Below are 69,945 nucleotides of genomic sequence, written 5' to 3'. Positions count from 1 at the left end.
ATGTGATATAAAAAGCCATTCATGTTGCTGTGCTTCCTCATTTTGGAGTGCCAGATTTAAAGTGACAGGGACGGCATGTTTTCTGACAGCTATACAGTTTTTTTGTCAGATAAACGTTATTTAAAGTGTCACATTGGTTCTGTTCCGGTTTTTGTACTTTTGGCAGCCAATCACATGCTGTTATTTGCCTGTTGCCTGAGGGATTCGACTATATAAAGTGGCTGTGTATATAACATGTTTAATGTGACCTTTTAGTGCAGACTCTCTCCTCAGCTAATATACATGTACTTGCAGTATGAACAGGCATCAGATAAGGCAGTGCATATTTAACTTTTGATCACAGCCTCTGATATGATTTTATTTTCTCCAGGAGAGCTGAGCTGGCGCCCACCATGCCTTTCTGTTTGCTTACCTGAGAGGTTTGGGTGCAAACAGTGCAGCCATTTTAGCAGGGCTGAGGCCAAAGTCACCACAGACTGAAGTCTGGCCACCTAAGTGGCTAACCAGTGGTGCAGGTGAGGGTGCGGGGGCACAAAAAACTGCAGTTACATCCAGGAAGCACAAGTATTTTTTCTAGCTGAACTTTTTTTATTGGCTGTTGTTCCCATATATAAAAGATGCAGCGTTTTCAACAATTCCATTTTTTATTGAAATTGGTTTTTATTAGATTTTTTTCCCAGTCAGACCTCATTAACTTGTATATGACTTCCTCATCGCAGCCTGCATAGACAAACAACCGAAAAACTGATTTTGGGTATACAGCTATAGAGTGCTGCAGGAATGAATCCAAAACCCCGGAAATGAGTTAGCACTTCTTCTACTTCCAGTTCCCTGTGGTAGGCCTGTGGTTTATAAAGGCTTAAGACGTTTTCACATATTGTTCCACTGCAGCTATTCCTCAATTCAGACTGTTTAAAATGTGAAAATCTTCTGCAGCTCACACGGACCTTCAGTCACAGCTTCTGCTTTTGTGTGCTTTGGGTGCTCAGTTAGAGAAGAAAGCAATGTGTATGTATCTGTCCATTTACTACTGTCACAGATGGAAAATTAAATATTTCCTTTATGGTTCCACTGATTTATTTTAATCTTTTGATCATTTATTTGGTGAACTTGATTCTCCATCAACAGCTTTAAGTCCTTTCTTAAGTTTAGTAATGACGATACATCTGAGTGAGACATTTTTAAACACCATTTCTTTGTTTCATTTGTTCTGTTTCTTTTTATAATGTAAAGATTTCATGAAAACAAACATATTTTATTTTGAAGCAAAGGTCTCATCACCAACTTGCAAACCACGGGTGTCAAATGTAAGATTTTCGAAGTTGTTTTTTTTTTATAGCTTTTTTTTTAAAGCACCAAAGTATCTAAGTAATAGATAAACAAAGAAATGATGGTAAAGTTCCTCTTTTTTCACTATCTGCAATAGATTTGTTTTTTATTATATGAAGATATTTGAGGAATTCAATGGTTAAACTTCTTTATCCTGACAGAAAGAGGAGTTTCACTGGTCTGACCCACTTAAGGTCAAAGTGAGTTGCATGTGGCTAACAATGTAAAATTAGTTTTACATCCCTGTTATAAACCTTTCAGTTCACTCTCCATTTGATTGACCCTAGTAGTGCATTCTATCCTGTCAGTTTATCCTATAAGATTTTAAAAGTTCAAAAGATGTGACTTTTAAATTGGTGTCACTCAAAACACCAAAGATCTAAGACAAACCCAACCTCAGGGAGTCAGAAGCCTGGATAAAGTGCAGGGTTGTGCCGGGAAGGGCGTGCAGGCTAAAATCTGTGACAATTTCCACATGCTGTGGGGACATCTCAGGGAAAAAAGAAGTAGCAAGAATTTCACTCAACTAAAAAAACAAAACAACAGTAAATTATAGTAATTGGCCTCTTACGGTCCACCAGGGGGCTGTGGATCATACATTGGGAATCACTGCTCTGCAACATAAGCATGTAAAATACTCCAGCTGTGAATTCTGATGCTAGAGGGTGTTTATCAAAAAGTGGCTAGACCTCAGGAGCTGTCGGGGACCTTTAGTGCTGATGATGTTAAAGTCATTTCACCCCTGTGTATTTCATTTACAGCCTGACATTAGCATTTTGGTTCTTGCCGTTGATTTACATTTCAATTTGGCGTCAGTTTGTGAAGATAACATGTAAGCATCATGAACTCTTTGTTTTCTGCAATAATCCAGAAGTCTGTGGAAAAACCGGTTGCTTGTCGAGGGAATCAGGGTGATGTTAGCTTCCATATTGGACTATAAAAAAAAGAGTAATCCCTGCAGGATCCACCCAGGAAAACAAAAATTAGAAACATCAGTTTTTGTGCCACCCTGGTGCTCACACCCTGGCCACTCCTGCAAAATATTGTCTTGTCTTGCCACTTCATTTTAAAGCCTTATATCACTTAGGAAGTACCAACAGTTTGAATGTGTATTTTTAAACATTTCAAGCAGTTTATTAATGTATCTGCGGTATTTTTAGAATTTTAAGGGCTCCAAAAGTGATCTGAGTGACTGATCAGTTAGTCTAGACTCAAACAAACAGTTGGTATGATGAAGTTATTCGAGCAATCACGGTCCCCAGAGGATGGAGCCTATCTATTTTCCTGAGCCCTGCCCTCTCCTCTCTCAGCTTCCCAAACATTTCGGACTTCTCCCACTTGAGACAAAGAGACTGGATGTACAAAGAGATGAACAAATGAAAACAATTACCAAAACAAACCAGGAAGACAAAGGCACAAACACGGAGACAAGTTAGCGGGAGCTAGAACAATAATAAAAAAAAGCCAAACAATATCACAAAACTGAAGCTCATCAATAGAATAACCAAAAAAAATTAAAAGCTGGAACCAAAAATCTAATAAAATGATAAAACCTTGGTGGCACAGACATCTGATGTGTTTGTCAGTCTGTTTGTCCTTCACTCGAGTGGTTAGATGCTGCCTTTGTTTGTCACACACACGTAATTACTCTGGGTGTGTCGCATTATTGGGAGTACATATCTAGATATTTCCTTTGTTTGATCATCGACAGCTATATTTGGACATGTCCTCGGTCGCTCGATGTGTTTCTCCCTATATGACAAAGAACCACATGAAAAAGCCAGAAGACGCCCGGCTGGTCACGATCCAGGGCCCGAATGGATCAGATGAGTTGCTCTTACTGCATATCTTCCTCATTACGCTGGCTAAATATGGATTTCATGACAGGCTCATCATCGGATGACTTATGGCTGCAAATATCATTTGATGGGCTGAATGCCGAGAACAGCGTTTCCATGTTGCTCAAGCAGAATGTGCCTTTATTCAAACAAACAAATTAAGGAGTTATTACCACGCTCACAGTCATAAACTGGAGTCATGGAAGTTATAAAGGACAGGCCTAAAATTAGATTGTGACTAAAGTAAACAGAATTACCTTTAAACAACAGCCCCTGGGAGCACTGGCATATTGTCGTTTGAACTCATTAAACACAGACTTAACTGGGAATTACATGTATAATCAGCTTTGCTGCTTTGAGGTTGTACTTTATGGACTTTGTTGATTACTGTACTCTGACTGATGCGGTGGCCCTGAGGTCCAGAACGACAGCAACAGTAAAAACGTTTCAATTTAAGGACAAGGTAGGGGCAACATTTCTTGTTTTTGGGTGGAGGCAACGTGGCGGCAGGTCAATTTCACTTCTTGTCTAGAAGGCACAAGAGAGCAAGTATGTCACGAGTCTCTGCCTTCACTCTCTGAGGTGTCAAAAGAGAAGCGCAGGGGACTCCCTGATGCAGAAATATTATGCGGAGACTATAAATAAGCTGATGACTATCAGCTCATCTCTTATTACCACACAGAACAAATGCTTCTGTTTATTGCAGAGAAACCCGTTCTAGAGAAGATGAATAAACTTTTAGATAAATGAAGTATGAAAAAGTTGAAAGTTTAAATAAGTGTCAGGATTCAGGAGAAAGAAAGAGGCCTGTTACGCAACAAAAAGCCAGTCTCTGATTGGCTCATTTAAAAAAAAACACAAACATCTAAAACAGAAAGTGTGGGCCATACTGGAACATTTCTACATGTATTTATATAAAGAGAAATTCACTTTCTAATAAAGTTTGAAAGAGATTTATGATTAAATATTAAGAAAGCAGAAGTCTTAAAGAAAAAGCACACTCTTGGATTACATGTTATTCTTATTATATTTGACCTTATGTGCAGTTTATATGCTGTCGCTGACAGGAAAATGGGTAAAATGGAGTAATGGCCTTCAGCTGGCAAAAAGAAAGCTTTAAGAAAAAAAGTAGAAGTGGAACAGAAAACTCAAAAATGAACACAATGAAATCAGTGAAAACAAAAAGTAGGAAATGCTGAGTCGTGATCAGCATTTATGTGGCCCACATAAACTCTGACTTTCATTTCAAACTGTCTTTGGGAATATCTGATCCAAAGAAAACCGAATCCACTAAAGTTAAAGTGACCTTTATTGTCATTCAGGACGTACAACCCAGAGGCAGTCATTCTAGCTCATTGTGCAGTAAAGACAAAGGACAGACAATATGCAAATATTTAGCTAACATTAAAAAAGAAAAAGAATAAAAGTTATATAATAATCTAATCCGTAACCCTGAACTCCAGATTACTTACCTGTTCCTCTCTGCTTTGCAGAAAAACTGTCATTTCCCTGGTGGGAGAGAGAGAGAGGTCGAAGAGAGATTGGAGCTCATCGATAGACTTTTTTTTCTCCAAAGGACCTTGTAAATAGAGATTGGAGATTTGTGGCTTCATCCGCATTTTGTAAATAGTTAACTTCCAGGAGCACTGTAAATAAACTCACTGAATCTGAGTACCGCGTTTTGAATCCGGTCTGCTTCATTGGTTATGAGAGATGCTTTGAAAAAGGCAAAGATATGACCACACACACACTTGACTCCAGAATGAGAGGTGGGGAGAAAAAAAAGAGTGCCTTCTTCATGTGGCCTCAGCTCAAAAACAGTGCATAGGGAGCTCCCTGGAACAGGTTTTCATGCCGAGCAGCTGCATCCAACCCTTGCATGACTAAACGCAATGCAAAGCTCGCCGCTGCTGGACTATAGAGCTGCGGAGACATCTCTGCTTCTCTGTCTGTCAATCCAGTGGACGAGTCTGGGTTTGGTGGTTGCCATGAGAACGGTACTTGTTCGACTCCATTGTCCCAAGTGTAAAGTTTGGTGGAGGGGGGATTATGGTGTGAAAAGAACACCTCAACATGATAGGACACCTTTGGGATGAATTTGAGAACACACTCCTAAACTTTGTCTGTGAAGGTTCTCAGTCATCCAGGTCATCGTTGTGGAAAGCCTTCACAGGAGATTTGAAGCTGTAATAGCTGCAAAGGGTGGGCCAGCATCATATTAAACTCTATGGATTAAGAATGGGATGTTACTTTCACCTTCTGCATCCTTCAGCAGATTTCCAGATGACAACGAGGCACAAAGTAGAGAAATGAAAAGTGAAAAAGAATGAGACACAGGTGGGAACAATCAGAGAAACAGATGGTAGACACAGACAACGAGGCCAAAACACTGAAAGCAAAACACCAAATAACAGAAAGACATCGCAGAGAGAGGAAGGAAAAAAAGAATATAGAAACACGAGAATGGATATCAAAACAGGAACCGAAACTACAACATAAAAAAATAAATTAAAAAAAAAAATCCCAGGACGTGACAACGAGAGAAAGCTTCTAAGATCTGTGTACAACACAGTGTGAAAAAGGAAGTGAAAATGGTACATTCTAGACTTGTGTTAATTCTTGTGGCTTGTGGGATGTGCTTGGCAGACACTTCAGGCTGTTGTGATAAGCAGGTTACAGTTTCCCACAACTGAGCAACAGCAAGAACAAGCTATTGGTACTTGCAGACAAGTATGCAGCTTAAATGTTACGCAGATTTCTAGACACAAAACAGTAAAGCCCAGTAAGTGATAATGTGAAAATTAGTCAAAAATGATCTCAGATCTGTGCAAATCTAAATCAACATTTCACTTTGAGCAACAAAAATAAAATCAAGCATATCAAAATAAAAAATAAACATAAGCCAAACATGTAGTTTATATCACAGCTTTATAACTTTTAACCCATTTGTTTCCGATCTACTTTAGTATCTAAAAATAGTTAAACACAGTGGCTGGTGCCAGAGGGTAGAAGAGTTACAGGAGACGTGCACAGGATCCAGGGAAAAGACTTTCCAAACAGGCAAGTAGAATAACACAGAAACTACAGATAAGTAGGCAAGGACTTCCTAAACAGATTCTAGGCAATGTGGTCTGATTGTCACCATATTGATGGGGACAGTCTCACAGAGAACTGTGGCACCACTTGTCCTTGATATACTCACAGCCTGAGTCTGTGGCAAACAGGTGTGTGAAGGATGACTCACATTGAAGAACTCCGCCCCAGGTTGGAGATTACACAAAGTGCCAGCCCAGCAACTCCGCCTCAGAAATAATTATTAGGGAAGGGTAGAAAAGGGGAGAGAGAAAAGACAAACCAAACCAAACCAATCCTGCTGAACCACATCCATCCATCCATAGATCTGTCTGTCTATCTATCTTCCAACCAACCATTCATCAATATATCCAACCAAACCTCCAATCAACCAATCATCCAACCATCCATCCATTCACATTTCCCTTCCTGAGTAGAAGCTTAGAGGCTAGACTAGACACAGCCTCACTAATAACCACCCTTTCTTTGCTCTACTAATGACATGTTTCTATCTTTCAGCTCAATTCTTCTGACAGTTTTGTTGCTTTGGATCCGCCTGATGATGCTTTTTGGATAAATTTGATCTTGGTCCCTCGGAGTGCTGTCTCATTAGAAACTTTCAGTCTGTTTTCCACTATCACAGTGCTGCTTAATAAGCATTGTTCTGCTGGAAGAAGGCTCAGCCAGATCTATAGCTGCTAAACAATGGCTGCAAGCTGATTCAACTGAACAAACCTCTGATGGGCAGATCAAATATCTGAATCCCACTTCACTGGAAAGATACAACTCAGGGAAACCTGACCCCTTAAACAAAGGAGCTAATGTAGTTAGCACTACTAATCTGCTTCAGTTTGACAGTTGGTCTATAAATAGTGCACATCCTTCAATATTCATTCCTTATTTTACATGTCAGGATGTTACTAAATAACTTCCTCAGACTTTATGGTTACTTCCTTTTTGTGCATTTTCAGATCTCTGAATCTCAATGTGTATTTTCTCTCCTCTTATCAATTTTTAAAAAAAATCTTTGTTAACACTTTCATTTGTGTCTTTTTTTGCGTGTGCATTTTGTCGCATTATTATTTAGCCTCGTCATTTTTGTAAGACTACTTTGTTTCTCTTAGCTGGTTTTTGGCTCCCCCTTCAGGATAAACCAGTAAAGAGCTTAGGTCACTCTGCGAAAGACACTGATCAGGTGTACCTATTGTGTTTCCCTGTGGCTAAAGCTGCTGTCTTTGTCCCAGCTGCTTCCTGTTAATGAATTCAATTTACCTTCACATAAGGAGCTGCTTCTATCACCAAGCTTCTCCCCCTGCTGTGAGAGGAGGAAATGTCCCCCAAACACAAAGACTTCAGACAGACGTCGATAGGAAATGCGTGCACAATTATAAAGCAGGGCTTAGGCACATTTCACGTCTTTGTTAAGTAGTCTGATAAAATACCTAAAAATAATCATGTCACTGTGCAGGTCCACATGTTTGCTTTGTGCTTGGAGGTCTGGACAAGTATTTATCAGATTTAGAAAGATTACACATAATCTGAAGTATGGACTTTGGAGTATAAAAACAAGTATAAACAGATAGATACTTTTATCAAGGGAATTAATCAGGCTCAAGGACTCTGAAATGATCACATTCATGCCAGTAGTTGGAAAGCTGCTGCCACAATGGTGGCATCTTATAGGGTTGTATAAGTCCTTGCAGCTTTTTCAGCAGTACGTAATTCTGCAAAGATATTTATTTATGTGGAATCTTTAAATTTATTAATTATTGCTAATTTTAGCAAATGACAATAATAATAGATTTAGATATGCTGTTCCTGTATCAGACAATTGGCTGAATGGTAAACACATTCTGAATTTCATTCTGAGTTTAATGGCAGCATCACATTTCAAAAAAGTTAGAACATGGCCATGTTTACCACTGTGTGGCATCCAGTCTTCTTTTAACAACACTCTGTAAACATCTGGGAACTGAGCTGCTGGACTTTTAAGGGAAAAATAGTCTCAGTCTTGTCTGATAGAGGATTCTAGCAGCTCATTCTACTCTTATACTAAAAAACAAGCTGTTGTAATAACTAAAATATGAAATATGCAAGGCCTTCCCTGAAAAAGATGTCATCTGGATGTATGTTGCTCTGAAACCTTTCCAGATGTGCAAGCTGCTAATTGCATGGGAACTAATGCACCTCCATACCATCACAGATGCAGGCTTTTGAACTGAGCGCTGATATCAAGCTGGATGGTCCCTCTCCTCTTTAAGGACGTCAGATTTCAAGTTGTCTAAGCCCAGAACAGATTTCCACGTTGCTCATTTTAAATGAGCTTTGGCCCAGAGAGAGTTTCTGGATCATATTCACATATGGCTCCTTCTTTGCATCATAGAGCTTTAACCTGCACTGGATGAACCATGTTCACAGACAATGACTTTTGAAAGTGTTCCTGAGCCCATCCAATAATTAAATAACAGAATCATGTCTGTTTTTAATGCAGGGCATGGCTTTTGTCCCTCGCAGACAGAGATTTCTTCGGATTCTCTGAATATTTTGATCATATTTTCATCTATAAATGATGAGATATTCAAAGTCTTCACAGTTTTACATCGACCAACATTATCCTGAAATTGTTCCACAGTTTTTTTTATTTACATTTTACACAGTTATCCTGATGTTTCTGAAAGTGAGGGTGTAATTTAAAGATTAGCATCCTATTAAATTATTAAACACTGAAAATAACTGAAATTTTATTCTGCGTTACACAGAATGAAAAATTGGGTTCTCAAACTTGTTTTGACAGGCCCGACTTCAGAAGATAAAAATGTTGATCAATTATTGATAATTAAAAGGTTTCAAAATTGAATTTCTGTAAAAATAAAACATAAATATAAGCTCTGTAGACTCAGATTTTATGTTTTCCTCCTGGTTGTCCACACCCCACCATCTCTGTCACCTACCAATGAGATCGCAGAACCACCGAATGTTATCATTACTGTCAGACAGAAAACTGAAGCAATCTCGCCTGTTTCCGCACTGCGATCATTCAGAACAATTTTTTTTTTTTTGGTAGAGGATTCAGACCCTTTGATAAACAATAAATACTAATAAATAAACAGTAAAAATACTCTAATTTACACTGTTTCTTAAGTAGTATAACCACAATCCGGAAAATGATATTAAATTATTGACGTCAGCATCTGGTTAGACTCTGTGTTTACGGATCATTCAGGTCTTTATTGTCTGGCTTCAAAGATAAATATAACTGGGGATCATAAATGTTTATTGTAAAATTTGTTTCATGACGAAGCAATAAAAATCAGCATTATCAGGGTTTAATGATTATTACATTTTAAAAATCAGGTTTTTAGAATAGTTAGTCACTGTGATCTCTGATGGGTAAACTTGTATGACCACTGTCTGAACAGCGTATTTAAATCCTGTTTTGGAGGACAGGCAGTGTTTTTTTTGTTTTTACTACATTGAAGTGAAAGGACAAGGCATATCCATAGAACAAAAGGGCTTTATTCCACAATATAAACTTGTAACATCTTCAGCTACTCCAGGTCCTTCCTGCTGTTTCCCGTGATGGGTTACAAGGCGAGGATCTGCCCAGCCAGCAGCCTCTTTTTCCTTTGGCATGCCGCAGTGTTTCTCCGTAACCCAGACACGTAACCCAGTAGCTTTCTGTACATCACACCATCATCGCTAAAACACAACTCAGCCGAGATCAAAGCCATTTAAGTCGATTCAGACAAAAATTATTGCTCAGATAAATAAAACTATTCTACAAAACAAAAAATGGGAATAATTATATTAAGATGCATGTACTAAACACTGGATTTCAAAGAAAAAAAAAGTCATTTTTTGGGGGGTGAAAACCTCGACTTCTGTCCCCTTAGCTCTGGTTTAACATGCAAGAAAGTTTTAAAGAAGATAATATTAACCCTTGATTAATTCTCTTTACCGGGGGGGAGGGGGGTTCATGGTGTAAGACTCCTTTGCGTCGATGTAACGGGATGCCATGCAGCAGACTTCACATCCTGTGTTTTTCTTTTTTTCATTTAGACAACCACAAACAATTCATAAGAAGGAGGAAATATATATAATATATATATGTAAAAATACAAAAAAATAACTAAACATTATAGTTCTGGACAACATGTCAAAGAGGAGATAGCACCGTTGTTACAAAAGGGTTAGACAGACGGGACGAGGGGGTGAAGAGGGGTACGGGGTCAGTGACCCTCCAGACTGAAGACACGCCTCCCTTCAGAATGACATCTTTACTTTCTTACGCGCCCGTCGTTCAGTGTACACGTGACGCAAATGTAGTCCTCCTTCTCGGCCATTTCTGCCGTAACGCCGACGCACACTTGGTGAAACCACTGATTGCAGCTGCCGTCACACTGGACCCAATTCACCTGCAGAAACACACAAGTCAGTCAACATCACAGCTAAACAACAGGTCTACACTTCCAAAAGCTATATGCTCCACAATGTTCATCAACACCACCTGTGTTTTCATGGAGAGCAGCAAAACAATTTACAAGCTCGACCAAACAAGGTGCCACCTATGCCATCAATGGAAAAAATCTAATAAAGATTTAGAGTTAATCTGCAGTCGGATATTCATCGAAAAATTCAATTAATCCGGAGGAAAGTTTTAGTTTGCGTTTATCCTGAAAAAATTCCCCTCCGTCCTGTTTATGATAGACCTGTCACACATATTCAATCAAGGGATCAACAGGAAAATCTAACATATACTTAAAGTTAAATGTGTCCTCCAAGAGATGATGGCTATGTTCTACTTCATGATGTTGTTGTTATTTAGTTTGTTTGTCTTACAAAATTGGAAATCCTTCAAACTCAAAGTCACGGGAACAGCATAGCTGGAGGGGGAGGATAGTTTCCACCATCATTACACCACCTCCCTGTGTTTTTTATAACTCATCCACCTGGAAACTGGAGTTTGAGGTTTGGCCAGTTTGACTGACAGATGTCCCGACACAGCTTTAGCTGATCAACCCTCCTCGGGCTCGACTCTGCTAATTTGAATGCCTGACCTGAATATCTCCGCTGTGGGGGATGCCTTTATTTTTGCTGATCTGACTAATATTAATGCCTGCTGTGAGGTACAGACCCCCTCAGAAGTCTGTGACGTTGTTAAGGGGTCACTTTTGGCTCCAAAAATCTCACCCATAACCCGCCAACACATTTATGTGAAGGCTTTATGTTGATAAAATGAAATATTAGAATGTCATTCACCAGAAACGTACAGCACAGAGTTTTTGCACAGGTTTGTCTGGGAGCGCTGGTGTTTGCTGTTCACGATCAATTCTTTAGATAAAAATAAAGATTACAGCTCGTCTTGTTTTTGAAGCAGCAGTTTCCTGACCGGAGATGAGGTCCTCATATGGAAGACAGTAAAGTAACCTTAGCCTGTCCTCTGCAGACTAAATCCATTTATGTGGCTCCTGTCAGAGGTCTTTCTCACCTCATCTCCCTCTGGCAGCTGACACCTCTCTGCTGGACACACAGCCATTTCCTCATCAGAGTCGTCAGACTGGGAGAAGTTGGAGCGCGGGGAGGACGAGGTCGAGGTTTGCCTGCGCTGTGGATTCTTTTTATTCATCTTTTGTCTCTTGTGAGAGTGCTTTTTGTCCTTCGCTCTGCGCTCTCCATCTGAGCTGTCTCTCTCCAGATGCCGCTTCACCTTCTTTTCTGAGCTGCTTGCACCTTTGGCACCATCCTGAAAATAAAATCAGCACGATGAAACTGGCGCTGCAGTGTTCAGGATGTGAAATGGTTCCTTTATTGGTTTGGCTTGTACCTGGTTCAGTGGCAGATTTGTTCCCTGAGAGTTAAACTGCATGTGTTTCTCACAGTCTGTGGGCTCCTCCTGTGGTGGTGACATGCATGGGTTTGTTTGCTGGCTGCTGGCTCTGTCCAATAAGACAAGGTAGAGGCTCTGCACCTCTGGCAAAGACACCTGCAGAAGGAGCCCCTCCACCATCAGCTCTTCCAGGTCCCGACTCAAACCTGCAACATAAACACGCAAAATCTAAAATGTGACAATCTGAAACGACAGAAAAACTGCGAGTCATGTCTTTATGAAGTGGATCAGGACACTGACCGTGCAGCGGTATGCATCTCTGCTCGGTGTAGAAGACGGTCTGAGCATGGCTTGTCCTATTCCACTCTGGAGTCAAACAAGGAGCCTGTATCAAAACCATCAAACTCCGATGTTAACACACGCAGGTAGGTGATAATAAAAACAACTCTTTAAAGAGGGCTGGAACTGAGCTCTACATATGAATCAGATTTGTGTCATTTCTGCAGCTTCTAAGACACCTATCATGTTTTTATTACATCTCACAGCACCCTTTAATGGTGCATTTCTCCTCCTTGATTATTTTATTTTATTTTTTTTACACCTGCCAGATGATTTATACTAATATACTAATATATCTCCTTCTGTTAGCTCCTTCTGTTTTGTACGAAATGCTTGGAAAAGCTGTAAAAACCTGATCCTGAACCAAAATCTTAAAATGGTTTTGTAAGGGAACTGGTTTAATGTGTCATGTGGAGAAAATCTAACTCTCTGTTGCACACGTACATTTTCATTTAGCAGAGTTAGGGAGAGAATTGTTCCCCATCATTACCAATTAACATTTGCAAAAAATTAACTGCTTAAAAAGTGGCACAAAGAGATGAGGAGTGACCTGAGTGTTGCTCTGAGGGTTGTCACTGCCTGAAACCCAGCGGGTGAGAGTGGGAGGAGTTCCTGGCCTCTCTTCGAGTTCTGGTAGGTTACATGCCTGTGAAACCTCCTGCGCTCGCTGCTGCCAGTTTACTGTCCTCTCCATCAGATAGTGCAGTGCATCACCCTCCGGAAGGCGCACCCCGATGTGCCGCAGTGATGCCAGCAGAGAGAGGACTTTGCTCAAGGGGGGCTTTTCTGACCGCTGGCACTGCGGACAAAGCCATGGCTGTGTTTTGCAGGGATCTGACGGGTCTCTGACGCACACGCTGTGGAAGGCATCCCTGCAGAGTTCGCACTGTAGCATCGCACCCATGGGCGCCCTCTGACAGAAACACACCCTCAGGTCCATGCAGTCTGCCGTGGGAAGGAGCTTTGACTCATTTGCTGCCCTGAGATTAGAGAAAGCCTCCATCTCCCTCACCCACAGCTCCTCAAGAGTTGCCATCTGTTGAATAAAACATAGACTCAGTATTTTTCCTGATGAATTTCAGCAGTCAGATCTCTACCGCAGTGATTAAGCAAATAATTACTGTGTTATCATCATATTACAGCGAATGTTTGAATAAAAGTTTGGGTTTTTTTTCTTAAATTGACTGTTATCACCCTGTTCAGCATTGTGCCCCATATCAAGTTTGACTGCTCAACACACATCCCAAGCACCCTTCTATATGCAGTTAAGCTTTTCCTGCAACAACCTGAAAAGATAAGACTTTCCTTCCGCTCAAAACTACTTCTCGTCATCAGGATCTGACCACCAAAACGTCAAAATCAGGTAACTCAGCGAACTTTATTCTTTTGAAGCACATGTGTCTCAGGGAATGGCTCTTTGAATACTTACTGCAGAGGTAGAATCCGTGGTCTCTGAAAGCGCTTTTTCCACATCGCTGAGAGTATTGAACCTCGAAGTTTTCTTTTTGTTACTTTTAGGTGATTCCTTTCCTTTCTTTGCCTTCCTCTTTGGAGAACCGACGTTTCCAACTTCACATCGGGGACAAAGAACCTGCAGAGAACAAAAGCCCTGTGAGTCTCCTGGACTAACAGGACCTAAAACTAACAACCTCTGCCTTTGACACAGGGATTTTATCTGCACCGAGCCTTAAAATAAAGGAAATTGTGCTCCTGTTTACACTTAACCCTGCATGTTATTATTGTGCCAGACACTACAACGAAGCCTGAATTTGATGGAAATAAATGATTTTCACGTAGAAGTTTGGCAATAGTTTTGGTGACTAACTGTTTTGTCTAATACAGTTTATTGGGTAAGATCCCATAAAAAACATCTTCAAATGTTTTCTTTGTTTCCAGAGAATCCAATACAGTATACATATACAGTATTCAAATTCATTAAACACAAGCTCAACTCTCTCCACACAAAGAGAAGTAGAAACAGGAAGGATTGGACAAGTCAAACATTTTATGCCTGCCAGGTTTTAACCTCAGCAGATAATATTTCAAAATGTCCTAAAAATCCTTTTAAATCTAATTTAATTTTACCTCCAGCAAGGTGAGGCTTGAGTCTTTCTGAAGGAAAGTTGCTGCTGCTGATTCTTTCCATTCCTGCACTTGTGCCATGAGAGACTCCAGCCTGTCTAAAGGCTCCAGGTGGACTTGAATGGCTTGTCCTCGTAGCACCATGTCAGAGAGGGCGTCCACCATCGGGATGCAGCCGCTGACCTGAATCAAGAAGATTATTTTAGTGTAACACACTTTTTTTGCCCCACTGATACCCTGAACCAGCTGACCAGTTATTTTGGCCTCGTTTACATTTTACTGGTCCTTAAAAAAATAACTAATAATTTTCATTAAGTTATATACTACTGAATAGCTTAATAGTTATAATAACACAAAGAATTAATTATTCTAAAAATATTCTGAAGAATAATTAAAAACTAAAGCCTTAAAATAAAGGAAGTTGTGCTCCTGTTTACACTCAACCCTGCATGTTATTATTGTGCCAGACACTGAAAGGCACGGCAAAACATACAATACGTAAGCCAGCACTTTTTTTCAGTATGCTATATAGTTGCTGTATAAAATAAATCAGCAGAGGATGGGATCAGGCAAAAAGATACAATACATGAGTCTTTTTGGACTTTTCCACTCAGAGATTTCGATTGTAGTTGCAGTAATTGTTGACTTTCTTTTCCCCCTGTTTTCGCCGCACCGCCTCTTTCCTCTCACTGCGTGTGTGGGTCAGAGTGGAGAGGCTCCAGCCTCAAAATAACTACGACAGCGTCACCTTCACTGCTGCTGTGAAACACGGAGGCTGAATCTAAAAATAGTTTTTACTCACACACCCCTTCACACTTTTTACACCCCAGACGCCTCTATTTTTGGTCACAAATGTGAGTGACACAGTTTCACTGCCTTCCTGCTGTCTTTTACACGCCTCTAAGAACAGCCTCTTTGTTGCAGTAACCTCACGCACTTCCTTTAAACTGGCAATAAGTTACTAACAAGTTTTCATGACAGGAGAACTCTCAATCGTTATAAACACCATCACAATTGTTTTTAAGTCACACCCTATCAAAATAACATATAATAATATCATATTTCCTAATAGTCCAACCATTCTTAAAATTTCTGCTAACCTGAAGCTCCTCAGCTTCTTGCAGCCACTCTTGGGCTTTTCTGATGGTGTCTTTCAGGAGAAGGCAGTTTGGGAGGTAGGCAGGGATGCTAGATGCCTTCTCTGCAGCAGCACTAAGGGTCTCTATGGAGTGTGGTGGTCTGGTGGGTAGAAAAACACAAATGATGCACCATAGGTTGTAAACATTGGCACAATATTTGCATCAGGTCCATGTTATCTATATTATCCATACCAAGAAATGCCATGACACTTCGTTCACAAGCTTTCTAAATATTTATTTTACCACAAACACTTTCAAAAATGTTCTGTACATACAGGTTTTATTGCATAAAATTGCATAAAACATAAAACTTATGTTATTTTGAAAACCAAACTTATTTACATTAAATAATATTTTAATTGTCAAACATCTGAAATATTTTTCATACACTATCTCAAATTCTGTGAAAACCCCAAATTCAAAGCTGCAGTGGACTAAGCATGATGAGGAAACACAAAACTTTTTTTTTTAAATACTGATATTTAAGTCCTGATTGGAGATTAGTTTGCCTGATAATGGTGAGAGTAAATGCGCATTCCTGACAGCCATGCCATTAAAAGCTTCTGAAAAGCACTAATGACAGTTAATACTGGACAGCACTGAGTACCAATGGAATGAGGGCAGAACTAAACATGATGCTCACTTTTTGTTGGTCTTGTTGAATATTCTAGCAGCAGCATTTTGCACTAGCTGTAATTAAAATGAAGCAAAATCAGGAGCACTGACGTAATATTACATTATTCAGTTACAATCAGTGCAAATACCTGGACACAGAGTTAAAGCTAAGAAGCAGAATAACATCTTAGAAATCATCTGGTTTTCTTTTGGATTAAACTCAGAGCATGACAAGCTACCATAATATGTCCTTGTTGCTGTTTTGGAAGCTCCTATCCTGTGGCTATGATGCAAACTTTATCATGGACTAATCGGTGCTGCCCTCACCTGGCTTTAAGAAGACTGCTCGCCTTGTCCTCCCAGTGCTCAGACATAGTGAGCTGCTCTTGAAGTCGTGCCATGGCTTTCTCCACTGACGGATGAGGTGCTAATCCGACTCCCTGGTCGATGAGCCTCCTCATGGTCTCCAGAGTCAGGGTAGCAGGCTGAGCGCTGGCCTGTTGCACCCCCTCCAGCCATCGTGCTTGCTCCAGCCTCACTCTCAGGCGGGGCAGCTCAGGCAGGTCCACGTCAAAGTCAAAGCTAACGTCCAAAAGGCTCTGGATCTCAGCAACACTGGGAAGTTCATCTGCCAGGACCTTCTCGCTGTGCTGCTGGAAGTCTTCAATGCGATTTAAGAGTTCCTGAAGATGGAAAATACAAGAAGTTGAAAAATGTCTTCAAATCAGATCAAGTAGTGCATTTTTATTTATTTAACAGGGAAAGTGCATGTTAATGGACATCGACGTAAAAAATAAGACGTAAACGTGTAAGATTGTAAGAAAACCACTAATTTACATCTGTAGTCCTCAAGCAGGTCACATTAAACTATGCAATACAGAAAAGACATGTAACGGAAAACACATAAAAACACACAAATAAAAACAATACATCACATAAAGTTCAGAAAAAACTGATCACAGATCTAACATGTTACGCAGAGGTCTACTTTATTGCCATTAATAAGCTATTCCAACATTTACCTCCCTTCACTGACACCACACTTTGTGGTTCACCTGTGAGGCATAAAACTGTCTCATTTAGCAGTGGCCTTAGTGCCAATCACACTGCCATATTTTTAAATACAAGGAACGCAGGACAGAAACTGCACAAATAACAAAAGCTGCACAATGTGACTTAAAATTAAAGAAATAAAATTTTACTTTGGTAAAAGCAAATTTCTTCTCCTCAGTTTACCTTCAACAGGGGCGCCTGAGGGAGACTGCAGGAGAGGTTATACAGCTGCCGCACAAATGAACTCAGCTCCTCCACAGTCAGCTGGCTCCGTGACTTCCCACTTCCACACCGATACCTGTGTCCATGAGTGAAGAAATCACCCTCATTAAGGCGCCATTACTATTCAACAAGAAGAATGTGTGAGAAGTAATGCATAAGCCTGGGTGACATCGCATATTAATGTTACCTGGTCTGCTTCTTGCCATTCAACAGCTGCTGTGCCACAGACGCGCACTTCTCAGCATCTTGTGTGACCAAACGAAGCCGACGCAGCAGGTCGTTGTCAGGGAACAGCTTGGAGTCTGACTCAGCAAGGAGGGTGCGAAAGACTGGCAGGCCTGAAGAGACAAGAGCAGCTTAATCATAGTCTAACACATTTGCAGCTTAAATAACCCAACATGTTGCTGAGCAACTGATGACTTACTGCAGCAACCTCTTTTTTATTGTTTTTGCTGAACATGGCACTGGCGCTGCAAAGAGTAATAAATACTTTTATCTTATAACTTACACCACTATTGACTTAACTGAGTCTTAGGTTAATTGCTTCCAGGAGCTCTTTGAGGAATTACTTTGCTGACAGTGACAATGGAGCAGAGTCATTGGTAGAAGGATTTTAGGATTTCATTTCTTTATTGACTTTATTTAGAATCACTCAGTCAAACAGCTCATTAAGATTATCGAGTGTGATTCTAATATCTTCTAATCTAATATCAAAAACAGGAACAAAACTCGGGGTGCTTCTTTTTGTGTGTTATGTTATACTGGTCCGGGTCTGGACTGCGATGAGGCACTCACGATATAACAGTGATATGTGCTTTGTGTAGCATGAGTGACTGGTTAAAAGGTTGGGGCAAGATAGAACAGGAACTCAGCAAAGAGGAAGAAAGGTGAACAAAAGCACCATGAAAGGCAAAAACAAAGGTGGCAGTGAAGCATTTTCATTGTTTTTAGCATATTGACTCACTTCATCATATACAAGTTCTTTGCCTGTTGTGACTTTTGTGTTCTCTGTCCCAAGGGTTTAACTAAAGGACTTATAGCAGCGCAAACAAGCTGCCCCAGAATGAAAGTAAATACCTCTAACACCTGATCCTAGGTCTGCAAACCACTGTATGCACAGGGGACGCCACTAAAGCTCACCTGGTTGAGCTGTAACACATGTCTTGTGTCTTTACTGTGTTGGGTTGTTTTCAGTGTGTCAGCCCCCCCTCACTGTCTTCCCACTACTGTGTACTCTATACTGGACCATCCAATAAAGGCCAAAAACATTCTGAATGCACAGACACTCACACAGGAAATGCTGACCTTGACTCTGTGCTCGAAACACATTATTTCTAATCGCAGTGCAGCTGCAGAGCAACTTAATATTAGAGCAATATATGCAGTGATGACTCCCCACTTGGCCAATAGAAAGGGGGCTGTCAATGTCCAACATCATTCATTCAAGATGTCTCGCCCAGTGTGTGTTTTAACAGTGTGTGCAAACACAGCTTTGTTAGTCAAAATGCAAACACAGTGGCACACGTTTGTTTTGAGCTTTCTGAAACCAGAAGTGAGCATATTTGGATGAGCAACTGTACGACTGCAATGCACAAACTCAGATATCTTCCAATTGGTACTAAGTAACAGACTAATAAAGTAGTTGGACAAATTTCTATTTACCTGATTAAAATGCTTCAAAAGACACAAACGGCAGTTTTGTTCAGTGACTCCATTTAGCACAGGTGGACTCTAGCAGACTTCAGTTGGCTACAGCTGCCTGGTACACCTACTCAAAACTTCATCTACCAACAGTTTTTAATCACTGGAGAATCCCAAACAGACAATCCCAAACAATTTCCAAACAATTATTTTTTTAAAAAGCTGTAAACATTTATTTTAATTTTTAAATCTTTTCATTGGTCCTTTTAATGTGGGAGTTTTGGGGGATTGGGGGCAGTTTTGGCTCTTATGCACTGGCTTCTTTTTTCAGCCCTGCAGGTTACCACTTTGATTTGCTACATGTTTCTCCTATTAAAGCGTCTTAATTAAGATAACGAGAAAAAGCCGTAGAGCTCTCATTTGCAAGTTTTGTAAACTATTTTTGCTCTGCTGTCTATAGCTCCCAAGAACAGTGTGACAGCCTCTTCAGTAAACGAAATTTAATTAAACTAGTGGCACTTTTAAAAATAAACGTCAGACAGTTAACACCATGCTGAGGAGTCTAAACAGGAGGTCGATTACACTTCCTACAGAGTGACACTTTTCCCAGTTTGAGCCTAAAATACATGGAGAGGAGGGATGCTGAGGCAGGCAGATGAAGAGGGGATCCTGCTGCTGTGCCATAATAAACAAGAACACCAAACTCACAGTACGCAGACTGCAGCTGGTGGTGGACGCGTCACACATGACAAACTGTGCAGTTTGTCAAGTGTACAACAGCTGTATTAATTTGATGAGTAGGAAATTTTACGATCTGAAACTGAGGTAGTTAATAAGGTTTGGATACAGGTTTGAGTAAAATGAATGGATTTCTCACATCTACTCAGGAAAGCTGACAATCTTCTACTAACAAGGTTTTCATCAGTGCTCTACTTTCTGAGATAAAAGACGAGCAAAATTATATTACTGACTATTTACAGATTGGCAGGCGAAGCAATCCTTTTTAATACGAGTCTTAAACATGCATCCATCAACTTTTTTACATTCTTTGCTGGCTTGTTTTCAGCTCAGCACCTGCCCTGTTTTGGTGTAGATGTGTATTTTTCTACTTTTGCAAAACATAGTAGCTACAGAATAAATGAAACCATCTGCATTTACATGGGCTGTCCATAAACTTCACTTTAACTGTGCCATCGTCTCTTCCAGCAGGTATGAAATCTCCTTGCCAAATAATGACTTGTTTGCTAAACTGAACATAGTGCTTTTGTTTTGGGCTGTAATGATCCATAGCTGTGCCCAGATAACTGAAACGGTTGATGCTAGAATAACCACATTAAACGTGGAAATGAAAAAAGAAAAAGGAGGAGGATGGTAGAGGTGGCTAAAAAGATGATAGAAAGCGAGATTCAGATGCTATAATTACTGCTTACTCAGTCGAGTATAAGCTAATGTTTTAAAATGGAAAGTAGTGCAGTCTTTATTACAGCACCATGGAAGGAGGTTGTCTACTGCAACTTCAAAACATTGGTTTTAAATTTGAATATAGTTTCATTTTCTGAAATTAGGTGCAAGGAAACACTGGTTATTTTACTTAAACACGTGAAACCATCTGTTTGGTCCTTTGCTGCTTACCTTTCTTTTTTTCGAGTTTGGCCTCTAGAGTCTCTGTTACACGGGAGGCCCATTCATCATACAGCTCAGATCGCTGCTTCACAGAATTCATCATCAAAACCAGGTCGTCCAGTGTGTATCTGTAACTGTAGCAGCAAAGCGAAACGATTGATTTTTTTAATAAGATGCACAAATCAGAAGAACCACAGTTTTCTGTAGTTTAATACTAAAAAATAATCAGTGGGACTTACTTCACTGTGTAGTTGGTGACGGGGCAGGAGCAGAGGTTGTTGATGTGGTACAGACAGACCAATACTCCGGGGGTACAGGGACAGGTGATGGCAGACAGGTAGCAGGTAGTCTTGCACTTGAAACATTGTCGCTCGTCATCCTGGAGGTGATCGTACTTTGCCTCCTGGTGGTGCATCGCTCCCTGAAGGTGTGAGATACCAACAAATGCATTAGGTGATGCAGTGTGTGTTTAAACACAACACCTCTTTGCACTTTTTTTAAACATGTATGCTACTTTCACAGCTGGCCAATAAAGCTTAGTGGCACATTTTTACACATTTCTGCGAGGCCAAAACAAAAAAGCAATTTTAAACTAGTGATATGAAAAATAAACCTGTATTTATTTATTAAAAAATAGTCTACACACTATGCAACTCTGTCATTATGTCTACACGAGATGTTGAAAGATGCTGTACCATTTTCTTCACTTTCTCTCTCAGCTCCTCCTCTTCTCGGATCATGGCGACCATGTCCTTGTGCACGGCTGAGGCCAGTACCACGCTGAGTGTATCTGCTTTTGTGGCCATGTTGCACACCATCTCATCATGCGAAAACACGTTGTACCGATGCAGCATGCGGTAGTGGTCAACACACTGTCTGCCAAGAGGCATCTGGTAGAAGAGAAAGGAGCAAAAGAAAGTTAAGTGTGTAATTGGTGATGGAGCAATAGCAGAAGAGAAATTAGTCAGCAGTAGTTTTGAGTAAGTGTGTAAAGAAGAACAAAAAATGTCAGCCTAATGTAAATATTTTCAGCTTTTCTTACTCTCCTGTGATACTAAAATGAATTTATTTCAACTTGTGGCTACTTTACAAAAGAAAACTAATTTTAAAAAAGCCACATGATCTTTTTTGGGTGAACAGATATAATATAATTTACTTTTAATATAAACTGCCGCTTCACATTTCTCTCCAGTTCATAGTAACAGCCTTTGCATAACACTATGAAAATACTGGAGGTAATCTAAATACTGATGCATGACCCGATAAAGCAGCTTAAGCTTTATTTATAGTCCTGCACTGAATCCCAAAGAGCCTGTGGCATAGGCTGTTGTTGGTATTTGTGTCTGCTTTTCTCTGCCCTCAGCACGATTTTTTTTCTACCTGCTTCATGGGAAAATTTCTCACAGAGACTTGAACTAAAGCTACTAAAAGTCTTCTCTGCACATTGCGCTGGTGTTCGTGGACTCTACAGCCGTCACTGGTGCTTCATTCTCTCTTGCGATTGTCTTTCTTTTTCCTGCATGCTATCATGCCACACAGCCTTCTAGATAGTTTACATATTCTCTAATTCTGTGAGAACTCTCTTCACTGAGAGGAAATCCCACAATATGTGATCCTTCTGCACCTATTGCTAACAGGTGCCATTGAATACCATCATGAAGGATTCTACTGTGTTTGTTTGAATTTAGAAACACACCAGTGCTCCTAGTACCATTTTACAGTTTCACCATCGGTGTTTTAACCTGTTAAAGGGATGGGCAGCTTTCAGATTTCACACATTCAGTTAACATGACCTCTGTTTTTATAGGACTTAAAGCAGTTGTTATAACAGTGGTTAAAAATGTGTGTTGCTGTGATGCGTAAATACTTTTCTGGGAAGCTGCAGATCAGGTAAAGTGTAGATTTTATACAGAACTATAAATCAAGCTGTAAAGCAGTACCACTAAAATAGGCTGGCATTTTTTTTTGTACTCAATCAATGAAAATCTTTCATACTAAAAATAAAAAAATGACCTTGTTATTCATTCACATCTTCTACTTTCACATAAAATTATATTAGAAAAAGTGTTTTAGATACTTTTTCCAAACAAAAAAGAGATGCTGTTTAGAACAGCGGAAATAAAGGGATTAAATACCCAGTCCACTGTGCAGAAGTTGACCGCCTCAGCGAAGTTGAAGCCCTGATTGAAGCCACTGTGATAAGCTCTAGGAAATGTGATGACAAACTCACCAGCACACTGGTTTGTTCTGTAAATCTGAAGCAAAGTGGAGAGCAGAGAAAATCCTGTGAGAAATATTCAAGTTTTATCTGTAAATCCACTTCATAACAGACACTGACTACATATACAGATGTAGACTACACAGGATGTGAAAAAGACTACGAACTGGGACTCCATAGTCCATCAGGGTGTTGGGGTTCATGATGGTGACCAGCTGGTGGAGCAGGTCAGGTTGAGACTCAAAAAGCTCTGGGGCCAGTTTCTTCATAACGTCCTCCAGCTGCTCGGCAGCAAAACCAGGAGCACCATACCAGGTTTTGGGTTCCCCCCTTGAAATGAATAAAATAGAAAAGACTTCACTCCTGCTGGCCAAAAGTGAGGTGCAAATAAAATGTATTTTATTTTAGGAGCTCAAGCAATAATAAACCTATACAAGAAACTTTTTTTGTATACCAGTGCAGGTAATTGATGGAGTAGCTCCAGTGATCCTCGATGTGCCAGCAGAAAGAGGAGAAGCACATGCCAACATAAAGCCACGGCAGCGTCATCCCACAGATGTCAGCTGTTACATGAGTCAGTACAGACGGGTTCATCATCGCCAGGTTGTTGAGGTTCCAGCCACATTTGAGGTATTTCTGCGTGGGGAACGGCATACCCAGGTCAATAGCAGGAATTACAGTGCAATGCTTGTACTTCTTAGTTTACAAAACATGATTCCACAGATATATGCAAGGTTTTATATTGCTTATTTAGACATTTACCTCATCTGCTGGAGAAACCTTAAATTTTCCATTTGGAATAGGGAATCCACTCCCAAACTCCTTCGAGGCGATATCTGCTCCATACTCTACAGTAACGTCCTCATCAATGGCTCCAACCAAACGCCAAAACTCTTTCTCTACCAGCTCTGTGGGCACCATCTGTAACAAAGAAGTGAGAGGGAATTGAATTTAAAATACTCAGACTGACATAGAGCAGTATGTTTATGTTTGGACCTTATCTACTTACATGAACTGGCATGTTGAAGTAATCAGATTTAAAGGCATCTGCCATTTGGCCAAATGCACGCAGGGAATAGTCTCTGTATGCCTGCTCAAACCCGAACGCCTCATGAGGCTTGTTGCATTCCTGTGGGCAAATTTAAAAAAGCCTTTCAAAGATATTGACACGGTTAGCTTTTGTGTGTGTGGTTTTTAATTTATACACAATTATTTATGGAATTATGATGCCAAAAACTGATTCTATAACTACATAATTAAAAACATATAGGTAAAAATCTGAGAATTCTGAAATTGAATCTGTGGGAGAATGGATGAACTTCCAGGAGGTAAAAAAAACGATCTTGGAGAAAAAGTGAGCAAACCTTTTAAAGCATTTTTTTAACTCGGTATCTCACTATTGAAAGTGGCCTCTGGCATGACCAATCAAGCAAGCTCCACTATTACCATGTCTGTCCAAAAACGACTAATTACGTCAACAACACAGGGTCCCCGAAACCCTTAGATCAATAGTGTTGGAGCCTGAACATAGAAGCCTGTCTCCTAGAGTCTGCAGTGTAGAGAGCCAAATTGGCAGCTTCAAAGACTCAGAACTTTCAGCAACAGTAGAGGAAAGTGAAAGCTGCAGATGAGCAATGGGGCACAGGTGGAAGCATCCCCACTTGGTTTCAGATTTGATATTTCACACAGTGGTAAAGGGATTCAAGACTGTTATAATGCCAACACCTGAGGAGATCGATCTCCAACCTTCAGCACATACACATCTTAAAAGCCATTTCCAACTGGATTGGGTGTTTTATTATTTTAATTTTCCTCTTGCTCTGACATTTTGACAAACTTCACACTACACTTACAACTTACACCTGGAGAGATGATGCGACCATGAACAGTCTAGGCCAGATTTAAACAGCCATTAACTTCAAAGGCAACAAAACATTGGAGTAACTGCAATTTAGAGGTATTGTCACCTGTACGTTATCACTGAAACTCAGTTACTATGTACACTGCTGCAGCTGTTATATATCTAAAACTCAAACTAAACACCATTTTATATCAGTGAAGCAGCAGGTTATATGAGTCAGCACCCAGCAGAGCATCCTGCCTGAGGTCTCCTCTGAGTATAAGATGCTTAATGGTGTAAGCAGTGTTTCAAAATTAGATCACAAAGAATTAAAAACATTTTTTATATTTCTTTGGCACCCCTCTGGTGGCCTGTGGTAAAAGCCAGCCCTGCCTCCTAAAGGTGTGACGTTCACACATGATTTCTTTTTCTGATTTCCACCCAGAAGACTGTTCAGTTCCACCATATTTTGGCTCTGATTTGGCATTAAAAATACATGGGTGTATTTAGAAGGTCCATACTAAAGTAAAGAGTGGCAAAGAGAAGTGAAATCAAATTATTCTGAGCTTTGCAGGTAGCAAAGGTCTGCCAGACATTAGAGCTGGCTCCCGGAAGGAGAACCTTTAAAACCGACCCTGGGAATACACTGGCTGCACCGGAGTCGTGTTCTTTTTGCGATTTGGCTATGGGAGCTGTTTGAGCCCACTCACTCCTTACATTGCTTAAACTAAGAGAAGTTATACAACTTTTTTGAGCTGTTAATTCTGCTATACAAGCCAGTAAAAGCCCAAAACAAAATACAGATGTAGAACTACGCATTTTAGTTCCCTTTTAATGTTAGCGTTAAGCTATACAGACTTTGAGTAACAGTTTAAGATAACCATACCTAAGAAACTTTAAATTGTAGTTATAGTATTAGTGTAGTTTTGTAACACATTTTCATTAGTGATGAGAGATTCTTGTATTTAGTGCAGTTACACTTGTTGCAGAACAAGTGACACTGATCTTACTTCTTATTTGTTGTACTGTAACCCAACCCAGTACTGTTTTTCTAAGCCAAACAAACAGATAGCAAAAGTGAAAGTAAACTACAGGATCACAGTCTTTACGTCACTGATAACATACCTGCTTATATGTTCTTTTAAAAACAAACACTATAAAACCTGGCAACAGCTTAAAAAGCATATACATTTATAATAAACAAAAGTAAACAATAATGTTTATAGATGGACTACACAGTATTTATCCACTACTTAGAAGCTTTATAAACATCCATTCCACCTTAACAACTATCAAGATAATGTTATAGATGGTTTACAAAGAATTATTAAGTAATAATTAATATTATTTAGTATTTTTTCAATATTTGCTAACAGTGAAAAACTATTTAGCTCATTTTTCTATGTATTAACGATAGTAATTATAAAGTGTTACCAGACTGTGCTGTTTAATCTCACCTGAGCCAGACACTTGGGGCACCTCCAGTCTCCTCTGGGAACGTCGTGCAGAGGAGGGATCAAACAGAAGGTGTGGTAGCTGTCGTCACAGCCATCACACAGCAACAGGCGGTCTTCATCTCCCCCACTGCCACACACCAGACAAACAACCAGATCCACCTGGGCAATAACAACAGGAGCAGTTTGTAGTGAGACGAAAATAAACAGATAGAAATGAAAAACATTTTTTACATAGACTGAAATCTACCAGAACTCATTATATTTATTACAAAAATGAAGAATTTTAACATGCATGTTAAAAATATACTTTGAAATGCTGTCAGTTTTAAAGGATCAGTTATGGTGCATGATATTTTAAACCTCATTTTTTCTCTTCTTACATTACCTCTGCCTTCTTTTCTTGTGCTATTGTATCTTTTAGTTTATGTAATTACATTCAGCATTAAAATGTCACATTTTTTTTGTTATGTGTTATTTGTGCTCTTCAAAAAATGATACATATTTAATGGACAAAGGAAGCAACTTAGTCAAATGACAAAAACTTAGGGTGGATTTCTCATCATGTTGCATTAAACTAAAACACACTCTTTTGGTGTCTACTTACTGGACTTGGAGGAACTGGAGGCATGACTTTTTTATACCGTGACTTGGGAACTTTGTCAGCTTCAAATATTAGTTCCTTGGTTTCAACTGGTTCCTGTTTCACCAGAATTGGAATCTCTTTCTCTGCAAGGCCACAAGAAACGTTACTATGACCAAGAAGAGGTTTATCCTTTACAGGAAATGTTTAAAAATACATGGACTCCATATTTGGTTTTTTTAAGTTACTATAGAAATATTATTTTCTTGGCTAAAGGAGGATTTGTAACTACTGAATATATGTTTAATTACCATTCATTTCTGCTTATCGCTACTTTACACTCTTGTTACAACATTCATACATGTTTATTAATGCTTAATGATTCCAAACAAAGTGTGTTGAAGTGTTTGCATTAATGCTGTGACTATCAACAGAATAACTGTTTTCGCTCTGGGGTGTGGGTCTGACCTGGTTCTGTCTTGACAACAAAAGACCCCATCCTCCGCCTCAGGTTTGGCTTGCTATCACCGGGCTCACCTGGTTCAGTCTTCACACAGACAGCCTACAGACAAAGTGAGAACTGAAACGTCAAACTACGAGATTCTTCAAATAACTGTTGAATAGTGAAGCTTGTACTGATGGTTTCAGGGCAGTTTTAGTCAGGCTTTGTGGCTCCCACCTCACACTTCATGCGCTTGGCTCTGCGAGCACTTGGACAAGCATCAGGTATCTGGACAGGTGTCCTCTGAGCCTGGTCCTGCAGCTTCTGCTCCTTGATGTCTGTGCCCTCCTCTGCACTGTCGACCGGCTGGACAGGCTTCTGAACACACTGAAAGAGCCAGCGAGGGAGAACTATATCACAAAGGCTATTAGAAAGAACCTATGCGACCAACTGGAAATACCTGTATAATCAGATGCAGTAATCAGGAAGATATAAACTGACTGCCAGGTAGTACAGTACAGTTAACTACAACTAAAACTAAAAGTAAGAGTAGAAGAAATATTTTATTTAAATATTTAAATAAATAAACTGAAATTTAAAAAAGATTATAGACCAAAGGAAAAAATGGAAACTGCCTGACACAAAATTAACTAAAAAAAAAAAAAAATACATATAAGAATATAAAAAATATCATTTAGTCTTTCTCACTCTGATGAAGTTTGTTAACCACTGTCAGGCACTGGTGTAAAAGTTTAATAAGATAACTGGTGGAAAAAAGGTACATTTACTCTAGCATTTTTGTATTTTTTTTTATTAATCTTTATCTTGTTTAATTTTTGTATCCTTTTCTTTCTCTTTTCAGAGAAAGTTTATATTCTTTATACTGATGTTTATATTGTTTGAAAATATTTTGTTTTCATTAGATTCAGTGTTAGTTTTGATCCGTAAATTATAATCACATGTGTGGTACTTCTCACGGACGTGATTCGAGAAGTTCAGAGTAGGACAATACAAACACAATATTTCACATCATGTACACATTCCAGTCTTAGACAAACACATGCAGTAAGGACTTAATAGTGTATCTGGTATTCAGAGTTATTTTAGTTTTGGTATTATAGTTTTAAGAGTGGATTTTATTGTTAAAATATCCAGATGTGGTTTACTTTTTTTTAAAGTTTGGTATCATTTGGTATTTAAGAGTGTTTATAGTGAAACAGTCAAAGAAGAAATGTCCATGAGGAGGATGTGGTTAGTTTGTCACCTCAAACAGGGAGCAAAGAAACATGCCAAATTAAACAGAAGGATGTGTGTGAGTTGAGACAGTTTGTGTGTGAAGGTAAGGTATCTCAGGCTCTCAGGAGTTTGACTTTTTAGTTTAACTAATTACCAACAGCAGGTTATTGTGTGGATAACACATTACAACTGCAGAAAGTAGATCAAGGTGAAGATACCGTTAACTGATACTAAGATTAACTGTTTTATGAAGAGATTTAAATGTTGTCTGTAAATATAGCCCCACAACTTTATGCTGCCCAGCCACAGATAAACATGCATTTTGTTAGATGTGAGGCCGAGTAGCTTCTTAAACGTGACACAAACGTACTTCTTGAAGTTCAGGATCAGCCTCCAAAAGCATCAGTTTGGAAGCTGGATCTGGTGCCTAAGGCAGGAGAGAGCTTTGGTGATTACAGAGTTTAAAGTGACCTGTGTAAGAGGTCACAAATGACCAATTAAATTATCTCTCTTGCAAAATCTCTTGAAAAATTAGAGCCAAAATCAATAAAAGAGACACAAGATGATAAAATCAAACTCAATATATCAGTAAGAAAACAGAGCTAACTTAAAAATACTGCAAAAATCAGACAGCTCTTAAAAACACAAAACATACAACCCAACATGGAACAAACGATCCTAATAATGCATTTGTTTAATCTTGCTCCTTCCATATTACATTCAACTTGCATTCAACAACATTTAGCTTCAATGGAAATATTGAACTATAAATCATTTTCATTTGCAGAAGAAATGAGAAATACCAGTTCAGTGGTTATTTCCTGCTTTTATTGTCCTACTTACGCTAATGCAAACGTGTACCACGCCTAAGTTTGTTTTCCAAACAGCCACCTGCTGTGTCCTAAACCATGTTCAAACTTCACCAGTTTTATTGTGACTTTGAATGAAGGCATACATTTGTTGATTTTACTGACTGAGCTCCTTCCTGTATTATATTTAGGTTTTGATCCACTGAGCTTCTCACTTTTATTTTCTATTTTCTATTTAACTGTACTCCTTTTGTGTACAGCTAAATATTTACCTTCCTAAGCTATTTTGTTTGACATTGTCTTCATTATACTGAGCTTGGTTGTTTTCCATGTTTTGGTTGCAGGAACTGTAGTGTCCCAACTAAATGTACCTTATCTTTGTTGTTCTCTATTCAGGTGTCAGTCTGTCACTGCTTGGTGGAAGGAAACTGGTCCAAAAAGCTGTGGTTTGGGCATTAATTGCCATATGCAAGCATAACCACAAACTGCCTATAATGGCTTCCTCACATTGGCGGGCTGTTAAACTTGATTTTAAGATTTTATTGTTTGTTTTTGAGCAACTCAGGTTTCAGTATCGTGGCCAAGAAAATTTTGTCAAACACACTAATGGAGCCAGGAATGAACCAATCTTCTGGTTTAGTACATGACGTGCTCTACCTCCTGAGCCACAGCCACCCAGGAAGTGCAGCTATGAACTGTTATGAACTGTGGGAATTATTTAGGAAAACTGAACCATTTCTGTGGTTTAGCTTTTAAATGTTAGCGGTGGAGTCAACATGTTTCAAACTGGGCTGGATAATCCAATCAGCATTCTGTGGATAATCCCTAGGGCTAACATTCACACACATTTTACACACACACACACACACACACACACACACACACACTACAATATATATATATATATACATATATATACATAATATACGATATATATACATACATATACATACATATACATACATATACATATATATATATACATATACATATACATATATATATATATATATACATATACATATACATATATACATATACATATACATATATACATATACTAATAAAATATAATTACATAAGGTCCAACTATCAATATCATAGGTATACATCTTATCATAGTAACACTAATATATATATATTATATATATATAATATTTATATATTTAATGATATATGTATATATATCAATATACATATACAAATACATATACCATATACATATACATATATACATATAACAATATACCATGATACATATATAACTATATTACATATAATATTATATACTATATACTATAATATATATATATATTCATTAATATATCCATATATATCATATACATCATTATATATATATATGTACACACATTGTAATAACACTACTATATTACTAAGAATGTTTTTTAATCATAAAAAACGATTTAATCAGTATATTACAACACAGTACTCCATGCTACATGTGCGCCTTTCACTCCTACACTGCTGAGGCTGTTAGTCTCTCTAAACTCAGCTGGGTATCGATGCTGCAGTACTCCCAAAATTAATGAAACAAGAAGAAATTAAAAAAAAGAAGAAGAAGAAGAAGAAAACAACAAAAAGAGGATGGCAACCGTGACCCATCATCTTTATGGAAACTGCCAGATGATAATTGCTTTAGTCAACAAGATCAGAAAGAAACATTTGCTGTTAAAATGAAAGTTGAAAATGTATTCCACTAAACGACACGCAAGCTAATCTAAAGTCTCACTAAAGCAGTGGTTCCCGAATGTATGAAAAAGATCTGGCTGCTTTAATATCTGCTGCTTTAAAGCACTTACACTTTGTATTGGGATGGTTAGTTTTTATTTTACAGTAAGGTACAGCACTGCGTGTATACTTTGCATTAGCACAAGTAGAGCAATGAAAGTAGAAAACACCCCCTAAATGGGCATTTCTCATTATAGTTAGTGCACAGACCAGATGAGTCACACACTACTGGGAAAAAAGATATGTTGTCAGGCTGATGCATGGGTCTAACTCACCAGCAGGTTTGCTCCATTCTGAAACAGATTGTAGGGATAGAGGATTCGCTCGTAATGCCCTCGCAGGTGTGAGCCAACGGCTTTGCCAGGGGCGAAGCCCATGTGAAGCGCAATCTTGGTCCATCGCCTGTCCCGGCAGACGATGTCAAACCCGCCCTCCTCTGCTACCAGCTGAAGTGACACATAGTTTGTTATAAGAGTGGTTTAACTAGATTATTACACATAAATGGACAGTTCTTCCTGCATATAAAAAGGTTTTCATCTTCCACTAAAGGAAATTTCCAGGACTCTGATCACTTAACAAGTACTTTTTGGTTGAATTTACTCAAATTTGAAATACATTTTTATTTATCAAATTGCCTCAAAAATAAGAGTCTTAACTAATCGTGTTTATGTGAGTAGTCACCCATCCAAAGGGTGTTTTTTCACTCAGCTAAAACCCCGGGGTATTTGATTTAAAAATGATGTGCAGTGCAAGCAAATATCAACCTTATTTAGCTTATATAAATCCAAAATCTTCCTCTCCACATGAGGAATCTTCAGGCTACATCCCTGCAAGTCCCAAAATTTCGCAATCTGGTCCAAGAAGTTGAGTTTGACTCTGGTTTGTGCCTGAGAAAAGAGACAAGCAATGAAAAGTCAGCTAAAGACCAAGAACACCAAGAAGATTACTGAGGGACATGACAGCAAAACCAGAAAAAATGAATATTAGGTGCTGTTCTGCTGTTTTTGTAAAACATAAATAATTGCACTTTCAGTTTTAAATCCAGTAATCCTTTATTTTGTAACATTATTCCAAAGCAGTAATAACATTACTGGTCTTTGTTTCATTGTAGCCTCAGTGGGTTTACTGGCTACGTGAATGAGTTAAAAATAGAACAACATTTCAGAGTACTGATCCACAGAAAGATAAAAGAGTCAAATGAGGGCTGGTATGGTCTGACTAGCAAAACTCACCTCCAGTTCATTGAGCCTTTGGATCCGAGGAACAAAGTGAAGCTTGTCGATATCGCAAGCAAATGGAGGCTGCCAACCCTAAACAGCAACAAAAATACAAGTGAAGGTCATTTAATTATGTAGTCTTCTTTGACTTTCATTTTTGCAATAGTATGCCATGTGACTGAGGCTACTGTTTTTTTTTTTTTAAGTTTTTCCCAGTTGTGTTTGGACCCAAATTAGCCAAACTTTTTTTTCTTTTTAAACACTGGTGGCTTATCTAAAGTGAAATTAGGCAGGTAAAGAGGCATACGACTACATATTTGCAGGCTAGGCAAGGCCTGCTGATAGCTGAGAGAACAACAATCAATAAGCTCTTCAATACCACACACAAACTGGGCTATACAATGAAAACACCCATTCAACACCCATGCTGGGCCCCTAAAGTTCTTGTTTCAAGTCTGAAGCCAACATCCCCCCCTCACCACTGGCACACAAAATGGCCAGATGGAAGACTCACTCACCAGCACAGCTTACCACAAAGCCAACATGGAGGACAACACCCTACAACACAGGCATATACATGAAGAGTGGCTCACTCTTCACAAACTCATATTCTTATAACATGCACGCCAGGGTGTAGCTGGCCGTAATATGGCGGATTTAACAATAACTTTTCAGAAAGAAAACCCAGTTGAGTCTTTGGCCCACAATGGGGTTCAATATCTGACACTTGGAAATGAAGAGTTAATCCTGGACTTGGCCAGGCGGAATAAAAACACCCAAAAAAGTGACGGGGCGCTCACTGGAGGGCGATGACCACTTCAGGATGCTCTTGAGAAAATAATCCCTAATTAATACCAACTTTAGGTATGCGAGGACACTCGGGGACAAGCTGAGTAAAAGCATTGTCCCTCATATGATCACATCATGATCATCCTCTTCTTCTACGGAGCCTAATGGCTTCCGCATAGCCACCTATGTCAAAGCTGTGTGTTGAATTATGACAGGTTGAGCTGTTAGCCTGCGCTAGCCTAGCCAAGCAAAAGTGACTCAATGACTGAGACCATCGACGCTTTGTTGACACACGGCGAATCACGACTTTAACCCACTCAAAACACCGACAAGTCTACGAGACTGCTGTCGGTCAAAAGCAGCGCGGCTACGTTGTAAATAGTCACGAATGAGAGGCAGCTAGCAGTGGCAGCACAAAGAATGAAACAACCGTTTATCCGCCATGTTGAGCAGTCCCTTTAAATCCCCAGCTCTCCGTCTTTAACGATGAACTAATTCAGCATCCGCGTCTCCGTAACGCTTTTTTCACCTTTAATGACACTCACCGGGGGCGGCCGCACTTTACAAATGCCCGTTTTTTCAGCGATGGGACGGATCTTATTGATGAAGGCGTACGGGTCTCGAAATTCTTCCCAGCTGGGCTCGAAGACCGGGCACTCCGGAGGAGGCTTGAACTCGTCCGGCCGAGGCAGGCTCATCGTTTCGGACGACCCGGTGGTAGCTCGGACAGGACAGGTCACCGTTCGAAGAATGCTTTTTCAATTTAATTAATTAATTTTTATTTCCTGTCTATTCACCACTAGAGTGGGTGGCAGCCAGTCGACATCAACATGAGAGGAGGCAGCTTACACACACACACACACATACACACACTCAAATACACACATAATCTACACACTCTTCCACTTACACACACACACACACATCCACTCACAGTGAGGAGAATGTTCCAAGGCAGTGAGCAGTGAGCACTTCCGCTCGAAAAACTAGACACCACGCAGCTCTTATCTATGCATGTGTAAATTCTCTGTTTCTGCGGTTAAATCGACGTATTAATCAGTAACTACTGAAGGAATACAGTTTACAGCGTGTCCTGTAATGTGATATCTTAAATTACGCAGGACTTTACAGACAGAAATCATAGTTTTATTTATTTTTTTTTTTCATATCCTCATGTTTTGTAACTGTACCCTGGAACAGGATATACTCCACTTTAACGTGGGGCTGATTCGAAATTAGGCCACTTGGAAATTTCGTTTTAATTCAGTTTTCACAACACAACACTCTCTTTTTTAGTGTAAGACAAGACCCTACAATATCAGAAACACAACCCCAACAAAGTATCCCCTAAGAGCAAGCACTTGGCAACTGTGGGGAGGAAGAACTCTCTTTTTTAACAGAAAAAGATCCCCAGAAGACTGTCCTTAGCCAAGGGCAACATCTGCCATGACTGTTTGTGGTATGAGGGTAAAGAGAAGACAAAAAAGAGGATAACAGAGCATGCTGCAATAATAAAAAATAAAAAATAAAAAATCAATAAAGTTCACACCAATCCTACAATTCTTGCCACTCACAAACAACAGATAAGGACTCATGTTAAATTTCACATACATAAAGGTGCATATCAATGCAACAGCATCGGCAAATTCTTTAAGCTGCTGGCCCTGTCAACACTAACAGAAAACAGGGGGAAAAAACTATATATTACTTATAACACCATAAGAAAGGGATCATTGAGGATCACCTGATCTAGACCAAACTATAAGGTTCATCAGAAAGAAATGTTTTAAGATTATTCTTAAAAGTAGAAAGGCTGTCTTTCTCTTGAACCCAAAATTGGAGCTCTGTTGGACTAATCTGGTAATAATATTTCAGAATTTATATTTAATGTGAAGGATTTTAAATTAAATTCAAAATTTTACAAAAAGCCAGTGAAGAGAAGCTACGGGAGAACTATGTAGATACGAAGTGTATGCCACATTGTGAAAAAGATAATTAATTAAATAGTAACGACTATATAACTAGATGGGGATTCACAGTGTAGGTATATGAAAATGTTTAATTCATTTCTAGAAAAAGGAAGTAACTAACTTCAGTATTTTGTAAGTGTGATGTGTTTTAGGCTTACTTACTTACTTCACAGATGACGTGTTTGTACTGCGCTAAAAACCAGAGGTACTGTCTTATTAATTATTTAATTACTTGCAGATCAAATTACGATATAATCATCAAATAAAGTGACATACATGCATTCATAGAATGAGTAAAAACTAATGATTTAACTCATTTAAGGAGCTTGGAAAGAATCCCAGTCACCTTCTTTCCAGTCTTCTTAGACCACCATGACCTGGATGACTGAGAGCTACACAGACAATGATTCAACTCCTAACCATCAATAAAAACACGTTCCTTTGTCATTGTGGCATTTGAATATCTTTAAATCCTCTTTTGAATGTTTTCTCACTAATTATGTAAAAATAAATTTCATAAAACAAATTTCAGAAAAATTTGCATTACCTTTTGCCTTTTAATTAAAACATGTTACACAATTTCAAATGCAAATTCAATCATTTTCATAGCTTATTCAGTATAATGAAAGTTTCTTGTCATGTAAAGCTTTAAGCTTGCCACATTTTGATATCTACACTTTTGCCTTATAGATACGAACACACATTTTACTCGCCTAATTCTACATAGTTTCGTTTTATTTATAAATACAGAACCAGGTTGAGGGAGGGGCAGCCAGTTTAACACAGGACAAAAGAAACTTTGGAGGACTGGACCCCGCCCACATGATGGCGTAATGGCCTACTGCCGGAATAGCCAACACGTGGCCCAGGGACCACAAACTGTTCACCAAAGGCACCAATTTGGCAGTGAAATCTATATTTAGGTAAATAAAGTGTTTTCTATTCCTTGTGCAATATCAGTATTATGCAGGTGAAAACAGATGAAGCAGGCTGTGTAAATCATAAAGGTGTAAAAACACTGTTGTAATCAAGAGTAGGGTTTTGTAAATAAATAACTCAGAAGACGTTTTGTTCCATGATGGGGTAAGATATTTGGCACTAAAACATGAAATAAATACATAATCTATCCCGGTCAGCCAAAGGTTAAGGTTAAAAGTATTTCTCAATACAGCTGAGACATCTCAGGCTGCACGTCATGTGCATTGTACATGGATTGGTCATTAAACAAGACAAATATATGTTTTAATTGGACTCCTTAATTCTGAAAAGCTTGTGTTTTTGCCACTACTGAGTCAAACCTCTCAGTGTTCACAAGAAATAACACCATCTGATTTCTGTGGATTTCTCCAAAGGCAGTTTAAGTATAAGCTTTTAAGGTCAATATTTCACAATTGTTTGCAACTTATATCTGTTTAAAATGGACATTATTATGTCATGGTCTTGTCTGACCCAACTTAATTTAAATTACTTTGGATGCCTCTAGCTGGCAGCCACCATGCATCTGCTCCACAGGCTCAAAATCTTAGCTAACGCCAAAAAGTGAAACGACTCTTTACTTTTTCCACTTCAGCGTCAGCCTGTAACAGCTGGCAGCGAATTGCGGGTAATATCAAACGAATTTCATGCTTCCAATTATAATAAAAACACAATATAATGAAGTTGTGCGTTAAACGCCTTTCTTCTTTACTGAGTGACTTATGTTTATGCTTGCGCGGAGGGATACGTGCAGGTGACACTTTTAACGGCTGCCCGGACTCGTTGTTTAAATAGACACTGAGCGCAGTTTGATTAGATGTATCTCATAAAACATCTGCTTCTTTCTTTCTTTGTTTTTGTTTTTGCCATGAATAGTAGTTATTATCAGTTAACTTCCACACAAAGTGGAGTAAACAGTTAAATAAATAAAAAAAATGCAATTAATATTTTGTGTTACCAAACAATAGTAAAACTTGCCCCAGTTTTTCTGTGGATTTAGGCTGTCTCATAATCCCAAACTGACTCCATGATGTTGGGATCACCGCTCTGTGGGGACCAGTGCCATCTGTGGCTCTTTGTCTTTCAGTTTACTGATTATTCATCCTGGATCTGGCTGTGTGCATTGAAGTAATGGCAGCTTTAATTTTGCCCACCTCACTTACTGTACTGTTTGTCAGATAAGAATCTAAACATCCAAGAGTGCATTTGCACAGCACTGTGTGTACTAATCAGAGGCAGCTGCTGTAATAAACTGGCTAACAGCTGCTACCTTACACTTAACCCTAACACTTCCTAAGAAGATGAAACTGCTATTTCAATAGAGGAAACTGGTGGTTTTCATACTTTAGGCCAGGGGTGTCCAAACCTTTTGTCCAATAGTGCCATATTTATTCATGGGAAATCACCCAGGGGCCAATAATCTTTCTCAATCGTTTTTTTCTTTTTGAGGTGTAAACATGTTTTTTTTTTTAAAAACAACAACAACAAAAAAAACAACCAGGCATTTTCATTAACACAAGAATAATGGTGACAAAATAAAACTACTTTTGATTCACATATGGAGAGTAAAATAACACAAAGGTCAAGCTGTCTGAAATACATGAAACTTCAGTGAAGCTGCTGAATATCAGTGTCTCATGTTAATTGTAATCGATGCGTACTTTTCTGTTGTTGTGTGAGTGTATAAAAGTGTTATACACAGATTGGTTGCATCTCATGGTGCTGACAACATGAGGTAAACAAAGAAATTGCACTTTATTAATTCTGTTTGTGGCGGGCCATAAATAATGCATTTGAGGTAGGCACTGGATTTTGGACATGTCTGCTCTAGGCATTTGAGTTTAACAACAAGTCAAAAAAGGGAGCTTGCAGGATATCGATTTCTGTGGATGTGATATAAGGCCATGAATAGAAGTTTTAAGAAGAAATAAGATGAAACAAAGAGAGATAGTGATATTTTTACTGAGCACATCTGAAGGGAGATTAAAAAACACTTTGCACATGGAAACAAAACAAGCAACAACACTGAGACCAGTGTACACATATCCAGGCTATAGTTGCCTGTTAACCCTATTTATGTGAAAATAGAGTATATTTGATTAACATAAAAACAAACACTTATTAACATGAACCAGGCCACCTGTAACCCACTTAGGGGGTTAGATGTTAGATTAATGCTAAATTGAAACTGCATGTATGAAATTCACTTAAAATAACTTAAAACGTGCTCGTGAGGAATGGCTGAGCAGTAAATACAAAAGATGTAGTGGCATCTTTTTATTTCCCTTTTTCCTGATTAGTGCAGCGTGGTTATGTAAAGAAAATGTAAAGCTAATAAAAATCAAAATAACTGTAAATCTCAAACTTAAAAGGATCTGAAACAAAATAACTGAGGAAACACCTCTGCATCCGATTACATCCTATTTCAGTTGATTCCTTAGAAGTACAGCTGCCGTGGCCTACTTACCAACATCACCTGATACAGTGAATCTGGAGGGGAGCAGCAGGTCCAGCCTGCGCTCATGGTAACCCGTTCCAAACCAGAGAATGCCATTTAATTACTAAATCGGCTTACAGCAGTGTTTACATGATTGTTCAGAGATAATTGTAATAAGCAAAGAGTGGAGAAACATATCTGAAGAGAAACCTCACAGAATATCTTTCCCTCCTCCATAACAAACCTGACACATTTTCACAGGAACCAGACCAATAAAGACTCCAGATGAGGTCCAAAAGGACCCAGGACCTGTCAAAGCAGAGACTGGTTTGGGTCCAAAGCAAAAGAAATTCATTTTTAATTTGTAACAAAGCTAGGTTACAGGTACTGGGTGTGAAGTGTGGAATTGCATTCATTGCATTCTTTTAAATGTCCACCAGGAGGTGATATCTTTGGCTGCAAAAAGCTTTCCAGTCCTATGGAAGTCTATGGGAAAATTGGGACAGGATCAGAAAGGAATACATCAGAGGGAAAGTTCAGGCCGAGCAGTTTGGAGACAAAGTTTGGGAAGCAAGGCTTGGACATGTGCAGAGGAGGGATAGTGGATTTATGAATACGAAGCTACCAGGCAGGAAAACTGTGGAGAAGATTCACGGATGTAGTGAAGGAGAACAAGAAGAGGTGATACATCTGACTTTACTGTCTTGTCTTTGTTTTACTTCCTGTTCTGAAATCTTGTTTCTGCCCATAGAAACTTTAACTAAGAAATCAGATTATCCATTCTAGTGTTTAACACTGAAAATTGTCCAAGATTCGAGCACTTTCACAATTTAAAGCTGTTCCACTTCCCGCCTTTGTCCCATCATGACACTGTGAGAGTGTTTTAACAGAAATGTAGACAAGAATTTAGTCGTCAACACCTGTGGAGCCACTCATGGCATTACTGCATGGGCCACTTACGTATTTATTTTCAATGGGAATTATTATACAGTTTCTCCTGTTCTGTTATCCTGTTACAATGGTGAATGCCTGTATTAACACGGCTGAAGTTTGGAATAATGATGTCATTGTATAAATAACTGTATTCAAGCTTCACACTGCTGTAAACACTATTTTGTAAAAAAAAAAAGTTTCTGTTTTTGGCTCTCCATGATATCCCTGAGAGGCAATAGTTCTAATATGGTCATGTAAGCACACATCTTCCCTTCAAAGCTGCTATTTAACAAGGATCCGCACATCAATTAAATTCAATTTTACTTATATAGCACCAAATTACAACAGATGCCCCAAAGCACTTAATGATGTAATGAAAACACAAGAAAGTAGTTGCTTTTAAGGGATACAGCAGGGAGCCAAAAAGTTTTAAATAAGGATTATTTTGGTCTGTGAACAATACAAAGCTATTCTAGCAGATAAAAATAAAAATATGTTGATAGAATTGAGCATAACACTCGGTGAAAACTCAAGCAAGACATACTGGAGATGAGGGTGACATGTCCCAGTGATCTTCAGTCATATTTTTGTATGCTGTATAGTTTCTGGAACACCACAACACCTTGTTGACCATTTTGCTGCATGTTGCTCTGCACGGTGTTTGACTGGCTGCTATTCACAGTCAAACGACACATCTCAGGAGGACATGCAGCCAAACGAGAGGAAGCTGTTATTTTTAGTGGGTGGTGAAGCGGTTAGCAAAGGTGCTTCAAAGCAAGAAGGTTCTGGGTTCAAACCTGGGGGACGGCTGAGTTTGTTTGCGTATGCATGTTCTATCTTTGCCTGCGTGGGTTTCCTCTCGGTACTCCTGCTTCCTCCAACAGTCTAAAGACTTGCACGTCAGGTGAATTGGTGATTTTAAATTTGAGTGTGGTTGTCCTATGTGTAATACAATTCCCACCTAAAGGCAGCTAGGATAAGTCCCAGCGTACATAGAAGAAAATGAGTGAAATAGTAACCTGCTATTTGATTAATAGGCTCTTCTTATTAGTCATAGGTAACGTTTGACACCAGTGGCTTGCGTGAAGTGTAGATGCAGACAGGAAATATGAGCAGGAGGGGGGTGGAAAGGCTTGCATGTGGGTCACATGTGGTTATCTGGCACCATCTTAGACCACCGAGTCTCTGACAAGTTTCACACAGAATATGCAAAGACAAAATTTATTCAGAGCACAATTCAAATACAACTTAGCTCACATAAAAATGGCATTACAAGAAAGGCACTGAGAAATGCATCGCTTTGGTTATTTAGGATTAAATAACAGCTTTGCTGTCACAGATTTAGGCCTTACAAATTTCAGTATTCTTCGTCGTTTTCAGAGTCGGGGTTCATTCGGCCCAACTCCTCGTAATCTTTCTCCAAACAGGCCAGGTCCTCTCTGGCCTCTGCAAACTCTCCCTCCTCCATGCCCTCACCCACGTACCAGTGGACGAATGCACGCTTGGCGTACATCAGGTCAAATTTGTGGTCAAGACGAGACCAGGCTTCTGCAATAGCAGTGGTGTTGCTCAGCATGCATACAGCCCTCTGGACCTTGGCCAGGTCTCCACCAGGAACTGCAGTTGGAGGCTGGTAATTAATGCCGACCTGTAAAGACAAAGTTAAAAGTCAGAAACATGACGTATCTTAAACGCAACCCAGCAACTACTAAATATGTTTTCCCTGACCGGCTGGCAAATGGCTGCAGGAAGTTGCAGTTATGATCAGACCTGTTTGAGCAGTAACAGTAACAATGAAAGGCAATCCTAATGGTCTATCAATCACTGGGGGTTATTGCATACAAAAAGATGAAAGGTACATAACTTATAGCGCCATAGCCATTTTAAGCAGCTGTACCTAACTTCATTTATAGGTAAGAACTGTTCAGTGGTATTTGATAAACTGGAAAGCTAAAACTTACATGCAAGTCTTCATTGGATAACTTCACATCATGTACAGAGTGGATCTACACACGATGTGAAGTTATGTGTTTTTTTCATGTGGAACGCCCTGCAAAACAAACTAAGGTAGACTAACTATGTTAAAGGTTGCATTAAAACACTCAGCAATTTAATGCAGAATAAACAGGTTTGCTTGCCTCACTGTAATGAACTCACAGTAAACCAGTGTGTTGGACTGGTGTATAATGACTGTGGTGTTCATGAACTTTGCTAATGGAGCATCTTTCATGAACAGAGTTAGGAAACATTAAGTATAGTAGAGATGAATTTGGATTTAAGCTGATGATGCTTAGATTCATTCACTGAATTGCACATTAATATCAACTGTTTACCATCTAGTACAAATACAGCATAAAAAGTATACTGTCTGTATACTAGACAGCATACTGTTGATCCTGTCTAGTATACAGACAATATAAACAGTATACTGTCAAGGCAGTATGTCATGATAGCCTGTGAAACATCCGCTTACATCTTGTTGAATTCAGCTGTGTAAATCCACAAAGAGCAGTAAACCTCAGAGTAGCAGAGCAGGTCAGCTGATCACAGCTTGTACATATAGACAACCTATTGGAGCTCACAATAGAAATCATTATGAGTTGTGTTTCTTTTCGTCATGCTAATCCACAGGATGGAATGGAAGGAAGAAGACACTGAAAACCTCAGTCAAGAGCACCTCTGAGGTGATCCATCCACAATGCTACGTTAGTTGTTAACATGTTGCTGTGCAGTTTGGATTACTCTGTATGAAAAAGCTCTAAAACTAAGGTTAATGTCCACATGGCCATCTTAGCTTTTTCTGATGACTTTATGTGTTCAATTACTGATTTCTGGTCACATTAAATAAAATATGATGTCCATTTTGTAAATTATGGACATCATTGAGGTCAGAATTGAGGACTCTTCAGGGTATGTTCACTGGCCGGTCAATTTCTAATTAAGATCAACCCTTTGCTCGCTATTTCCTGTTTTCAAACACCAGGATGTTAATGTGACATTGTTCAGCTTGAGGTTTCAAAACAGAACTTCATACCATCCATCTTTTGTAACGTCTCTGATGGCTACTAACCTTGAAGCCAGTGGGGCACCAATCAACAAACTGAATGGAGCGCCGGGTCTTGATATTTGCAATGGCAGCGTTCACATCCTTTGGGATGACATCGCCTCGGTACAGCATGCAGCACGCCATGTACTTGCCGTTACGAGGATCACACTTGACCATCTGGTTGGTCGGTTCAAAGCAAGCACTGGTAATTTCAGACACGGTCAGCTGCTCGTGGTACGCCTTCTCAGCAGAGATGATTGGTGAGTAGGTAACCAGAGGGAAGTGAATACGAGGAAATGGGACCAGGTTGGTCTGGAACTCCATCAGATCCACATTGAGGGCGCCATCAAAACGAAGGGAGGCTGTGATTGAGGAGACAATCTGACCAATCAGTCTGTTGAGGTTGATGTAACCAGGACTCTCAATGTCTATATTACGATGACAGATGTCGTAGATGGCCTCATTATCAACCATGAAGGCACAGTCGGAGTGCTCCAGGGTGGTGTGGGTGGTCAGGATGGCATTGTAGGGCTCCACCACTGCCGTGGACACTTTAGGAGCTGGGTAGATGGCAAACTCCAACTTGGATTTCTTGCCGTAATCGAGCGAAAGACGCTCCATTAGCAAAGAGGTGAAGCCAGAGCCGGTACCACCTCCAAAGCTGTGAAAGACGAGGAAACCCTGCAGGCCGGTGCACTGGTCGGTCTGACGAGACACAAGAGTTTTCAGTATTAAAGCAGCTAAAGCCAAATTTCATTCAGTTTATCAAACAGGTAAGTAACCTTATTGATAGGGTGTTTCTTTCTGAAATTGTAGAGCCTTTTACTTTACATAATAAAGTATCTTGAGGTGACTGTATAAATAAAACTAAATTGAATTTTCATCATTTCTTTTTCACAACTGGTTCCATTTTTCCATTTCTTACAGGTTTCAGTTGTACCAAACCACGTGTGTATCAGTCTTGAGGACACCACAAGCCACTTTGCAGCATCTGCAGTTTTGATTATAGCAGCACAAGCAGAAGAAACAGCAGCCACGGCCTCCTGATGGAAATCACTATCAACCACCAAAACCCAACTGCTTCCTACACGCACATGCCAGTTTCTGTTGAAGTTAAAATAAATTTCCAACTTCTAGCTATCATTTGGAAACAGTTGCTATTGTGGGAGTTTATCTCCCTTAACAGACCAATCAGCATGCATTAGCTGATTTTATACGGAGCCAAACAGCTTCACTATAAGAAAAACTTGTGGAAACTAAACAACTTTAAAAAACTTTAAAGAAAAACAACTTTTTTTTTTTTTTAATTTAATGTGTTTATTGCCTAGAAGAAGGTATAAATGGTTCTTTAGTCATTTGCTCCTCTTCTTTCAGGGCTATTTCATGAGTGCCTGTAGACAGTTTCTGTACAATGGGATTAAAAGGCGGAGGAGAAAGTTCCCCCAAATCTCCTCTAGTTGTAGTTCATGTGGGAAAAGTAGCTCAGATACTGTTAATGAGCACTGAAGCAAGCCACCAGTCTGGTTATCTTGCAATATTTTCTTTTATTGCATTTCACTTTGATGCCTGAGTTTTTAAATTTCTTGGAATCTGCCAGTGTTAAGTCTTGATGCATGCTCAATCATCCAGGTAAGTAAATCTCCAAAAGTTGATTCTGTTCATCTGGACGTAGCGTTTTGTGGGAAAAACGTTTCTTCACTCATCCAAGTGACTTCTTCAGTCTCAGCTGACTGCAGATTTCCCCAATCTTATAAACAGTACATTTGCATAATGACTGAAACCAGTCCATTGAAGGAACAAAGGGCTGGGAGGTCAGTTCCTTAATCTTAACTATGCAAATTCTCGTGACCACTGATCAAAGCCCACTGATCAATGGCCTCTCCAGGATGTTCTGGACAGGGAGTCAAGGAGGCCATTTATGTGAGAAGGGAAAGCCCATCTCTGAATCGAGGAGGGGGCCTAAGGGTACATCTTTCGCCATCTTACAATGCTGTGATTGCAGCCATTCCCCAACTCTCTGTGAATGGTACTGATGGCCATTGATCAGTGGGCTTTGATCAGTGAGCTTTGGTCAGTTGTCTGTCGTTGGCTGCTTTCAGGTAGAAAGTGTACCAACCTGAAAATGATTAATAATAAACAAGTCTAAAATAAAATATTAACTGACTTTTTTTTTTCATATTATGCTCATCTGCCTTATTCCTGTAACTTAATTTAGCATCACTCACATATCCGTCTGTTCAATATGTATCAAAACCCACCAGCCTGTTAGCTTGCTATAGCCTAAAGGCTGGAAGTTTTATTACTGTAGTAAAACCAGTTCTTCTAAATTCTGCTAATTATTATTTTATACCGGTGCAAACAAGCTTTATGGGGTTGTGCCAAAGTTGGTGCAACAGTTTCTTAAACACAAGCTACAACAAGCTATGCTGTGAGGTTAAGATGAGCAGGGAGGGGGACCTGGGGTAACTGACGCCAGTAGCATTGGTATACTAGAGTTACCATCTTCTCATCTGATTCAAACCTAGAAAGGAAGCAGGATATTCCTTTAAGTGTCACGTCAATTATGATGCTTCTCCTTATTCCATGTCATGTATTTGCTCTAACAATAGGAATACAGCTGCTGTTTGAGAGGAGTCACCTTAAAGCGAGAAGAGCTTAAATGGTTTGTTTCTGAAAAGGCAACAGCACAAGATGAACAAGGGTTATTTTAAACTGTGAGTCTAGTAACACAGATAAACTATATAAAAAACCAACAACCAAAAAATCCAAAACGTTTTAAACTACAGTCACTAAACCTCAAAAAAATAAATGAATAACTAGAGAAAAAAAGAAAACTTAAATAAAAGGTCCAAATAATAAAAAGGGTTTAATAATAAAACTATTATCAGAGCACCATTACCCCTACTGATAAAGAAAATAGCAGCGCTTCTCTTTCATTATTACTAACCATTTTACGGATGCGCTCCATGACTCCATCAATGATTTCTTTCCCGACAGTGTAATGACCTCGAGCGTAGTTGTTGGCTGCATCTTCTTTTCCAGAGATCAGCTGCTCAGGGTGGAAGAGCTCCCTGTACTTTCCGACCCTCACTTCATCTGGAAGGAAAGATCACATTCAGACCCGACTCATCTCCCCTTTAGGTCATGATCCTGGTTCTTAGCCCCTGAATTTTGAAGGGGTTCTTTTCTTTTACTTTGAATTGTTATTTAGCACTGTGTTTGGTCCATAGATTTATTATTAGATTTGAGTTTCACATTTTTGCTCAAGTGTGTTGATTAGCATTCTTTGGGTGTAGTCCCTTGTTTCCTAGCGTGCTGGTGTCTTATCTCAGTGTTCACCTGGTTTACTCTCCCCACTTCATTATCCTTGATTAAGTTCACCTGTTCCTTGTTACCGAGCTGTTTCTTCTCCCCTCATTAGCCCTCAGTGTATAAAAGCATGTGTATAAATAACCCTGCCTTTTGGTTCAAACTACACAATCCTGCATTCCTCAAAGTTTTCTTTTCATTGTTTTGTTTGTATTTTGTTTTTTCTTATTTTGGATGTGAACTGCTTTTTAGGGTTTTTTATCTTAATAAACAACTCACTCTTTTTTTGTCTGGCGTTTGTTTGCACACTCCTCACGTTTTAACACATCAATATGGTAATCCCACCATTTTACTATATTTTACCAGTCAAGATCTAATCTAATGCAGTGAGGATGCAGGTGATAACATGTAGACTTTACTCAAACGTGATACAGCGTGGAGCCATGAAGTTGACAAAATGCAGCAAGAGATAACTTGACAGGTCAAAAATATCAAATCATATTTTAACTTCACATATGAAGGTGCTTGCTTAAACTTTTAATCACATAAATAAATAAATCTATAATATTTTACCAATCTGAAATAGGGAATACAGGACATTTCAGTTATTTATTATATTACAAAGTTTCTGATTTGTGTAATCCACAAACTATATGTAAAAAATGGATATGGCTACCATAGTGTTTTTTTTTTTTTTAAATGCTTCAACATTGGGATTTAGTCCATTATACTGGGTTTGTGGAGTCTGGGGTTCATTGCTGTAGGGAGCCAAGGCTGGTTAGCAAGTTGAAATTATAAACTATGCGTTCAGCACACAAACAAAAAGATCTGGAATTAGCATTGAGTAGACAAAATACTAGAATTTCATCAATCAAAACTGAAGCACAAACTTCTTCGACAGAGCATGTCACATTATTTTCCAGATAATTCTATCAAACTGCTCCAGCAATCACCAACAACACAAATACAACAAAGAGGTCCAGTTCAGTGGCTCAACAGATGAGTTGAGGCCTAGCAGGCAGGCACATCCACCACTGTACTGACTGCAGGAAGGGAGAAACTATCCCTACAGGCAAAATCTGTTCTTTATTCCTTTTCTTTTTTGGTTGTAAATGCGCTTTTAAATGATATAAAGTTCTCTGTGGATTGACTCACCTCAAGTGGCCATTAGAGGAGCTGCAGCTTTAGACACTTGTGTTCATTTTTCAGCCCCAGAGGCTGCTGCTTGGGCTGCTGTAGTGAAGGTCTGCTCCTTAACTATGTTACTTTTCATTATTTATCCACAGGTCATGTGGTTTTTTGCAGAATCTTAGAGAAACTAAATTTGTGAAAGAAATATTTTATTTTAAGACCGTTCAGTGAAGTCTTAGTAAGCAGTTATATAAAATGAAACAATAAAAGTCTGGAGAAAGGTTGAGACATAATGGAAGAAAATGTTCTTTCCCTGCTGAAATCCAGCTGTTTACATAATATCCATTCAATAAAAGGTGAAGGACTCACGACTGCACTTGTTGCCTGGATACCAGTCTTAACTGCACATGGCTCATGTGGATTGAAATGCGTAACACTTGATACTTATGACCACAGATAATTGGACCCCAAATGTTAATTAAAAAAATAAGGAGGGTAAAAAAAGCACATAATCAAAGCTGCTCACCAACCACAGTGGGCTCCAGGTCCACGTATATCACTCGTGGAACGTGACGCCCAGAGCTCCCAGTGTTGAAGAAAGTGTTGAAAGGATCTTCTCGAGAGTTTGCTTCAGCTGGAGAGTCCAGGAATACGCCATCAGGCCCAACACCATGCTCCAGGCAGAAGAGCTCCCAGCAGGCATTTCCCATCTGGACACCTGCTTGGCCCACATGGATAGAGATGCACTCCCTCTGCACAGAAGAAGATCAAGTTGGAAGCTTATCATAGACACAAAGTATAAATCAGCACAGTCACCAACTGGAAACATCATTCAGATTCACAAAAAAGGATCTTTAGAAGACAAGTTAACTATAAAACTGCACTTTTTTTGCCATGCTGGATGCATATTTGAAGTCAGACTCATTTCAGATAAAGGTGCTCAGCACAGTAGCAGACAATGAAAGTTTTCTTTTTTCTTTTTTTCTTTTTTTTTTTTTACCAGAGAAACTTAATTAGGGTGTTTTTCTGCATAGAGGAATTTCTGGCAACACCCAAAGAGATTTTGTTCAGAGCCAAAGGAAAATTACTGGAAACTTTTTTAAAAACTTTTTTGCTTAAATTTTACTCGAGTGGAATAAAAGGTTTATAAAATAATAAATGGATTGATGAAAAAGCCCAAAATACCAAGAAAATGCATTCAAATCTCTCACATAGGTAAAAACAGACTTGTTTCCTTTACTGTTGTGAAACCACAGATTTAAACTAGGAGCCAAACAGAAAAGGTCCTCAGTATTTAAATTTAATTATCACTGAATTTAAAAAAAAAAGAAAAGAAAAAAGTTTTACTTTGGAGAAAAATGCTTTAATCACATTTGATGTGATTTTTGTTTGTTTATTTTTCTTTATTTTGGAGGATTTATAAAAATGCAGGCAGAATGTTCAAGTGTCCATAAATCAAAATATGACAATGATTATTTGATGAGTTGCTTAAACTTGATTCTTCAAAATATAAAGAAATGCTAAAAGAAGTCGAGTTACTCTAATTCAGACACATAAACTGAAGATGTAAAATCCTAACTTAAGCTAAAAAGAAACACCTGTAAGAAAAGAAAAACATTAATGAAGAGATACTATGTAAGTATATAAAAATAAATGAAATTGCTCAATTTTAAATTATGCTGAAAGTAAAATATGTAAAATAATCCACTTATTTAAAAATCAAATAATATTTAAAGTAATTAGATTTCATAATTTGGCTTAGAATTTTACTTTCGCACTGCAGTTAAGAGCTCAGAGCACAAACATCTCCTAATACACTCTCTTTTGTGCCGTGTCTGTGCCCTTTGTCTGTCTATTGTTAGGTGTAAACAATACTGAAAAACAGGCCACACTCATTTCAACACTTCACTGGTGCATCTTCCAAAATCTTCCAGTCGTGTTTCAGCATGTTGAAAATTTCAGCTCGTTTTACCCAGAGGCAGAACATCCCCTTAGATGGTTTTTCACTGTTGAGTGACAGTTTTTAAGTTATAGGGAGACAATAGAGAACATGAATGCTAAAACATGCGCAGCAAATCTTTAAATATGAACCAATAAATAGGCTACAAACTGCAGATTAAACCACCTGATAGGAAGAACAAAAGAAAACTGGAAGATCATGAGCAAAATTATGACGCATCCAGGTCCAAGCCCTCAATGTAGGTTTGAATTAAAAAGGGAAAAAAGGTCCCTTTTTTCGAGAAACATTAAAAATATACCAAAGTGTATTTACTTGCACTTTCTTCGGGGTATAGGCCCTTAAAATATGATTAAAGAATAATGTGAGCAACAGAACAAATTTATTCAGTGCAGACTGCGTGTGCAGAGCGGAGGTCATTGAGGAAAAAGTGATTTTTATGTATTAAAAACCAAACATTAAAGTTTCTAGATTTCCAGAGATTCCCTTACCATGTTGCTTCAGACGATTTTAAAAGCAGCTTCTGTTGTGGAGTATCTGAAGTTTAGCGTCTGTCAGTGAGGCTCTGGACAGACACAGACTGCGTAATTCCTCTGCCGCGTCCCGGGACGAGTAACGTGTCTCCACCAGCACAGCTCGGTTCTGTCCCGCGTGCTGCTCGCCGCTCTTTATGCGTGTAGACGCCTCTCAGTTGGGTCTGTCTGAAGGTGCTGATTCAGGGCTTTGGGAGGAGGGAGATGACTGATGTACGGAGGGAGGGATGAAAGCTTTCCTCCCCCATTAAGCCAGTTCTGCCTCAAAATGTTGTTTTAGACACTTTTCTGGCTTGTTGTTACTTGTATGCATTAGAAGAAACGGCATTTGGACAGAAAATCAGACACACTTGTCATCTTTGACAAGTTTGTTCACATTTTCCCTCTTGGTAGAGCAAAACCTGACTACAAACAACTCTCCGTTTTATAAAGTTATACAATTTTCTTTTGTTTTCAGCTCTTTGGCTCCTTTGTTTAGCAGAATGAAAAAAAGGAATAGACATTAAAGTGTACTTTCAAATTCTACTGAAGGAAAACAGTGATCAAAAATATAATGCATGCATAATAATGAATGTGTTGGCTACATTATAAAACTGTTGGGTTGTTACATTTTCTGGAGTCAAGGAGCAGCTATTTAACCCCTTTAAAGGGTCAGATGATAAATATGAGTAGTCTAAAGATTGGTTTAGAGAAAAGAACATACAGGTCTGTCAATCATTTTCCCCTTTTGACCTGAAAACAAACATTTAAAACAATTTAAGAGGGAAAAATCTTTTTGGTTATACTGCTGAATTTAACCTGGTAAACCTTCAGTAAGTAGTTGCCACCTGCTGATAAACAAATACACTTGGTTTACTGACCATCAGCAGGTGTGAGTACCACCATAAAAGCAGAAGGCTGGCGGTTTACTGGTCGGGAGCATTCAGGTGTGGGTTAACACAATGTCAAAGAAAAGAGACACAAGCAATGATCTGAAAAAAAGAAACTGTTGCTACACATCAATCTGGAAAGTTTTCAAGGTCATTTCTGAACAGTTTGAAGTGAATCAGATTATTCATAACTGGAAAATGAGACAGTTGCCGGAGTGGACATCCCAGGAAGTTTAACTGTAACTGTAACAAACATGGCTTGTTTGGAAGGATTGTGAAGAGAAATGCAGAAGTTTAGCAAAATTCTTGTTTAAAAAAAACATAGCTTGGTGACCTGTGTGTATTTTCAGTGATTTGAACAAAGCTCTCAGACTTTTCAACCATTAATATCTATGCACGCTTACAGATTTACACACACTGTTTGGGATACGCAAATCGAAATACACACATGTTGTTTAAGATACACAAGTATACGGTTTCGCTACAATAATGGCCTGAAAAAGGCTGTTCATCTAAAAGGAACATGGCAGCACAGCTTGCAAAGGTATTTTCGAGCAAAACAAGTCTTCTGGAAAAACGTCCTCTGGACATATGAGACGAAAGTGGAGATGTTTGGCCATAATGCACAATGACACATTTGGCAAAAACCCAACACAGCATATCAGCACAAACATCTCGTACCAACTGTCAGCACAAAAATGGAGGGGTGACGATTTCAGGCTTGTTGTGCAGCCACGGGACACCTTGAAATCACTGAGTTGAGCATTAACTCTTCTGTATACCAAAGTAGTCAAGAATAAAATTCGAGGCTATCAGTCCACATAGTTAAAAGTTGTATTGAAATTGTTTGCAACAAGACAATCATCCCAAGCACATGAGCAAAACTACAACATAATATCTTTAAAAAGGAAAAGAAACCTCAAAGCAAACTTCAAACTGAAATGCTGTGGTGGGACCTTAAGAGAGCCGTGCATAAACAAATACCTGCAAACCTCAATGAACTGAAACAATTTTGTAAAGAAGGGTGGGACACAATTCCTCCACAACGATGTGAAAGACTGATAAGGTCATACAGAAAACACTTACTTTAAGTTATTCCTGCTAAAGGTGGTTCTACTAGCTTCTGAGTCATGGAGTGTACTTTTCTAAGAATTGCACAGAACCCTGTGAAAAATGTATTTTTCACATAATCGTACATGAGTCAATTCAGTATGGAAGAGTTAAAGAATGCTAAATTTTGCCTCTGAAAACATGAGAATCCCAAGAAACATAGTTTTTCTGCACTGTCTGTGATATAAAACATTTAGTATTTTGCATACATGAAGAACCTTAAGAATATCAGCATGTATTGCAAAAATATTAAACTTGAAAACATATTTGATTTATTACTCAGGTTTGCATTTACATACATTTTCTGTTGAAGATCTCTACAAGAGAGTATCTTCCTCGCATTTGTGCCATGAAATCTAATACCGGTATTTCTCTTTTATTAAAAAACCTGTTGGAATGATCCTGTGTCATCATTCGCTGGTTTTGAAAGGCAGTCTTTCACCAGTATCCGATTGCTCTGTTTAGCATTCATCAAATCAAAGCTTCAGATATCTGTCAGATAGCATTTCCTTTCTGGAATAAACGTACTTAGTGGTGGGAAAAGCACCCATTGTTAGAGATATTACCAGAATTACATTTGGTGAATGAGAGTCTGAAACTCCCCCAAAGGGAGGCTGTGTTAATTAGTTTTTAGTTCTTAATTGTCTTAATTATTAGCTTGACATTTCCACTTTGTAACTTTTTAACTCCACAATTTTTCTTTTTTAATGTATTATTTGACATTTTTAGTTAAAATTAGCAATAATTAACAGTAAAATGCTGTTATTGTGTTCATGCTAGGCTAGGCTTATTTATTTATTTATTACCAGACTTTTACTTGCACACATAGTTGCAGTGTATAACAAAAAGTCACACATTATATTCTAGAGCAATAACTACTGTATAATATCAAAGCCTGGGTGAACAGGGGTGCTGAAGGAGCTGCAGCAGCCCCTGGCTGATTGTAGAGGACCTGCAAGTCCCCAGATATAGCTGAGTCGTGTTTAATTGAATTGTGTCAGTTATTTATTTATTTTTTTAATTTGTAATTCAGTCCCACCATGGACATTAGTCTATTATTAATCATTAGTCAGTGATGCAATGCTGTCACAGGCCAGAAGGCCAGTATTTGGGAATGGACTCAAAAGCAGTTTGACGTAGGCCCACACTGTAGGTGGTGTTGGGACCTGTCTATTATAGAAGGGATTATGGTCTTACTGGAGGAAGTGAGGAGACCAGTATCAACGTCCAAAGCTATGTGGGACCAGGGCCTGTGAGGTGTGGCTAGGGGTTGGTGCAAACCTGAGGGTCAAAGGGAGTTATTCTTCCTGCATGCACAGATGGAACATGCTGCTACATAATCTTTAACATACTTTTCTAGAGTTTCGCAGATAAATACAACAAAATAAAACCCGGACCGATACCAAGAAAAAGATTTATTCATAACACACAGGAAAAGACCCAGGGAAACCAGGTTAACGATAAAAACTATTAAAAAAATAACGCTAAAAATATGATAAAACCATGAAAACCATAAATTTCACACCTGAGCCTCAACTCTCGCTGCCCAGTATCAAACGACTCACAGACCGGTACCGGTCTGGTTGTGAAATCTCTTCCCTCCCAGCTATTCTACGACTAACTGTAAGCACTATAATTGCAAAGTGCAAGTGTTTAGCTCCAGAGTAACTAATACAACAGATATACACATACAATACTCAATAACTGCATAGCTCCAAACCTCCTCTGGTCTTAAGATCAGCACAAAAATGGTTTACCAGGAGCCATGAAAAAGATGGACGTAGCTACGGTGAAGTCACACTTTGAAGTCTTGAGAAGAGCATTTTTGCTGTTTCCATCTTGGTGTTTTGAATCCGGACGTGAATAGCAAGGGGCAAGTCAGACTTGTCAGTCACAACTGGTTAAGAAAGAATACCTAAAAGAACCAAAATAGAATAGAATGGAGTACTGAGACGGAGAGCCGTAAGCCGCTGCAACCGTGTGCGCCGCCACCTTATTCTTATTCAAAATGCACAAATTGAACTTGTGTTTCTTATAAAATGAGTGACTGAGGACAGAAACTCATCAGGAAACTCACCAGTAATATGATCACAGAGGTCAAATCTGATGATCATCTTCCCATGAACTACATGACCCCACACGTGCAGACAGAAACACACACACACACACACACACACACACACACACACACACACACACACACACACACACACACGATGTGTGTCCCTGAAAGCATTCTATTCTATTTTGTATAGTATGTTATTCTATCTTATCTAATCCTATTCTATTGTGTTTTTCTTAATTTTTATTGCTCTGAACTTTTACTTTCTGCTGTGACCAAAAACTAATAAAGGTTTATCTTATCATATCTGAAGAACCAGAACCACAGGTACCCTGGTGGCTTCTCAGACCCAAACGTTACAGCCGTCATTTTTACTTTCTGTGATCTTGAACACAGAGAGCTGTTTTCCTCAGTGTTTCAACATTTTAAAGGGTCTCTGGCAGAAAAGCTTGAAATGTGAACATGAATATAAATTACCACATTACTTATAATTTCTTAAGGACCCTCTTCAAACTTCACAACAATATACTACACCTTGGGGGGCATGAGTATCTGGGTTGGCTAAGCATTTGGCCTTGACCTACATTGTTAGTGCCCAAGGACAAGGTTGACCTTGAAAAACAATTCCAAGAGACCATGAGCGCTCTTGTTGGTTATATGATGTTCCCTCGCAGTTGCATAAGCTCATCAGTCCTTCAGCCAGATAAGCTAAAAATTGCCTCCTACCTCTTTTTCCAAATCATTTTTCCAAAACTTGGTCAGGGAAAGGTGTTAAGGAAATTTTATAAGGAGTTGGAAAAGCGTGCTGTGCAGCGATTTCAGTTACACTAGGTGTCTTAATGAAATGAAGGCAGAGATCGTTGACATAGGTTTACTGTGTATAACCAGTGCTGTTCCACACAAGACATAACAGAGAACCATAGGTGAAAAACATCACCTAATTAGAAAAGTAACTTCTTTTTTAAAGACAGATGAATAAAGAGCCTGAAAGTGAAATGAAATGTTTGTCACATTGAGATTTTTTGCTCATCCTGTCTGCACATTATTTTCTCTTCCTGCTAGAGAGATGATCCAGTTGTTATTAAAGCTTTCTGTGACTTAAGTTGGAATAATCAATGATTGCAAAGGCAACAATAGAGCAAAAACAGAACTAGTGCAAATAGAATTTTATTGAACTTTCATGATCATTTAAATATTCCACATTCATTTTTTAAATATATATTTTATGTTCTTTGTGTAAGGCAAAAATTTAAGACATTGAGTCATAATATGATAATTTCACAGCTCACCTGTGGCTTTAAGGGGTTTGAAAGTTTAAAATATGTCTGAAGTGAAATGGAAAAAGCATTCCTAATTAATATTTATGTGATCTGTGCCACCTGTCAGTTGATAGGTTTTAAATCTGGGGTGGCTGTAGCTCAGGAGGTAGAGCAAGTCACCTACTAACCAGAAGGTTGGTGGTTCGATCCTAGGCTGCTCCAGTCTGCATGCCAAATATCCTTGGGAAGGTACTAACCCCAGGTTGCTCTCCGATGCATTTATTGGAGTGTGACTGTGTGTATGAATGTTAGTTAGACAGCACTAAAAACTGTCTAAAAATCACTAAAAAGTGATTGGGTGAATGAGCGAGTTTTGTGAAGCACTTTGAGTAGAAAAGTGCTATATATAAGAACCAGTGCATTTACCAAATCTGTTTCTATGCCCGTGAATCTCTGTGAAGCTTTACATGTGATAGTGGGGTATTAAAAAAAAAAATCACTGATTTTTTGAACAATGACAGATGGTGCACTTTTATGAGCTGTGGAACGGCATTATCGCTTTTCCTTTTATAAAGAACGGTCCAATGTATCCTCTTCTAAAGGTAATGAAGGACGCAAATACTCTTCTCAGTATTTAGAACAGCGGTCCCCAACCCCGGGCCACGGATGGTTGGGGTACTGGTACCGGTCCGTGAGTTGTTTGGTACCGGACTGCAAGAGTTGAGGCTCGGGTGTGATATTCATGGTTTTTATCATTATTTTTTTAACGTTTTTATCGTTAACCTGGTTTCCTTGGGTCTTTTCCCATGTGTTATGAATAATTTTTTTTTTGGTACCAGTGCTGGTTTTATTTTGTTGTATTTATCCGCAACACCTTAAATGTCAGTCCGTGAAAATATTGTCGGACATAAACCGGTCCGTGGCGCAAAAAAGATTGGGGACCGCTGATTTAGAAGATTTCAATGTGGCTCGCATTAAGTCATGAACCTTCCTCAGCAAATTGTCTTCCCTGTCAACAGGGGGTTCAGATGTATCACAGATAATCTTAACTGGTTCTCAATGTGTTTATTTACTTCCCAGGCAACAGTGATGTTAGGAGTGTATCATACATTTACATCCAAATCTATACTCTGAGGAAAGAAAAATAAATCACAAGCACCTCATACTTGAATTTTCAAAGTTGCCAAATCGAGGAACAAATGAATCAAGAACCAATGGGTACAAATCAGTCATTTTCTAAAACAAAAACATCTCTAAATATATCTTCTGAGAGAGAGAGAGAGAATATGTATGAAACATATTAAAGTTATTTTAATTAAAAGCACTGTTTACGGGTAGGGGTTGAATTACTGACTCATTAACGACGTTGCAAATGCCAAATGAGTTCACCCGATAACAAGCTAATGTAGGGCAACGATCATCAAAGTCAAATGGGAGGCAACACGGATGCTCACCGCTTGATGTAGGCCAATGTCATAAGGCATATAGCAGCAACTGGAGCCTGAATCTGCTCCATTGTATTTTGTTTTCTCATCATGAGTAGAAATATATTGCACTTTGAAGACAAAATGAAAAAATAATCTCACAGGTAACGACAGACACAAGTACCACAGAAGAGAGTCATGCATGTCCTGATGGGCTCCTTGGAGGCCTCTTTTGAGGTAAGTCTACCACGGTGAAGCTGAATCTCTGTAGCACGGTCCGAGTCGCGGAGGGTTAACCGTCCTTTGGAGGAGGCGGCCCAAACTGCTGCGCTTCATAATCTTTTGAGGGTATCTATTTGAATACTGGTGAACAGACATCTCCCTTTGCGGCTGTGTTTTAGAGGCATTTAAGCGCAGTTTAGCAGCCTGCCCTCCCGCTTGCTTTTCCTCTTGTGGTTCTTGGCAAACGTCACTTTTCTCGTAGAACACAAACGCCCGCGTCACACCGCTGGGTCGCCATCGAGGTAACAACTTCCCAAGAGTCGATAACTGGGTCGTAACATTCGATACTGCTGAGGAGAGAGTTCCCGTCATATCTGGAGAAATGGAGAGGAACTGAGAGTTTGAAACACAGCAGGAAACAGAGCTGAGTGAAGCCACTGAACAAGATCACATTACTACTGTCTGACAAGCTTGCTGCAGAATGCTGTACCGATTCTAAGTTAAATCAGACAATTCACCTTCAACCCTGAAACACGTTGTGTCTACAGCTGTCTGCGGACATTAGTACCATGAAGAACAAATATGAAAACACAGTAGTAACTGCTGCTCAAATATCACTAATGTACAGTTGAAGTCAAAAGATTGCATGCACTCATTGTGCGCATGAATGTTGTGGTAATTTGGGGCTTTTAATGATTTTGGTTATTGGTTATTTATCAGGGTGGCATTTTTGTATAGCATACACCTTTAATGACTATAATAACAAGATTTGGGTGCACAAGTGTTTTTTAATTTCTCTAGTCAGGGTCCTTACAGGGCTAAAAGTATACATGGAGGCTCAAATATATGTTGTATGATGTTAGGGTTTGGGCTCATTGTCCTGTTAGAGCCCCCAGTTGTTTCCAAGTTGCTCTGAATTTAAACCACTTACAGATGCCTTTGCTTTGTCACTTTGGGGAATTCTGAAAATGAAATGCACTGAATGTTTAAGAAGAAGATTTTAATTACACTGAAATGCTAGAAGGGAAGAAAAAAAGGAAAAGGCAAAACACAACAAAGACAAAGCAGGGACTGCTTTGGTAAAAAGTTTTTTATCTTGAGAAAATACAATCAAGGAAACAATGTTTTCAAGTATCAGATGAGCGAGTTTGAAGGTTAATTAGTTAAACTACTGTTAATATACTATGAAACACGACTGTGCATTGCAGAAAAAAATGAACAAATGAAAAAATAAACAAATCTGTGTGCTTTGCCCGTAGCTTCCAGTGTTTGCATCTCCACTGCAGTCTCTGAAATTAATGACCAGGCTGAACCCGCTAAGGTGATCTCAACCTCAGTTTGTATTAGTTCACATTTTTGCTCAGCTTTACCGTTTTCTTTTCAGTTCAGTTTACTTTCACTACGTTTCCAGAGTCGGCGTGCTTGTTTTAAGTTGAGCTTTTACGGTTTGAATATGTTTAGTTTAAGTGTCAGTTTAGTTTTTCTGTTCTGGGACTATTCGTCATGAGCATGACTCAAGAAGGTCAGAACCTGTATTACAATACAAACACATGGCTCACAACCATGTGGGCACTCCAGTTTGAGTAAACATAATGTCCTCCTAATGTTTGTTGTGCTTACATTTTTGAACAAATATACTAAAACTACGGTAAAGCATGTTTTAATTGTAATAATTTCTCTAAGGATGTGGTATTGTTTCAGTAACTATAATAAACTGGGGTCTGACCCAAGATAAATGGAATATGGTGGGATTACATTATGCATTCATGTTAAAAAACATTTCCTTTATGCAATCATTAAAATTCTCATGTCTGTGTGCAGACTTGTTGAAAATACATATGTGATCTATTCTTTACTATTAATGTGCGCACTGCACTGTATGCAAGGAGCTATGGGACATTCATTCCGTGCACCAGCTGCTCTATGCTGAGTAAAATCAGGAACAAAACCCATAATCTCTGTAAAAATACATTCTGAGGCTCAGTCGAAGCCTGAGTGCTCAAAAGTTGCTTTTTTAGTGCTACATTCTCTACTTGTGTTTCTCCACACAGCGTGAAGGGATTCCTCGTGTTATCACTGGGATAAAAAGCAGTCAGTAGACTTGACAGACCATTTCTTCAGAAAGCATTTCTACTATGAGAATAACGATAATGTACTGAAACTGGTTTCACTTCATAGCCTACATGGAAAGAAGGCACAATAACCCAAAAGCCTGCCAATATTCATATCATATGTGAGCGCTGTATTAAGTAAAACCCCTTTAGGACTATTGCCACAGCAATGGAACTCTTTCTTACCCGGCGATGGCGTAGAGTCGCCCTCGGAGAACGGTGGCTCCTACATAACACCGAGGAGTCGTCATACTGGCTACAGTGGTCCAGTAGTCTGTTCTGATGTTGTAGACTTCGACGGAGTCAAGGTGTGAAACGCCATCAAACCCTCCCACTACATAAATGTGGTCATTGAGCAAAGCCACACCGGCCCCTGGAAACAGCAGGAAGGCGTCAACAGACAGCAGCACAGCTCGCAGGAATTTGGATCGGATATCAGTGTGACCATAGCTCAAAAAGTTGTACTGAGTATCTGTGACAGTGGCCCATTTTATGTATGATGTTCTGTGTTTACTACACCATGCATCAGCAGCAGTGTGAATGGGAGAGCTAACAAAGCATCAAGGAAACAGCAAAAGGTCAGCTGTCTGGAGGAGATGCGTGCTTCCCACTCCAACAGCTTCTTGTTATATGCCTGAACTAGCAACTTCAAATTTTTGCCGTTTTTTTTTGTAGTCAGCAGCACACTGTGGTCAAGTCTGTTAACATGACTGAAACACAAAAAAACCTTTCAAAACCAGCATCTCTTGCTCAATCACTTTCACTGTCTTTAAGTTTAGATTAACATTTGATTGGAAGCTTTTAGAAATATTAAATAAATAATTTTACAAATGAGGCAAATAACATGGTCCCTGTTTATGTTTTATTTTTAAATAAATACCAATCCATGGGCATGTGCAGAGAAAGGATAATAGATACACATGACAAAGGATGTTGAATATGGAGCTGCCAAGCAGGAGGAAAAAAAGCCCACAGAGGGGGTTAATGGGTATAGTGAAGGAGGACATGCAGAGGGTTGGTGTGACAGAGGAGGATGCTAGGAATAGGTGAGATGGAGGAAGATGATCTACTGTGGGAACCCAAAACAAGGGAGCAGCCGAAATTAGGAGACAATAACTTGCAGTGGATTGGTACTCGATGTCAGCAGAAAGTCAAAACCAAGCCATCGGTAATGTATCCAAGCTGGAAAAAAGATTATGTTTTATTACCTACCTGACCGTTTGGTGGCCATGGGTGTGACACTAGTCCAGTGGCCTGTGTGTGGGTCATACCGCTCCACCGAATTCAGGATGTTTAGCCCATCATAGCCACCTGTCAAGAAATGGATGGTCAGAAAACTAATCATGATGAGCTTGTTTATGCTGCTGTTCAACAGAGTTCTAACTAAAGACTGTGATGTCTCCCACTGGCTTGTGAAGACTCAAGCTGAGCGTTTTGACACTCGCCATCTTAACTTTTTAAAATGCTCATTTTGTAGCGACTTGACAGGCCCACTTAAAAGCGCCTTCTGCTATGTCATCCTAACAAACATTATGCTGCTTTGCATGCACACGCAAAAATAAAGACTGACTGAGGGCACACATCAGGAAAGCTGAGGTCTGTTTTTCCATTCACTACGGTAAAATCTAATTTCTTTCTAAAGGGAATCAGGGACAGGTTTCACTTTTCAGACCCAGAAGCTACGTGCACCTTGTATATGACGTAAAAATCTTTTTGGTTTATTTTATGAGCTAAAGCAGAGATTACCTTTGAGGTCAGAAGGAGAATATAAGCCGTTTTCTAAAGAAATCTTAACCAAAACGCTAACGTTATGGCTATGCCTACTCTCCCTAATTTCTAAAAAGTTATGAACCACATGATTAACTGAAAAACCAGCCAGAAAAAAGACGCATTAACATAGTTTTCTTGACACGAAACAAAGACGAAATGATAACTCAGTTTTTATATTTGCCTGCACTGGAAAACATGGAGTTCTCATTGCATTGTGGGTTGCTTGCAGCCTTAATGTGTCTGTCAGAGTTAGTCAGCTATCAAAGTAATTTATCTTTATCCTGTAGGAGTTTTTGAGAGGAGTCCAATGACTGAGTACAAACTGCCTCCTGACATCTTCTGAGGGAAACCAACTTTGGATAAACTCTTTAGGTGAACAGCCAAGAATTACTGCTGTCATAAACGACAAGGAGCTCTAAAAGACATGCCTGTGAAATGGTTATTGCTGGAGAAAATAGAGACAGCTTCCACGAAACTGATGGTAGAGTGTTTCAGAACAACTGACTATGTTAAAATGGTTTTACTTCATGCTTTCATTGTTATAAATAAAAGGAAAGGAGGGTGAGAATTAGTCTTATAATCACATACTGTATGTATAAAATGGTAGTTGCTTCATGATTTGCTTCAAATGTCTACTGCTCAAGTGATCTCTGACCCCAGCCTACCCTTTCTTGATGAGTTTATGGTCTCAATTGCTAGTTTCAAGTCTTAAAGAATACAACGTGTGATCGTTTCTTAGAATACCATCTTCGCTAGAGTCAAAAAGATCGATGAAATGTAGGTGTTATGACTTTAGCTGAGACCAAGAGGAGAGACAAACCTCTGGTAGGGTTGCGTCAGGAAGGGCATCTGATGTGAAAACCTTCTAAATCAAATATGCAGAGCTACACACTGGTGACCTGTAGCTTCAGCGCAAATCAACACCCAGCATTTCCAACTTTTCTGTTCCACCTATACAGGCTTGCTAAATTTTCCAGTCAATGAAAATAAAAATCAGAAGAAAGTAAATGGATGAAAAAGAAGAATTAACTGTACAAAACCAACAACAAAAACTCCATCCTCAGTCACACAGCACTAGCCATAATAGTTTGACGTGTGCATTTTCAGTCATAGTGACTACTTAGATTTGTACTCAGTCATCACAACATGGAAAACTTCTGCTTAAGGGGTAATCTGAGCATAGGGTGCCCCTTGCATTTTGCAAATTTGAAAATGAAACGCACTGATGGTTTAAGAAGATTTTAAAGGAAAAAAAAAGGGAAAAGGCAAAACACAACAAATATAAACCAGGAACTGCTTTGTGAAAGGTTCCCTACAACACATAATGCTAAAATACAATCAAGAAAACCATGTTTTAAGTATCAGATAAGAGAGTTTGAAGGCTCATTAGATGTCAGAAACACATGACTGTGCATTGGAGCAATGAAAAACAAATCTGTGCTTTGCCTGTAGCCCCCAGTGTTTGCACCCTACTGCAGTCACTGAAATCAATGACCACGCTGATTTTCGTAATGATTTTCATGAATCATTACGATATGAAAACATCCAGATGTTGACAGATGAAACAGTCAAGGGTTATAGGTCTATGTCTACCTTTTATATACAGTCTATGCTGGTTTTCAGGTTAATATTTGGGCTTATGTGAAAATCAAATTTTGATGACTGTGTATTTTTGTCTCCATACCTAGACAGTATATAAGCCCGCTGGCCACCACCAAACCAGCTCCTTCTCTAGCTGTCTGCATATCACCCAGCATGCTCCATTGGTCAATGTTTGGATCATATCGCTCCATGCTGGTATGACGCCGACTGCCATCGAAGCCACCAGCAACATAGATCATATCTGTCAAGAGCCAATAACAACACAGCTCTCTCATTAAACATGAAAAATGGAGATGGACAAAGAAAATCACAGATGATTTCAGAGAAGGGACTAAGCTCCCTGAGCATAGAATGTCTCTGACCTCCAAGTGTTGTAGCTCCAGCAAGGCCTCGCCGAACATTCATGGTTGCGACGGTGTACCAAACACCGTCCTCATCCGCTGTGTAGTCCAGGCACTCCACGGAGCTGAGCCGCGACCGGCCGTCATAGCCCCCGATCACATAGACTCGATCGTGCAAAGAAACAGTGGCCACGTAACGCCTTTTCCGTGCAATATTCTGTTTAAGACACAAGTGTCAAACTCATTTGAGTTCATGGGCCACATACAGTCTAATTTAATCTACAGTGGGCATTGCATTATAACTAAAAAGAAATCAACTCTGCAGACATGAACCAAAGCCAGAGCAAAAGACACGTGAACTGAAATCTATTAGAATTCTTTTCAAAGCAAAGATGATAGTAGAAATCTATCTTCCAGGGAAAAAGCTTTTCAAAATCCCATGTTTGGGGAAAGACAGGAAACTCTTTAAGCCGAGCTGCTTTTCACTATACTTGTTATCACTATAATTAAAGTAAATTTAGATAATTCTTCACAATAACTGCAAAAAAGAGGTGTTCAAACTTGCTTTTAGAACAACTTTTGCCATTTTGAGATATAAGAAAGCTGAAAGCAGAAGCCTGAGTAAAAGACAACCCTTAACACCCTACACCCTCACAAATTTACCAGCCATTAGAAAATACTGTATTCTGTAGAAGTCATTTTAATTTTAAAGGTTATTTTTTATTCTTTATTAAGTTATCGATTTACAAAACAGGTGCTGAAAAGCATGAGATGCCTTAATAAACATCTATTTCAACAATATTTCACTTTACAGATCAAAGCTGTACAGTTTTCGTTTCTGAAGAGGATTTCATGTGTTCATGATTCAAACAACTTCACATTTAATTTTCTGTCCATTTCTTGTGTAATGTGGGCATCATGAAAAACCTTTCATTTCATTGACAAATTGGAAGCAATTTATGAGTTCAATAACACGTTCACACTTTGCACTGCATGTTTGACACCCCTGGTTCAACAGCTAAATACATACATCAAATTAATACTTACAGGCAGAAAGGTCCACTCTTGAGTTTTGGGATCATATTTTTCAACTATGTCTATTGGTGACTGCTGGCTGCCAAACCCACCGATAACCAGCAGGACTTCTTTGGCACCTTAAAAGAAAGTAATGTATTTTACAAAGCTTCTGTCTACAAGACAAGTATTTAGCTAAAGTGCAGTTGAAAACTGGATTCCTACCTAATCTGGCTTGTGTGCGTGGGCCTTGCATCTCACTCCTCAGCTCCGGTCTTAAGTGGAATTTCTTGGCTTCATCAACAAGGTCTCGACATGGCAGGCTACACCGAATGAGAGGCTAAGACGAGTAAAAACTTGCTTAATTACGGTGTGATAAAACTTGACAGAAAAATCTTTCATAGGAGGCTTGGCATGTGATTACACAACAACCCACAAAGCGTCGCCTGGCTCACCTCAGTATCAATGACATCTGTAATGTAGCGGGGGGTCAGCAGCGGCATCCGAACAAACTCCAGCATGTCTGGCAGGTAGGGCTCCCGCTCTTTGCGGTTGTGTTTGACCCAATTTAACACGGCCTCGAATACAGGCTCCTCCGAGTCCACCTGCATACCAACAACATATACAGTAATAACACCTGATAGTAAATCTACACAACACTGAAGGATTTGCTAACAGCTGCAATTGAACTATTGCACAAGACTGATTTTTGATGCAAGCTTTTTTTCAATAAATATAATTACTTGTGGCAAGACTAGTGGCAACAATTCAAGAGACTTCTGCAACTGCAAAGACAAAATGTACAAAGGTGAAACAGCGCAGTCTGCTAAAATAAACTTCAAATCCTCAAAGATGACAGAAAACTTTAACTGAAGGCAAATTATGCGTGACTACGATTTACATGTATGGTCTGGTTTTATTTTAAAAACAACAAATATGACAGGAAAGACAATTTGACAGAACTTGTGATCTATAAATCATCATGTGATAATAACTATGTTTTCACAAAGCGGGGTATGTGGTTGGGAAACAGGAATTTCCTGAGCACAAAGCCAAACTTAAATCAGATTCACTTCTCTGCAATTTCATTGTCAGGTCAATCCACAACACTGACTGGAACTTGGGTGGTTGGGTTGTTGGGGGGGAGGTCACAGACTGATTCTGTAGCAGGTTTATACTTGCTTTTCATTTTTGGCGCTTAGATTGTTGACAGATATTATAGAAGCTGTGAAAGTCAAGCTCAATTTACATTAAATCAACTATTTGTTTCAGGGATCTTAGACTGAAATTTAACTATTTCAGTAGTACTGCAGACTAAAGTTATCACACTTAACTGAAATAAAACTTTGTGAACTTGCAAAATGAACTAAAAACAAAATAAAAATAAAGTGGAAATGTCCTCATTTTAGTTTATTTTAGTAAAATCTATATAAACTGTCTGATGAGGCTTTAGTGCATTTGTATATATACAATGTCTATGTGACTGTGACGCAACAGTCTTCACAAAAAGTCATGTTTGAACTGCAATTGACTATGTGCACGTTAGCATATGCTACTTCCGGTGCGGAAACTCCTGTGGGGAGCTTTGTTTCCGGTGTCCTATTCACACCCTGTTTACGGTCCAAAACAAGTTAAGCAAATGAATGAATCAAGCGGCGATTTACATTTCTATAGATGTCTTGGGCATTTACCCAATATATCTGTAAATGATATTCATCGACTTGTCGATATTTTTTCCCCGTGCCTCAGAGCAAAAGAGAAAAGGGATTCAAATGTTATATTTCTCAGCTGTCCCTCGTTTATCGCGGGTGTTATGTTCTAAAAATAACCAGCGATAGGTGAAATCAAGTAGCCAATTTTATTTTTTGATGGTGCAAAACGTTTGGTGGATATTGTGGACATCCAGTACTGCACTTCAGAGTCACACTGCTAGCGATCGATGCAGGGATTCTGTACTGAACAGGAGAGACGTCACAGAGGAGATCATCTGCAGCGATCAGGACGCAGGACACAATGTGACGTAAAAAAAAACGTGCAAACTTGCACTAAAAAAAATCTGTGAAACAGCGAGGTGAAATGTGAACCGCGTTATTAGCGAGGGACCACTGTAATTTTGAAGGTAAGTCACAACATACCCTTCGTAAATACTAATGTATAGAAACCCTTACCATCAATTATTCATTTTTTGTGTGGCTTTTTTCACGGTTTGTTAACATGCTGTGTAGGTGTGTACTTGACAAGCTGATATCGACATAACGGGAAACATCTGGTTTGACTATTCTTCACCTGGAGTTTGAATGCTGAACATTTGCCTGTTTAAATCATAAGACCAGTCACTATACAGAGATGTGCTTCTGAATGTGGACGATGTGTCTTCTGATTTTGTAATGCAGTTCTGCTTGTGTTGAGTGATGTAAACAACTGATCGATCTAAACGCTTTAAACGTCAAAATTGATCATTAGATTTTTTATGACACAACAGTGGTGAGTGTTCCCACCTTCTGCTCTTTGTAACTTCATGCAATCTTTCCGTTTTCAAGTTTTGGACATGATTTTGGAGTATATCTTCGCAGTAGCGATTGACCGCAAAGTAAAGCTACCGGAAATGTACAACCCCTCCACACCCCTGGTCGTGGAGGAGGTCTCGCGGTGGCATTTCAGAGCCGTTTCAACTGCCGTTCAGTGAAAGTTGGACACTTTCTTTCTTTTGAATTGCAGCTCATTAAAATCGGAAGTAAGGATCCTTTTTACTGTGCTGTGGTGTATCGTCCACCCGGCCCTAACAGCATGTTTTTAGCGGAGTTTAGCGACTTCCTGTCCTCTACTATAAGGTTGTCCAAATTGCTTTTAGTGGGGGATTTTAATATACATGTTGATGATGAGTCCGACCTCTTTGCCAGGGGTTTTATCAACATTATGGATTCTTTTCATTTTATCCAGCATGTGTCCGGCCCCACACATAACAAAGGTCACACACTGGACCTTGTCTTTACCTTGGGTTTGAATATTGATTGTATTTGTTCTAAGGACATTTTTATCTCTGACCATTATTGTATTCTTTTTAACATGTCTTTTCATGAGCCTATGTCTCCTGTTCACCGGACAGTTATGTCGCGCATTATAAATTCCTCCACAGCGCAGAAGTTCTCAGATGCTTTTAATTTAACACTATCCCCACAAAACGGTGTTGATTTCTTCTATAGATCTATTCAATTATCATTGTCTTTCGATCTTAGATGAAATCTGTCCGATTAAAATGAGACCTGTGCCTGTTTCCAAGTCTGTACCCTGGTTAAATGACAACATCGCTTATAAAACGTAATTGTCGTAAAGCTGAGCGGTTATGGAGGAAAACTCACTTAAATGTTCATCTCCTTTATTTAAAGGATCTTTTAGCCTCTTTTAACAATGCTATTAGAGATGCAAGGGCTGCTTACTTTTCTCAGTTGGTTGCAAAGAGCAGAGGTAATCCTAAGGTCTTATTTGATACTATTACTGATATCATTACTCCTGCTCCACCTGCTGCCATTATTTCTTCTGCTGAAGACTGTGAAACATTTCTTGCTTTCTTTTTAGAAAAGATTAGCAATATAAGGAAAAAATTGTCCCCATCAGCATCTGCACTGTCAGTTCCTACGCCAGTTCGGCCTGTTGTTTTAGAAAGATTTTTACCTGTTTCACTAGCCGAACTGGGAAAAATAGTTAGTGCAACAAAAGTATCCTCTTGTTCACTCGACATTTTACCCGCATCGTTATTCAAAAATGTCTTTTACTCTATTGGTCCCTGTATGCTCACTATAATTAACACCTCTTTGGGATCTGGCAAAGTTCCTGCCTATTTTAAAACTGCTGTTATATACCCTCTGTTAAAAAAGCCTATGCTGGACCCATCTCTCACTAGCAACTACAGACCGATCTCAAAAATACCGTTAATTGCTAAGATTTTAGAGAAGATTGTGGCTAAGCAGCTTACAGCAGTTTTAGACAAATATAACATCTTTGATAAATTTCAGTCTGGCTTTCGTAAAGCTCATTCTACTGAAACAGCCCTTCTTAGAGTTTCTAATGACATTCTGATGCAAAACGATGCGGGTAAGTGTTCTGTTCTTTTAATGTTGGATCTCACGTCGGCCTTTGACACCGTTGACCATTATATTTTGCTTGATAGGCTGAAATACTGGGTCGGTGTATCTGGGTCTGCCTTAGAGTGGTTCTCCTCGTATCTCTGTGAACGATACTCTTCTGTGGCAGTTTCTAAGTACAGGTCATCTTCTACGTCCCTGTCCTTTGGTGTGCCACAAGGCTCTGTGCTGGGGCCATTATTGTTTTTAATTTATTTACTTCCTCTCCAGCATATTTTGAGCCCTTTTGAGGATATTTGTTACCACTGCTACGCAGACGACATCCAACTATATATATCTTTTAAACCTGAAGATGCTTCTAAACTGCGGATTTTAAATGTGTGTTTGGAAACCATCAAAGGTTGGATGGCCGACAATTTCCTCCAACTAAATGAAAATAAAACTGAAGTCCTGTTATGTGCTCCAGACAGACATGTACCCAGCATAATGAATGCTCTTGGTCCCCTTTCAACGTTTGTGAAACCATCTATCAGGAACCTAGGGATAACCTTCGATCCTGCTCTTACATTGGATACTCACGTCAAATCTCTGGTTCGGTCTTGCTTTTATCATTTAAGAAATATTTCTAAATTGAGCCCCATAATAGCTCATACTGAACTGGAGATTGTTATTCATGCTTTTATTTCATCACGACTGGACTATTGCAATTCACTGTTTACATGTCTAAACAAGAGTTCCCTGGCGCGTCTGCAGACTGTCCAAAATGCTGCAGCAAGGCTTCTGACGAAAACATCGAAATACTCACATATAACACCGCTGCTTATACAGTTACACTGGCTCCCTGTCGAATTCAGAGTCCACTTTAAGATTCTGGTTCTCACATTTAAGGCTCTTCAAGAACAAGCACCATCATACATCATTGAACTCTTACAGCCCTATGCCCCTAGTAGGTCTCTGAGGTCTTGTGGTCAGGGCCTACTTGTTATTAAGTATACGAGACTGAAAACTAGGGGTGATCGAGCTTTTGCTACTGTGGCCGCCAGACTGTGGAATTCTCTTCCTCAGAACTTAAGATCTGCTGATTCACTGATTACTTTTAAAAAACAGCTAAAAACACATCTTTTTAAAATTGCATTTTGTTAATTTTTGACTGTACTTCGTCTTTTTAATCTGTGTCTATACCTTGTAAAGCACTTTGTGATCTCTTATCTAGAAATGCGCTATATAAATAAAATTTTACTTTTACTTTACATCCGGTCTCAAACCAGGAAGTTAGCATTTTCTCGTGCACAGGGTCAATGCCTGTTTGGATTTCCCTAAATCTTCCCCCTGATAAATATCCTCCATATAACTCATACTAACCAAGGAAACTAAAATTAAATATTTTCAAACTACAGAAACTAAAATGAAACTAATAAAGCCACTCTGGAAAGTAACTGAAAGGGAACTGAATTAAAAACAAAAAGTCAATCAAACCAATTAGAAAATACAAAACTATATCACTAACTCTCATGCAGACAAAAAAGTTACCAGGCAACTTTCAGGTGCTTGGAGTTACAAATTTTACATCATCTAGCAACAAAACACAAAGTAGCATTCACAGCACATTTAAAAAGAATTTTAAAGAGAAGCAAGCTTCCCTGCATGCAGTTTTCCTACCTGAATTTCGTCACATTTTATTAGCTTTTCCACTTCTGTCTGGCTCAGCAGCATGAACTCCTCATGCTGAACCACCTCGGAGAAATGCTTCTGGGAGAAGAGCTCAGCGGCCTGCATCAGGTCAAGGCAGTTGTGCGTCTCTGCAAAGTCTCGAATGCCCAGACAGTTGGAAGGATCGAGTTGGCTCTCCAAAAAATCACAACACGCTCTTTTCACCCCTAGGGAAGAGGGAGATAGGTTTGTACACACATGCACCATTTGTAGCCTTAACTCTTTCAAAAACCAGCATGTAATTCTCTCTTAATTTGGAAACGGAGAAAGCATTTTAATGGAATAGTACCACTGTTTAATAAACGTTTCACTATCGCCAAATTATAACCAAATTAGAAAGTAGAACTTTAAATTGATGATTAAGCCTAAAAAGAATTATTACATCACATTTTCTGCGGTTCCCAGCAGACTATAATAATTCTGGATGATATGATTAATATTACAAACAGACTCATGCACACTCTCTACAAAAATATATTTTTGCAACATTCGCTGTCATTTTTTTGTTTTACATTTGTTTTACCCCATATAATCTTATTTTATATAAGATTGGAGTTATTATATATAAGATGAGCTGGATGAGGCGGCCAGGGAGCGGGAGGTCTGGGCTCTCCTGCTTAGACTGCTGCCCACTCATCCTGGCAGAAGATGGATGGATGCGTGGATTTTTCCAGGTGCCAAACAAGGTATGAATACTGAATACAACACTGGATGACTGATAGATTACACTGCCGTAACTGGGGTTCAAATTAAGCCCTTACGTTGTTGCATGAATGGACTGGGGAATTAAAGATGATCCATTTAAATCTGTAACTGGATGAATTTCCCAGTTACTAACGTTTGCGAAAGTGACTTATTTCAACAAGCCTGCTTACTAAAACTCCAAAATCCAACATTACAACAACCCAGTTTATTCTACTGGGTAGACACATAAACTGACCTAAATCATGCTAAAACTAAT

At 39.1% G+C, this 69,945-nt stretch overlaps 3 protein-coding genes across 7 annotated transcripts in view; all 3 read right to left on the bottom strand.

The window, feature by feature from the left end:
• Positions 1-9,735: 9,735 nt before the first annotated feature.
• On the bottom strand, positions 9,736-34,044 carry kdm5bb (lysine (K)-specific demethylase 5Bb). Of its 2 annotated transcripts, XM_005930630.3 has the most exons (28): positions 33,663-34,044; positions 32,344-32,421; positions 31,876-31,998; positions 31,387-31,557; positions 28,924-28,980; positions 27,555-27,704; positions 27,344-27,437; positions 26,900-27,021; positions 26,296-26,454; positions 24,008-24,127; positions 23,761-23,919; positions 23,453-23,634; positions 23,166-23,328; positions 22,916-23,035; positions 21,476-21,670; positions 21,020-21,201; positions 20,790-20,914; positions 17,704-17,854; positions 17,478-17,592; positions 16,569-16,924; positions 15,588-15,726; positions 14,491-14,670; positions 13,835-13,996; positions 12,956-13,441; positions 12,367-12,451; positions 12,064-12,272; positions 11,728-11,982; positions 9,736-10,654 (listed from the first exon to the last, which is right to left on the bottom strand). In XM_005930630.3, exons 1-28 carry the CDS (start codon positions 33,813-33,815, stop codon positions 10,517-10,519), a joined length of 4,629 nt encoding a protein of 1,542 aa, XP_005930692.1. In that variant the 5' UTR covers positions 33,816-34,044; the 3' UTR covers positions 9,736-10,516. The 2 variants fall into 2 exon arrangements, with proteins under 2 accessions (XP_005930692.1, XP_014191719.1); XM_014336233.2 differs by lacking the exon at positions 28,924-28,980.
• A 6,593-nt stretch (positions 34,045-40,637) lies between these two features.
• tuba5 (tubulin alpha 5) lies at positions 40,638-49,831 on the bottom strand. Its single transcript, XM_005930629.3, has 5 exons — positions 49,367-49,831; positions 47,445-47,670; positions 45,426-45,574; positions 42,503-43,183; positions 40,638-41,080 (listed from the first exon to the last, which is right to left on the bottom strand). The coding sequence occupies exons 1-5, from the start codon at positions 49,367-49,369 to the stop codon at positions 40,790-40,792; spliced, it is 1,350 nt and encodes a 449-aa protein (XP_005930691.1). The 5' UTR covers positions 49,370-49,831; the 3' UTR covers positions 40,638-40,789.
• A 5,727-nt stretch (positions 49,832-55,558) lies between these two features.
• LOC102297610 (kelch-like protein 12) overlaps positions 55,559-69,945 on the bottom strand; it is a 17,381-nt gene continuing 2,994 nt past the window's right edge. For 3 of the 4 annotated variants that reach the window (XM_005930628.3, XM_042224275.1, XM_042224276.1), the window contains 8 exons: positions 68,934-69,151; positions 63,648-63,797; positions 63,418-63,532; positions 63,226-63,332; positions 62,200-62,395; positions 61,920-62,078; positions 59,678-59,776; positions 55,559-56,728 (listed from right to left, as the gene is read on the bottom strand). In XM_005930628.3, coding sequence (XP_005930690.1) covers positions 56,376-56,728; positions 59,678-59,776; positions 61,920-62,078; positions 62,200-62,395; positions 63,226-63,332; positions 63,418-63,532; positions 63,648-63,797; positions 68,934-69,151 — 1,397 coding nt within the window. In that variant the 3' untranslated portion in view covers positions 55,559-56,375. Of the gene's footprint in view, positions 56,729-58,651; positions 58,839-59,677; positions 59,777-61,919; positions 62,079-62,199; positions 62,396-63,225; positions 63,333-63,417; positions 63,533-63,647; positions 63,798-68,933; positions 69,152-69,945 lie in introns of all 4 variants that reach the window. The other variant, XM_005930627.3, reaches the window with a different exon arrangement.

The sequence above is a fragment of the Haplochromis burtoni genome, unplaced genomic scaffold, assembly GCF_018398535.1.
Source record: "Haplochromis burtoni strain Fernald_Lab_line unplaced genomic scaffold, NCSU_Asbu1 Contig_134, whole genome shotgun sequence".
Lineage (NCBI taxonomy): Eukaryota > Metazoa > Chordata > Actinopteri > Cichliformes > Cichlidae > Haplochromis > Haplochromis burtoni.
Note: the sequence above shows the minus strand (reverse complement) of the source record. Positions and strands in the feature narration are given on the sequence as shown.

Bases quoted from the DNA above. Each gene is read 5' to 3' on its own strand.
- kdm5bb (XM_005930630.3), bottom strand. From the start codon at position 33,815: ATGAGCCTGCCTCGGCCGGACGAGTTCAAGCCTCCTCCGGAGTGCCCG. The intron at 27,705-28,923 runs GTACGTTTGTGT...TGGCTCTTTCAG, and splicing joins CTGATCCTGAACTTCAAGAA to TGTGTTCAGAAGCCTGTCCA. The intron at 24,128-26,295 runs GTGAGATTAAAC...ATTTGCCCACAG, and splicing joins GCCCCAAGTGTCTGGCTCAG to GAATGCAACAAGCCTCATGA.
- tuba5 (XM_005930629.3), bottom strand. The intron at 45,575-47,444 runs GTGAGCAGCTTT...CTTTCCTTCCAG, and splicing joins CCTGGAGCCCACTGTGGTTG to ATGAAGTGAGGGTCGGAAAG. The intron at 43,184-45,425 runs GTTAGTAATAAT...GTGTCTCGTCAG, and splicing joins TGGAGCGCATCCGTAAAATG to ACCGACCAGTGCACCGGCCT.